This window comes from Brassica napus, chromosome A9 (genome assembly GCF_020379485.1).
Source record: "Brassica napus cultivar Da-Ae chromosome A9, Da-Ae, whole genome shotgun sequence".
In the NCBI taxonomy this organism is placed as follows: Eukaryota; Viridiplantae; Streptophyta; class Magnoliopsida; order Brassicales; family Brassicaceae; genus Brassica; species Brassica napus.
Window position 1 is genome coordinate 19,308,186 of NC_063442.1, and position 72,089 is coordinate 19,380,274.

The 72,089-nt window shown below is 37.3% G+C and overlaps 5 protein-coding genes across 5 annotated transcripts; 4 read left to right on the forward strand and 1 right to left on the reverse strand.

The window, feature by feature from the left end:
- Nucleotides 1–277: 277 nt before the first annotated feature.
- On the reverse strand, nt 278–3,335 carry LOC125578116 (replication protein A 70 kDa DNA-binding subunit B-like). Its single transcript, XM_048740411.1, has 13 exons — nt 3,195–3,335; nt 2,821–3,088; nt 2,647–2,743; nt 2,445–2,535; nt 2,136–2,334; nt 1,945–2,041; nt 1,742–1,866; nt 1,552–1,636; nt 1,332–1,467; nt 1,040–1,239; nt 830–953; nt 569–745; nt 278–484 (listed from the first exon to the last, which is right to left on the reverse strand). The coding sequence occupies exons 1-13, from the start codon at nt 3,333–3,335 to the stop codon at nt 278–280; spliced, it is 1,947 nt and encodes a 648-aa protein (XP_048596368.1).
- A 19,608-nt stretch (nt 3,336–22,943) lies between these two features.
- LOC106360952 (mitochondrial amidoxime reducing component 2) lies at nt 22,944–24,730 on the forward strand. The gene is made up of 8 exons (XM_013800637.2): nt 22,944–23,181; nt 23,332–23,481; nt 23,544–23,720; nt 23,790–23,878; nt 23,950–24,014; nt 24,074–24,176; nt 24,256–24,366; nt 24,447–24,730. The coding sequence occupies exons 1-8, from the start codon at nt 23,058–23,060 to the stop codon at nt 24,570–24,572; spliced, it is 945 nt and encodes a 314-aa protein (XP_013656091.2). The 5' UTR covers nt 22,944–23,057; the 3' UTR covers nt 24,573–24,730.
- Nucleotides 24,731–31,808: 7,078 nt separating this feature from the next.
- On the forward strand, nt 31,809–35,053 carry LOC106360953 (putative methylesterase 12, chloroplastic). The gene is given in 6 exon segments (XM_013800638.3): nt 31,809–32,544; nt 33,030–33,269; nt 33,370–33,513; nt 33,787–33,921; nt 34,671–34,830; nt 34,833–35,053. Coding segments are annotated over 6 exon segments (1,047 nt in total). The 5' UTR covers nt 31,809–32,286; the 3' UTR covers nt 34,943–35,053.
- A 16,435-nt stretch (nt 35,054–51,488) lies between these two features.
- Nucleotides 51,489–52,143, forward strand: LOC106359697. Its single transcript, XM_013799350.3, has one exon. It carries the CDS (start codon nt 51,649–51,651, stop codon nt 51,910–51,912), a length of 264 nt encoding a protein of 87 aa, XP_013654804.1. The 5' UTR covers nt 51,489–51,648; the 3' UTR covers nt 51,913–52,143.
- An 11,235-nt stretch (nt 52,144–63,378) lies between these two features.
- On the forward strand, nt 63,379–64,128 carry LOC125578117 (secreted RxLR effector protein 161-like). The gene is made up of 2 exons (XM_048740412.1): nt 63,379–63,903; nt 63,970–64,128. The coding sequence occupies exons 1-2, from the start codon at nt 63,379–63,381 to the stop codon at nt 64,126–64,128; spliced, it is 684 nt and encodes a 227-aa protein (XP_048596369.1).
- The last annotated feature ends 7,961 nt before the right edge of the window (nt 64,129–72,089 follow it).

Below are 72,089 nucleotides of genomic sequence, written 5' to 3' on the forward strand. Positions count from 1 at the left end.
TGTTGCTTGTATCTTAAGGTAAATAATTGATACACATTAGTTATAGGGTTCGGAAATGTAAGGTTTTATATAATAACTTATGTCATTTTAAATAAACAAATTAAATATAATGAACGTAAAATGGAGGGTCTGAATAAAATAAAATATTCCAAAAAAAAAAAGAAACACGAAAAACCCAAATTAAATAGAATAAACTGAAAATCCAAAACTCAAACATAGAAGAAGGAAATCTGAAACAAAAAAATCATCTAAAACGTCTATTCCTGGTAATACTCATTTAGCCACTTTCCTCGGTCTTTTCCTTCTTGATTCCAGTATTACATGGAGACCTTGTTAAAGAATTATGATCAACTGCTGCCTCCAAGTTATCAATGAGCGTTCCTCTGCGTTTTGCGGGAGTGAGATCAGTCCCTTCACATTCTTGCGATGACTCATCAGACACCATGAGGATGGAGTTGTCGCAACTATAGGTTACACTTGGTTTCTGGCAAGTTTATAAGTATACAGATTATAAAAATAACAGAGAAATGATAATAATACAATTCAACGCATAAGCCATTCAATGTACCTTTGGATGGACGATTGTTTGGAACTCAGTGATTATATCATGGTTGGTGATAACCTTACTGATTATGTAAGTGTCATTCTTATAGAGATAGTTTTCTCTTTCAATACCAACCTTGAACAAATAAGTCTTTCCAATCAAATTGTTTAGGGCAAGAGGTATAGCAGCCGGATCCTGAATCTACACAACGATATATATTATAAATGGCATCTATTGTAAGTTTAACACCTATATTACCATAGATAATAGTACGGGATAGAATACCTCATCAGCATTGGCTCCTACCAGTTCAGTGCAAGGCTGATGAAGTAGCTGAATAGCAAGATTGTCGAATAAGACGAATTTTGAACTTCCAGTACTGTCTAAAACAATCAAATGCAGCTTGTACCTATATATAAACATTGTTAATAGACTAATTTGTACATGGTAAACGTTAAAATAAAATACGACGAAGGTTAAGAAACCTGTTAATACCTAGGTAGAAGGTTGGGATTCGAAACTTTGCAGTTAGGACAATAGTATGTGAACATTATGGGATCGTCGTCATTCCCATCTTCATCAAAGTCATTAGGCACATTCAAAACCTTCTTTGCACACACTTTGCAACTTAAATAATACCATCCCATATCAGAATCAATGGATGCAATGGTGCACATCACAATACACTTCTCAACCTACCAAAAAGAAAAATATTTATTATTTCACATACAAAAACGTTGCCAAACAAAGTCCCCGGAAAGAATTTATAATTAGAGTACTAACGAACATTTCTAGCGTCAGACAACTGAGATATGGTTTTCCTTGGTGTGTGGACAAAAAAATCATCCTTTTGCGAAACACCACAGACAGCAGACAATGGTTTAGGATCGACAATTGCTAAAACCAATTGGTCCTTCGGTAACCTAATAAGAAAGAAATAAGATGTATTGATTTCACATATACTATTATAACCTTATAAAAAATTAATATTCTAAAAAAACACTAACACTGCAATAAAATCATCAACTTCCACCATAGGTGGATTAAGTGAGACATCCGAGACATTGTATGCATTGGATATGCTGCGCTCATCTGTCAAGGAAAACAAATGTATTAACTACTATATAGTAAAGGTGCCATATGAGAGATATCACAACAACGATATAAGAATGATAATATTATATATTTACAACTTGCCTTTCCAAACATTTATCTTCCCAAATCTTATGACACAGATTATAGCATAGTTCCTACGCATTTGGATAGCTTCCATAACATCCGTTGGAAAAACACCCCACAAAACTGTCTGTAGACGTTCGTCACTACAAAAATATATGGTAAGTATGGAAGAAAAATTCCCAAGACAACGAATTAGACAAATAAAAGAGTCTATATATTACTTAGAATTTCTTAGTTCCAAGGAAATCTTGTTTGTGTCTTTCCCATTGACGGTGACAACTTCAATTGGAGAGACTTTAACAATTTGCCCAATGACATCTGAAGAATATAAATAAACATTGCTGAACATATATTCTTTTCTTATGCCAAAAATATTAACTTAAACAAATAATAACATTCAAAAAATACATACCAACCAAGTAGTCTGAATTGAGTGACCCATCAAGTATATCACGGTAGATAGCAGGATCAAACCCGGAAACCTCAATAGGAGACTCGCAACTTCTTACACGTGTGGTTTCAAGGAATGAAATCTTGTATGGGTGTTTAGTAGTTCGGTACGAACCATATGAGTGTCCCACTGAGAAGTTGATAAATATCTTAGAACTACCCTGAGAAAGAAATGGATCAAATTTAGTAACCAAATCCTTCATCACAGAGTCAAACATGATATAGTCTCCTGACATATTTTTATATTTTTGATTTTCCCAAACTTCATAACACAAATGAGAGTTCTATCAGATAGAAGTTGAATTGCTTCGCTTAGATCCAGTGCAACCTTTCCCCATACAACCAATGGCAGCCTAACATCTCTGAGTAAGAAAATATAAAAGTTATTGTGGTGAGCATGTTAAGTAAAAAAGATTTAATAGTATATCGTTAATAAATATAAACGAAACTATCTTAAATTTTGTTTTACTCACGCTTCATTTTTTAAGAGTAATGAAATCTTTTCCGTGTCCTTCCCATTGAGAGATACGATTTCAACATGAGATACCTCTACAATCTGACCCATAATATCTACAAAATAAGAAAAAAAAGTAAGTATCTTTGTTATAACGGTTAATGGTCAGAACAAAATATAGGTTTAGACTTACCGATCAAGTATTCAGGACTGAGAGTTCCGTCTAAGATTTCCCGAAAATTAACAGGGGTGAAACCAGTCAATCTGTACGGCAAATCGTCACAAAGTCGAATCCGAGTGGTGGCTATGAACGAAATTTTGTAAGGATGCTTGGTTAATCGATAGGAGCCACATGCTGGAGAAAGCGAAAAATTGATGAGTATCTTCGAATCATCTTGTTCGAGAAAAGGTTCAAAGATCGGAACCAGAACCTCATTCAGAGTTGCTTGAATCGTATCCCCCTGTCATTCGTATAATTATAACCATATAAACACCAATACACTTAAATAAAGGTTGCATAATAACAATGGACATATAAAATTGAATCGTAATACCAAAACAACTTACATTTGAATCAATTAACACCATCTCAATACTGTCAATATCGCCTGCAGAGTATTGTCTCCATAGACGAATAATCTTGACCTTGATTTTCCATGTAGTTTTCGCAGGACTCAAGTCGATAACGTTGTCACAATTAGTAGCCATCTTAACGTCTAACGTACTTTTTATTTTTTTCTTGGGATGGAGACTAATAGAGGCGAGGGTTAATATATTTAGTATCGTATTAAGATTAGGTTAGAATATACGTACCCTTAATAAATAAGGAAAGAAGACCCTCTTATTGTAAATGTGAAAATATACTAAATTTAATACGACTCAAAATACACTTCCGGACCAAGCAATATAACAAACTTTCTATAAAACTTGGGTCTGTTAGATTTAATATATAATGAAAATTGACATTTAACATAAATCAAAACATTACCAAAATTTCGTTACGTTATTAATTGATGGGACAAAACGAACACAATCTATATAGTCTAACGCCATATCTATATACTCTTATGCCATAGAGTTTAATATGTAACTATTCATTTTTGCATGAGACATATCTGCATGTGAATTCCATTGCATGTATATTACGATAATTTGATTGTCAAGCTCGAAAGTGTATCTAACCAAGAATAACGAAATCGTATGTAATATCTAGGTACACTACATATAATACATAATAATCATATCCTTTGTTTTGAGGAGGATCTCAATCACACCACATATGCATATGCGTTCGACTAATAATTTCCGAAACCGCATTGATCTTAACCAACCTAAAATATATGTTAACATCAAGTTTCATTAAAATATGCATACAAAGCTACTCTTCGGAGCTGAACTCACCGGCACCAAATGAAAATTAATATATAATTGATTTAAGAAACAGAGTCCCAGGATCCTTACTGAACGTAGGATGTCTTTGTGTTGATATTCCGTTACGCGGGGTTTTTACTTCTTGTAGTTTGAAGTGAGAGTCATGTGATCAAGAAAATTTATGTCTCTTCTAAATCGCGGCTTGCGGTCCTCACCTGTTCCCATTACGGGAGTCTTATCCTTTGTTTTGAGGAGGATCTCAATCACACCACATATGCATACACGATCGACTAATTTTGCAAAATCGCATTGATCTTAACCAACCTAAAATATATGGTAACATCAAGTTTCAATAAAATATGCATACAAAGCTACTCTTGGGAGCTGAACTCACCGGCACGAAATGAAAATTAATATCAAAAACGAACTATCCGAAGAAACTGAAGCATAAAGTTTTATAAATTTTGCATGAAGAAACAGAGTACCACGTTCCTTAATAACGTAGGATGTCTACGTGTTGATATCCCGTGACGCGGGGTTGTTACTTCTTGTACTTTGAAGTGAGAGTCATGTGATCAAGAGAACTTATGTCTCCTCTATCTCGCGGCTTGCAGTCCTCACCAGTTCCCATTACGGTAGTAAATAGAGAAGACATAAGTTCCTTTGATCAGAAGAACACCTGTAAAAAGTGTGTTTAAAACGCTATTATTGGGAGCTGAACTCACCTACAGGCAAAGCAATTTACACGAAAAACGATCTATCCAGCAAGACGTACAGCATAATGTCTTATAAATTTTGCATGAAGAAACAGAGGATCAGATTCCTTACTGAACCTAGGCGTCTTCGTGTGTGCTATCTAAGGCTCTGTCGGGCTTTCTCTTGAGATCCTCAACACTTCCCATATTGCTTCTTCCTTTACCATCTCTTCCGCGTTCCTTTCTGCAATAAAGCAAATTCCCTATGCCTCTTACGTAGTCATCGAAAACGAACACATCACATACGGTTGGAGGATTGGAGAATCGACAGAAGCACTAAAAAAATAAATTTAACGTTTACGTGAATTTAAGTTTCAGAATGGCGTCAATAATTATGGAAATATGGAATGGCATTAAATGATTCCGTTTTTTTAACATATGTTCTCCAACTGACACGTGTGCTATTTTGTTAATAAAGCCCTCTCATGAAGCCACGTCAGATTACACTTTTAAGGAAATTTTCTTAAGTGCTTCTCCTTTAATATATAGGGGATATGAAGGAAGAACCTTGAAGCTGCCACAATGACTGACCAATAAGACGGTATAAGACAGCAAATTTCATGATTTTGGGAAATCGTTTTGTTAGGCATGGTTATCCCAATAGCAAAGAAACCAAAAAAAAAAATGCAAAAAAAAACAATAGGAGCAGCTTGCCCACTTCCTAGATATAATAAACCTAACAAAATAAGCTTCTAACGAACTGTTTATTATTACCCTTGTTAACCCAAGTATGTATGCAAATTAAGCAAAATGGAGATTAACTTTATTAATATTATTATGAAGAATCAGGGAAATAAATATCGATTTTAAAATACCGTTAAGCAAAATGGAGATTAATTTTTGTTGGTAAAAAGATAAAATTATACAGTAAATAGGAGATTCCAGTTTGGTTGGAGGAAATGCAGAAATGTCAATTATATGAGTGCTCTACCTATTGATATGAGATTCCAGATAAAAAACAGGAGTGCTCTACCTATTGATATGCAGAAATGTATATCAAACAGCTTATAGTTATTGATAATATATTTCTTTGGGATGTCACATAAAACAACCATACTCATCCATCGTTATGCCATTCCTCCTACGTTATGTTTGCTTGCAGATCCCACTACTTTTAAACAGTCTGGTCTCGTAAATGTATTTAATGTTAACTATATTAGCTTCATATTTAATTTGGGATGGGAGCTAGTTCCACTCTTTTGTACTCAACGCAAGAGTAAGATGATGACTATATTTTCATAACCAAATATGAAGTTCGGGGAACTAACCTTTAAACATTGATATTAGAGAATTTATGGCATTTTCTAACCTTTAAACATTGTAATTCAATTTGAATAATCCAAAAGAAATAGAACACAAATTTGGACTTCTAAAAAGACTAAAATAAATTAAAAATCAAACTTTTAAGAACGAAGTTCATATAATTAAGCAACCAAACTTTATATTGTCAATTATATGATTATATCGTATACTTGATATACAGATATACTAAATAATCAGTGTTCTTGTGGAGAACATCCCCAAACTCTCCACCCTCGGTCTTCTCGTCTTCCAAAACGTGGGATGCCTTACACCCCTCTCCTTCCACTGTGTCTTGGTATAAAGCGGTCTGGTTTTCATCGAACATTCCAAAGCACTCCTTTTTGGTATGGGTTTTAGCTTGGGATAGACTTCCCACAAGAGATAAATTGAGATATTGGGGCATTGAAGTGTCTCCCAATTGTCTGCTTTGTGATACCCTTCATGAAACTAAGGAACATCTCTTCTTCTCATGTGCTTACTCCCAAGAATTGTGGAGGCTAGCTTTTAGCGGATCGGGTTTTAATCCTCCAATGCTCTTCGATGATGTTTTGGAATGGCTGCGTGCTAATCCCTCAAATAAGAGGATCCGATTGATTTGTAAGCTCCTTTTTCAGGCTGTAGTCTATGTCATCTGGAGGGAGAGGAACACAAGACTCCATAATTCTACCTCAAGATCTATTCCTACTCTATTAAAAGAAGTTCATCTACTGATCAGAGTAAAGCTGTTTGGTTTGGATCGGAATGCATCTCCTCCACAGCTGCGGAGTGCATCAGTATCACCATCAACTACCTACCTCCAACTCTGGTTTGGACGTTTTCAGGTGTAAAATGAAGTTTTTGCATGTACCTATGACCTATGATCGTTTCATCCACAACCTGCTTCCATAGGAGTTATTATTTATTAGAACTATGTTGTTTTTGGAGGTTCTAACCTTCCTTTTTCTCATCATTTTTTGGATTGTAAGAGTTTTGAAACGATGTCTCATTTGGGAGAAGGAAAAGATGAATAAAGGTATTATTAAAAAAAAAAAAAAAAAAAAATCAGTGTTCGTTTTATTTGATTTGCTAGGTTTCTAACCGAGCCATATGTTTTATTGTTGAGACACTTTTTTTTTTGAAACACTAACCGAGCCATATGTATGTCCTGAGTTTTCTCAAAAAAAAACATGTCACACTTCTTTTGATTATAACTGGACGATGTTGGACGTCGCAATGGTCTCCAAGGATTCCAACTGGGTCGGTTCGTGGAGGGGCTGAGGTCCTAGGCACAACTCCCAGGGCGTTTTGTTTCACTTTCTGGTCCTCTTCCTTGGTTGATGAACTTGACTCACCATAAAACACTGGCTACATCTCTGTCAGTTGGGCTGAGTTGTTGACATCATTCTTGGCAATGAGTTTGTCAGGCACATCTTAAGCTGCGATGGGCATGTCCAGTGTAGCCTTGTAGGATTAGGAGGTGGGGGGTACTGCAGGACAGACACCCTGGTGGCGGTAATAATCTGTCTTTTGGCTGTGAAGTTGTATGGTGTTACTTTCACCTTGAATTTGTGGGTCTGGCCGATGGAGTTGACCAGGCATTGAGGAGTTGCCATTTCTTGACCAGAACCAAGTCTCTATTAGCATGAGATAAACAACATATCATGCATAAGACTCGATAATTACATATGTATAGATTCAGTAAACGTAAACATACCTCTAGATACGTGTCAAGTAAATCAGCAGCTTGTCTTCCCGTGAGGTATTCCCCGGGGTCACCAAGCAGCACAAAAATGTTTCCTTCTTGGCATTATCGTAGACGGACATGTGAAATTACTTTACCATACCAGTAGCATTGGCAGCACCCCATTTTGAGAACATCCATAATGCAGGACCGCTGTTTACTTTTGTTTGGCAGCCAATGCGGGCAATATATTACCAGCCTGATTCCTTCTCTAGATCGTCAATTTTTGCAATGCAATTGAAAAAGAGTCCTGCATTTGTTAATATGAAGATGTAAACAAAGTAATTTGGTATGATACTGTGAATGTAGAGAGAGATGGACACACCTGATCTGTTTCATCCTAACAGAGGCAAGGATCTCGCCATTGTGAGTGTTTCGAGCTTGGTTATTTCAGATATTTCCTACAACGGAGACGCAAGAGTATTTTTCAGGCAGCTTAGAAAGGTCATATTAATCAATCCGAAAAATAAATCAATAGAGATATCTGAAAAGGTTGCAGATGGAACTGAGGAGACGATATTAAAGAAGTAAGATAAACCTGTACTGTCCATAGAGTTACCAGCAGAGCTGCTGATTCAGATTCATTGGTCTAAACATAACTGTATGTCTTAGCGGATGAAGCATATGCTATAGAAAAAAAACACATGGTTAGCATGAAAAAATGGGAAATTTTAGTTTGCGATAAAGCATGGATTTTTTTTCTCACTTTGGTTCGATCGATGATTCCTGCTGACATTAGATAGTTGTAACCGTGTTTCAGGTTGTTGCTCGCCAGCACCTGTGGACCGGAACAAAACAATTCCGTACTGACTAAGTTTTCTAAATTTAAAAATTCAACTTGCATTCTTTGTAATATGATCTTCACACCATGTTTTCTACTTTAACGCTGACAACGCTACCATTAACACCAGCATTCCTGGCAATTTATTTCAATGGGTAGCTCAATGCTTTCGTCAGCTCCAATCTTAAGATGATTACAAAAATGATGTTATGATCCGATAATCCCATTCATGTGTATTCTTTTATGCTGTGATAAATTTATAATAACCATTACTTAATCGTTTGCTAAAGTCTCGTCAATGGCATCCACTTGTGATGCTCAACTTAACATATTGCATCCAGCTCCAACAAAATACCTTCTTCCAGCCGCCTATTATATTAAAGGTTCAACGAATTAGTCTCGCCAAACGATACATATCAAGATTATTTGCTTAGATATTATGTTATTACCTTCGTATCATTGAGAGCATAGAAACCCTGTGCAATTTCTCATTTCTAAGAGCAGCATTATCGCATGGTTTTAGGAGGGTTTTTACCCTGTGACAAAAAAAAAAGGAGGGTTTTTACCCAAAAAGCAGGGTGTGGGCCACCACAAAAAGGAAAAAACGAGTTGCAAAAGTCGCAGGAGAAGAAACGTTTGTTCATGGGTTTTTTTACTGTTCGCGGGCCTTATTGACATGTGGCAGCCCGCTATAGATTCGTAAAAAAAAAAAAAGAAACCCAATTGGGTTTGTGGGATAAAGATGCTCTAAATGCTTGAATCCCATGTTATGATCGTCAAAGAAGCTTTCTATGCACTGAGAAAATCGAAGAGTAGTAACATACTTATTGCACACATGGTATCTCATATCCTCTTTAGATTTGCAACCTGGTTTGTATCTGGACTGATCACCATCACTTCAATAGGCGGCTTAACAATAGCTCTGCCACTCTTCATCTCGATCTCGCCGACTCCTACTACATCGCTCTCAACGCTGATTTCTCTTTCACTTGCTACGTCGTTCTCTATATCGATCTCTACATCAGAGTCGACGTTTGTTAGGAATGGATTTGGGGGTAAGTTATGAAGCGAGTAAGTTTAGTAGGAGTTCACTCAGAGAACCAGACGGGATTTTATTGTGTGAAAATAGGGAGGAGAAAAGATTAGTTCGTTCTGTATTGATGGTGAGAGTTAAGAACGAAACAATAAAGAAGATATTAAATAATGTTATTGATTGATGAATAGGAGCAAGCTGTAACGGATATATAGAGCAACCGAGACCATGAAGGCGAAGTGGAAGAGCCATGAAGATGAACTCTCTAGTCTCTACACATCAGTCAAAATTAGGGTGGCGAGATTGGGTTCTATCTAGGCCGTTTAAAATGGAAAGACAGCCCAAATGAAGAACCAGTTTTGATCTTCTGTCAACAGGAGTAGCACTGACGTGGCCAAATAACAGTTTTTGATTGGCTGATTTTTAGTCCTACATGGACACCCTCTCTATTGAGGATTTAGAAATTTTAGTATTGTTAGATTTAACTAGTTAATTACATTTATTTCTTTCACAACTTAACCGATCGTAGATTGATAAGGCTTACTTGAGCAGTCTCCTAAGACATAATTTCCCCCTACATTGTTGTGTGTAGTTTTAGGACGTCTAGCTTAAGGATCCAACTATCGATCTCCTTACAACACACTGTACAAAGACCATATCAAACTATATTTCATCAAAATGATTCTGGTTTTTTCTTTGTATGACACTTGATGCCTTTGAATCAACGCATATGTTGACTCAAGTGGTGCCTTTAATCAACACCACACGTTTTGTCTGAAGCGATACTTTTTGTATTTAATTAAAGTCCAACAACACCCCATATTTTCTATTCAAACTCAATAATATCCCACATTTGAATAAAAATAAGTTCGAATAATTCTTAGAAAGCAGAATCAATATGCGTCGAAATAGTATCTTTTGGACTTGAACCTTTTCCTAGTATCAACTTATCAGATTTACTTTGTGGGTGATGAACTATAGTCTTGAATTAACCACATGTTATATTAAGCCTAGACAATAAGTGAAACACATATTTTAAAATTCATTTCTTGTCTATACAGTTGTGTTCATTTTAGTCATGAACATATCTTTACTTTGTGAGAGCTCTAGAGAATTTAGCCCTATCAATTCTTATAGGTGCGACCGACACCACGGTCATATAGGTAACGTAAATTAAAGATAGTCTATTCGACCTCTCTTCTACAAAAAATACTTATAATATTATTAAGAATAGATTATTCAAAACCCTTAATCATCAATGGATACACATTATTATTTCATAAGAATGAGAAATGTGTAAAATAAAGTCTTGAGTCTTCCTCAATTAGTTTTCCTATTGGACCTAGATCATGGGATCTCAAATGTTGCTAGGTTAGGTTTCCGTCAAGTGATGACTTATTACCTTGGCTTGATACCCATTCCCCTCGAAGTGAATACAACTTGCTCTTTAGGTAGACCTTTAGTCAAAGGATCAGCCAAGATTTCCTTTGATCTAATGTAATCCTATGCTATCACCCATTGGAAAGAAGTTGTTTTATTGATGCATGTCTTCGTCTGATATGTCTTGAATTGCCATTGTAAATTTTATGTTTCCCCTCTATTTAAATCAGTCATACTATCACAATGAATGCATAGTGAAGTTATGGATTTTGGACATAGAGGAATATCTTCAATAAAATTTCTAAGCCATTCAGCTTCTTCTGCAGCTTTATCTAATGCGATAAACTCATATTCCATTGTAGAACATGCAATACTCGTTTGTTTAAATGATTTCCAAGACACAGAACCATCACCAAGTGTAAACACATAACCTATGATTTATGTGCTTCATGATATATGATATACTATGGATTTCACCGGTTTTAAGCCATAATATAAGTCATATTTAGAGTCTTTATATTATTTTGAGTCTATTTTAAAATCTTTTCAGGTTTAGGTATATATTAGAGCACTGTGGAGATCATGAAGCCATTTGGAGCTTAAAGATGAAGAAACCCGTGGATGTTCAAGAAAACAGAAGATAGTGGCGAGTTTTGGAAGGAGTGTCGATCGATACCTTCCTAGGTGTCGCTCGACACCGACGTGAGTACGGACCGACTCAAGTTCCAGAATCAAGTTTGGCCCAAAAGTCTCCACATATTACGCAATTTCCCATGTCCGACTTATACCTAATATAGAGTTGTAAGCCATTGTTTGGGTAAGATACTATTACATTTATAGAGCTTTATTATTCTTAGAAGTTCGGAGAGAAGATCAGAAGACTCCTTCAGAGATTTTATTGGAATTCAAGTATTACTATCTCTACTTTTTAAATGCAATTCATTCAGTTGTCTTGCTTTAATATGTCTGAGTAGTTACCTTGTTAGATTTAGGGTTTTGTAGGGTTTTGATGAATTTATAAAACATAGAACTGTTAGGATGATTTATTTGGATCTTTCACATGATTGATTTTATTGCTTGTATTCTAGATTAGCTAACTAGAAACTTGAATATAGGATAATCGACAACCGCAAGAGTGGGTTCGACTCCTGAAACTAAATCCTGTTGAGCTAGGATGTTAAGCGCATACAAGAGTTGGTTTAAATAACTGAGTCAGCAAATTGATTTGAACGTTAATTCTTGTCTAAAAGAAGTATCGATTGACACTCTGTAGTATCGATCAACACTCTTCCTAAATTTGCATACGAGAGAGTTGGAATTATATGATTTAGACATCTGATTAGACTCAGAGCGAGAGCTGGATATCTTACTGATTGAATTCAAGTTCTAGGACGGTTTTTTATCACACCCTTAGCATCTATAAACTATAGTTCTAATTGCCTGCATGAAAGTCACACTTTTCTCATATTGTTTACAACCTATTTATTGTTTTGTTTACTGCTTTTAGTATTACTTCCTAGCTTAATCTTGAAGTCTCTAATCTATTGTGTACCCTCGCTCCATGTGGATTTGATCCCTAAGTTCTGCAATCAATCTCTTATTTGACAAAGTTGCTTTAGGGTAATTTGAGCTACATCAATATATCTTGAAATATCTCTAAGTTGAAGGGAATTTCTTAATAATAGAAAAAAACAAGAAAAGTTTCATTCGCCCCAGAATTTCATCCTCATTCCGTGAGCAATAACTTGGATTTCTTCCACTTATTTCACAACAAAAACTGTGTCACTCATCTTAAAGTTTAAAAGTTTCCCACAATGAACTTCTTATCGCTTACTTCAGACTTGTACTTCTTCTCTAATGATTCCCACAACTGTTTTGGAGTTTGGAATATATGATAAACGTCTTAGAGAGTTAAGAATATAATTGTTGCAAAAAAACTTGTTTTGTATCCATGCCTCTGAGGCTCTGATGCTTTAATGATTTCATGAGGAATATAACCTTATACAGGTAATTCAGGTCCTTCAGAATTCATGCATTGTGACAGATTCAGTGTCATGAGATAAAACAAAAGGCTTCTCCATGTGACTTTTCACATTTGCAGTAGATTGATCCATCTTCTAGATAATATTTGAGAAATGATCTGTACATGTATCATCAAAACATTTATTCTCAACAAAAAAAAGATGACATGACTTTCAAAAATATGACATGTCATCAACCTAATCGTGACAAGTTAAATTTCATATATTATGATTTATGGTTTTGGTAAGATTTCTTAAATATGCTAATGCCTATTTCCTATACATAAAATTTTTTTGATTGAAAAAAATTTGTACTATAATAATAACTGATAAATTATATATCAGAAATATTTTTCTCTATAAATATTCATTTTGGTAAGATTTTAGAAATATGGTAATATTTAATAAATTGTCTATACCTATTAAAACTATATATATATATATATATATATATATATATATATATATATATATATATATATATATATATATATATATCACGTTAATAAATGAATAAAAGTTTAGAATATGACATTTTTACATCAACTTATGAAACATTATTTTATTATTATATATATTATCAAAATAAGTGTAGTTATAATTATATTTTTATCAACTTATAAATGTCATTTATATTTAATTATATATTTATTAAATTAATTTATCTATTTGAATATATACATATTTAATATAAAAGTAATTAAATAAAGTATAATATGAATAAAATATCTTTATAAAATTTTAATTATCTTATTAAAATTTAAATAAAATCAAATTAAGAAGTTAAACTAAACTTAAATAAACAAAACTACAAATAATTACATTATGGTTTTATTTTTTTAACTAATAAGGTTAAAATATAAAAACTGAAAAAATCTTTTATATAAAACAGTAATATTTTTAAACTTATTATCTCTGCGCATGACGCATGAAAACTTCTAGTCTTACTTTCTTTGAAAAGAAGAAAATAAAATTTTGTCTTAGATTGTTAATCGAAAGTACATATGCAAATCAGTTGTACCTAATAATATATTTTCTTCACAGATAACGTATAAACCCTTATAAATTATTAACTAGATTTACAAAACCCTTATAAATATTTAAATTGTTAATTATTTTTTTTCTTTTCACAACTTAAACGATTGTAGATTGATAGAGATTTCCTTGAGCAATCTCATAAGACATAATTTTGCTTCTATAATGGTGTGTGCAGTTCATGGGATATTTATCTTGAGGATCCTACTATCAATATCCGTACAAAGACACTAGCAAACTATATTATGTTTTTCTACAGAAATTTGTTACGGAGAAGAAGAAGATGGAATCAAAATGATTCTTGTCTTTTCTGGTGACTAAGAAAAAATTAGTTTGCGCAACAATTGAAGTGATGAGAGAAGGTGAGAGCTCATCAGTCAAAAACTTTTCGTATAATAAAGAAGGGGCTAGTCTATGGTTGTCTCATTTTTTCTTTATCTTTCTGCTCTTCTCCCATGCCCGCTAGGAACCGCTAATAGTCATAGTGGGACCTCTCCTTTTATGTCTTTAAAAAAATCAAGTTCTAGTCTAGCACCACTAGACCGAAGCTGTAAACATTTTTGTTGGAACACCATAATAAACATATTAAGGAGCAACTTCGTGTGACACTTGATGGCTTTATATATTGAATCAAATGATACCTTAAATCAAGGCGTACATTGACTGAAGTGGTTCCTTTATCAACACATATGTTGACTCTTAGCCGACATATTTTTTCTGAAGCGGTGCTTCCTGTAATTAGTTAATGTCCAACAACCCTAATTAAATTTAGCATCTGTTTTAAGGGATTTAAGCACATCCACTGCTTAACAGACAAAACAAAGTGGATCCATGTCTCTTTCTTCTTTGTATTCCTCCTCCCAAGCTCGCTTTTTAAAAATGAAATATGCTTCTTCAGATTTTTTTTTCTCAAGAGAACTTGTATTTAGTCTTTATTTCTAGTATTCTATCTATCTTTTGAAATATGTGAAGCTATATATCTGATGGTGGTGTAATGGTAATGATGATGTCAACGGCGGAGGTCCATTCAAGCTTCAACCATGGTGTCTTTGTTTTCTCGCGTCGTCTTGCTTTGCTCTTACTTTAATACTGATATTACATGTATACGCACACCAATTAACCTAATGTGCACACTACCACAATCGAATGGTATGTCGATGTAGCACTTTAGGATCGAATCCACAGAGACCAACTATTACACTTTATCTTTATGGGATCAATATTAAGCTAAAACAATATGGGGGTTTTAAAGTTGATTTCGTAACAATAAAATAAGAGATTGATTTAAGGTTTTCAGATGATTAAAAATGCTAGCCTAGGGTGGTTTGATCGGGTGTTAAGCAAGTGTGAGTCAAACAATTATTCAAGTTTAATTAAGAGCAAGTCTAGAACTCGGATCACTCAAGTAGAACAGCCCACTGTCGTGGTACTGCTCCCTATGCTGATCGATCTTGATACCTAAACTCTCGTTTGGATCAAGATGCGACAGCAAGCAATAGAGGTCAAGTCCGATATGTTCACAAAACACCCTAACATCTACTTTCGCTGGTTAGGGATGCAATGCTCATTCAAGTTATGTCTAGCAACCTATAACACTTTTGATGAATAGATTAAACCTAGAATTAGACACTAAGTGGTTAACTTGATGCAAGCCTTAAGAACAACAGTGAATGAAGACAATCGATTTATAACTTATTTATCTCAAGCTCACGGATCTAACACCCTAACACCCTAGACTAAGCAAGCTGACTACTCAGCCATGGAGCAAGAAAACACAGAGACAGAGATATAAAGCAACATGAAATATGACTGAAATAAAGTAATAGGGTTCAGGGGGTTCTTCTCTAAATCGAGAGAGATGGCCTTCTCCCTTTACAAAGTAGCAAAATCTCAAGTCTCCAACTCTAAGGTCTGGTTTCTTGTGTCTAAAACAGCGTAGAATGATAAGAAAAAACAGAAAAAGAAGATATATCAAAACCACAGGCGGCTGGGAGAGAAAATAGAGAGATTATGGCAAATTCCGAAATAGTTTGTAGTTTCCTTAAAAATCTCTGCCGCAGAAACATGCACTCGGAACAGTCACTCGGGTTGCTCCGCTATCCGGAACAGTCATCAAGACTGTTCTGCGTGAAAATCACCAAATTGCACTGTTTTTTGCCTCTTTTGTTCCAGCTGGTCCATCTCCCATCTAATGCAACTCCAGACCTGTAATGACTCAAAAAGGACTAGAAAGACTCGATAAAGACTTGAAAACAAATTGAAAAGCATATATACAAGATGTATAAAACACCATATATCAAATACCAGCGTGCCTCATCCAAGCTCGATCTAATTAGCCGCATTCAGCTTCCTCGTGATGTCACATGACGATTGAATCCGGTCCGGAACTTTCTCACTCCGACTTAATTCATCATTGTCGTGAATTTAATTCCTCTCTAACTCCCCCTCCAACTGTCACGAAAAGCTTGAAAGCAACGATGGCTAACTTTGGCGTTTTTGCACATATGTGATACACTAAAATTGTATCTTTTCTACTGCAAGCAAAAAGTGTTGTTGTAATATTTGAGATTCAATTCCAGAGAGGGCATTTCTTTCCCGCCTACTTGAGTAGTGCGTTGGATCTATGCTTAGGCAGCTTAATCGCAACCAGTTTCCTCCTCTCAATATCAGTCTTCTTGGCACTAGTGCTAGACGCCAGATTATCAATGAGTCTCGTAGCTTCTTCAGGGGTTTTGGTTTTGAAGTTACCTTGACTCGCAGCGTCCAAAGTCGCTTAGTATGTCCAGTCGAGACCTCTAAGGAAAATATTAAGTAGCTGGATTTCGGGAAAACCATGGTGTGGGCAGTCTCGCTGGTAGGCTCTGAATCTCAACCAAGAAGCCTTAAAAGCTTCAGTAGTGCCTTGAGAAAAATTATAGAACTTATTCCTAAATTCCTCGGTTCGTGCATCGTCAAAGAAGTCGTTGAGGAAGACGCTTTTGATATCACTCCAGCAAGTCAAAGATCTTGGCTGCAATTGTTTCAGCCAGTGCGTTGCTTCTCCAGCAAGGGAGTGCGGGAAGAGTTTGCAAAATAGGTAGTCTTCAAAGACTCCATGCACCTTGATGTTAGACACAAAGTCCTCAAGTTCTTCGATATGGTCTATAGGGGTGCTGGCCTACTAGAGAGGAATATTTGGGTTTCAGTTCGAAGTCTTTTCTTTGAATTGCTGGTGGACGGATCACAGACCTGTTAGTGTAGACCGATCAGGTATGTTGCAATCTCCAAGCGTTCGGTGATGTTCCAGTCCAGCATTCAAAACTACAGCTATTCCAATAGGAATTAGAACTACTTTTCCATTATTGAAATAAGTAAGAACATACATACCTTTTTCCGGCAGGATGGCGTTGATCGATATTGGTAGCAGAGTGTCGATCGATTTTTCTGTCGACCTATCGCTCGATGTTGTTTTCTGAGCGTCGATCGATTTTTGTGTCGACCCGTCGCTCGATGTTGTTGTCTGAGTGTCGATCGATTTCCGGCCGAAATTCATGTGTTAACAGGAAAAGAGGGAAAACTTTAGCAAATTCAGTAACAAAATCTAGTTTATATTCTAAACTTAATCTAATGGTAAGAAGAAAGAGTCCTCGGCAACGGCGCCAAATTTGATATCATTCAAATTACCCTAAGGAGTGAATTATTCTCTGAAATAAGAGGTTCAGATGTAGTACTTAGGGATCGAATCCACATAAACTCTAGGATTACACAATTGATTTATAGTCTTTGAAATAAAGCTAGATTAATAGGTTTTAAAGAAATAAATGATTTGGTGAGAAAGGTAATTGCTCGATTGGTTTAATTTGAGGTTGTTAACAGTTTAGGGAATAACTAGATTCAGGTATCTTCTCAGGTATGATAAGTAAATAACTTAATTTGAGGTTTTATGGGTTTATTGATATTAATTGTTCTCGAACATAAACTTAGGTATAATCAGTTAGATTATCTAATCTGGATCTCGGATTTCAACCCTCGTATGATAATCACGAGAAATTGTCGATCGAGGATTCGTAAAGAATATCGATCGATACACCTTTCAAAATATCGATCGACGGAACCGTCGTCGCGTCGATTGATGCTTCTTCGAGAAAGCTTTAAGAGCAGGTTTGATTAGTGTTCTCTAACTTACTAGACCAACTTTTGTGTGTATCTAATCAGTTAGATCATACTAGTTTAGTTTCAGGTAAAAAGCCAAGTTCTCACTTGCACCAATCAATCCAAGATCTAAGATTCAGGGTTTATCAACCCTAAGCTTAGTAGTAAGAACAAATAGATGAAGAACTAATTAAATCACCCTAACAACAATTTAAGCTAGAAATACATATATCAAACTTATGAGAAACCTAAATCTAACAGTGAGATTACTCAAACATATTCATACAAGACATGGTTATGATGGTCTGAATAATATTGCAATAGATAAATAAAAACAAAATAGAGTAAAGAGACAAAGGGAGTTCAAGATCTTCCCTCTCTCAAGGTGTACAGATCTCTCTCTCCAATCCTAAGCTTTCTCTCTCTAGAATAGTATGAAGCATAGCCGTCAACAATGGCTTAGAAACAGTAAAATAGGGTTTTTAGTCGTGCAGGGGTATTCTGGTACTTTGTGGTAACTTCTGGGCCTAAATTAGTCATACAATATACTGGGCCTGCATTCTGGAAACACCGTCGACCGATTTTCCTTCATCTCCTCGACAGCTTCCTCTCGCGAAGCAGACTGACCACACTTCAGTAAAACATGCATAACCTCTGTTACAGGATGCTGATTGACCACAAACCGGTGGCATTTGAAATATAACTCAAATATATATCTTGTGTCAAAATATGGGCTCAATCTAACGGTGGGAAGGTCTCCATCTATAGCTAAACATCTGACGTGTCTGTGCAGTTCTGCATATCAAAAGGCTCCAAAAGACACCAAAATCACCACTTTCCTCCAAATTGTCTCTGAACCTGTAAACACTCTAAATAGACTCTATATAATAATAAATATATCTTAAAATACCTATATACCATGGCTAATAATGGGTAAAATCACTTGCCTATCAACTTGATCTATCGCCAAAACCTCGTCACGCGACGAGTCTTCCTGATGATTCTCGGCATCTCTTGATCGTCCCTGACTATTCCTAAACGCTAAAAATGTTTTGAAGAGATGCTTATTCATTTTCATAAACCCAATGATACTAAGACTGAAACATGGATCACGAAAATCGCAAGACTGGCATCAGCCTAAACGCGGCCAGGAAAGCAGATAAATCTAGGAAGAATCAATATTCTTGCTATTCGAAATGAGCAGATAGACACGAAAAGAGTAAGGGTAAATGAGCAAGCAAAACAAAGAAGAGGCAAACCCGAATCTTCGAGAGAACTAAGGTATTTCCGACTTGAAATTTTTGAAATCAGACTTGGAATTTTTTAGGAAATTACTAAGAAATATAAACGCTTTTGAGACTACCATAGAACATTACAGAACTTAAAACCTAGGTGGATAGTCTAGTGAACTAAGTCTTAGGCGATTTTTCCTGTCTCGATATATCGTTCCATAACTATTCAGATAGATCTTGCAAACCGATCTAAACTCTCTGAAAATCGAGAAACGATCGCCACGAATATGCAGCTCGCTTCCTAAAGAAAGAAAGAACTAGAGACACAAACGTCTTCTTTAAACCGATTTGTATCTAGCTATTTTCTTAAAACCGACATATTCGTCAACCTGAAAACAACCAAATCACAGGCCCAGCGTCGTCTTTAAATCGACCCGGATTGTCGATTATTCCAATCCTCGGAAGAAGAAAAGTACACAACCCTTCAAAGTATCAGTTCAACCATTTTCTTTCGTAAAAAAAAGGAGTAGGTACGTATAATATACTCGTATATTCTCAAACTTCAAAAATTTTGCCTCGTCATCAAGAAAACGCTTTCATCAAAGCAAAATCTCGCAGCAACAGGCAGAAAAACATTTAGGCAATACGATGCCACAGTAAAATCGTCCCAAAAAGGCAAACGTCAATCTAAAATTTGTCTAAATGCTAGCAACATATCTAGACGATTATGAACATAATCTCAAAGACTATACAACATTTCTTGTCACAATCATGCATATAGAAACCTGTAGCAATATCAAACTGAAACTCGACGATTAGCCAAAGTCTTGAAACCCTTTCCGGCTTTATAAAGCCAGTTTCGTATAAAAAAATTTATGAGAAATCTTCGAGCATCAAAGCATTTCTTTCAGTTTACATTGAACAAAGTGAGTCATGGAAAAGCATCGAAAACATTTGCGACGAAGAAAACTCGAGAATTAAAGTAGCAGCGAGCACATTAAAGGGAACACTTTTTACCGATCGTTGGCTAGATCTACCGCTGGTTGACCAATTCGTTCCAGAAACGAATATGTCATGAGAATCCTCTCAAAAGCCAATGAAAAACGTAATGTGGCAAGATCGTGGTGAAATAAACTTCAGTAACACTCCATGAGTAATTCCAAACAACTTTCACCAAATTAACTCTAGGACGAACTATGAAAGACTTTATCCGTTCGACAACGGTACGTAGGCATCCTTCACAAGGTGCAGCCCTAATCTTATCGCACTCCACTTTTGGTAGAGTGAGCAGACCACTTCCAACCATTAATTCCGCCTAACTTACGTGAAACATCGCAAAATTCTAGCGAGTTGGAGGGCTAACTGTTGTGGTCAAAATCGGTCACGATGGAATCAATCTCGGAAAATTCTCAAGAAAATGTTTCTTTGAGAAAGAGATAATAATTCAAAAGAAAAGAAAAGCGGGAAAACCTAAATCGAGTTTCGTAACAACTCCGAAAAGGATTCACACGATAAGTCTTCGAGAAAGGTTACTCTAGGCCTCGCACAAACGGATCCAAACAACGAAACAACTATAACGCACGATCATCCAACTCGCCGAAGTGGCGAGTTGGACCGAACACACCGTCTGAGTCGCCCATTCGGCAAGTTGGACCAAATGCACCGTCCAACTCGCCCGTTCGGCGAGTTGGACCGAACAAGACGTCCAACTCACCGAACGAGCGAGTTGGACCGAACAAGACGTCAAACTCGCCTGTTCGACGAGTTGGATCAACTAGCCTGCCTTCATCCCGTCCTCGTAGATCCCTCTTTCAAGATTAGATTGAAGCTGCTCTTGTTTCATCTCGATCGGAGTCATCATTGGAACTATACGATCGGAAAACCGCAAGATCCCATTTTCTCGTACGAAATTCGAATTGATCGTATAAAACGGAAACAATTAGCTAAACACCTTGAACTGCCTCCACTATACGAGAAATTCAAACTTTCTTCAGAATCGACGTCGTTTCGGAAGCGCTCTTTCGATAAATTGTAAAAACGCTTAAGTCGAAAAACGGCCCGAAAGGGTCGAGAATGCAGCTAAAAGCCCACACATGATTTTAGACGAAATCAAGCCCAATCGTTATGACAGTTTATCTTTTATTCTGCAGGAGAAGATAAATGTCAAGTTCGGAGAATAAATGTGAAATTTTCAAAGATAAACACGAAGATCGATGAAAAATAGAATATTTCCGCGAAGCAATAAACTCGACCGAGGGCATAAAGGGACAGAGCAAACCGCCTCTAGGAGGAGTATATAAGGACGTCGAGGTTGAAGAGGCAAATGAACAATTCTTTTTACTCTTAGAACTCTCTGCACTTAGAAACGTTAGAGATTATTCTTGACATGTTTTGTTTCTATGAATGGCACTCGATTACTAGACGAAATCGCAAAGACAGTTCAATCTCTTGTTCTACTCTTTCAAAAGAACTACGTTTGGCTTGATCCTCGAAGGGGTATGTAGGCAGTCTTTCATAAGGTTCAGTCCAAAATCAATCAAAACTTTTCTCGTATATTTTTTGTCTTCTGTTATCGAGTTGCAAATCAACTAGTTTTAAGGTTTTAGGTTGCTAGAAATAGGTAATTCGCTGACATCTCTTGCGACCGAAGCTTTTATAATCTATTGTAATGATCGCAACGCTCTTACGCGGATTCGAAATAAGATCTACCTTTTCTATAAATTCGTTTTGTTATTTTTTTCATATTTTCCGCATTTATTTGGTCACTTATCGTTGGCTAATCCGAGACCTCAGGGAAAGTTAGAGTTTCTTGACTTTCTTCCGATTATTGACGGTGCGAATTTCAGTTCCCACAGTGTTCATATTGCATTTTCATAAATATTTACATATTTTGGGGGCTGAAATTCACATCTAGAGGTGTTACAAAAAAAAGAAAAAAAAAAGAAGTTCACATCTAGAAGTTGGGGCCAAATTTGAGGAAGAAATTAAAGGTTTAAGGAGTTTGCACCAAATTGAGAAGAATAAAAAAGTACAAAGACCTAAGATGTAAAACGTAAAAGTTGGACAAAACTAGATAGATCTATGAAACTTGATAGGCCATTTGCCGGTGGCAATAGACCCGACGAAACGACAGCGGCAGCTAGGATCAAATGTTGCTGGTCGTAGGAGAAGAAGACTGCAGATAAGACGGCCTGACCTAAAATTGTTGACCGAAGGAAAATATAAGTTATGATTTTTGTTAGAAAAAATATGACTTCTGGTGAAAAGGAAAGAAAAGAAGCAAAATGCGAAACAAATTTTTGATAAAAATATTTAAAACAAAAGTAAACAAAAAATATTGTTTTAGTTACGAATACGATTAGCTAGAGAAAAGCAAGTAAAAAAAGCAGTCAAAACTACTCGAAGAAAAATCCAATAAGTGACCTGTGATATAATTAAAAGTCACGAAGTTACCTTGGGACTTTGGTTGAATTTACAGGTTGAATTGGTAAGGGACTTGGGTTGTAAAAATGCAACAGACTATGGGGTTTATTGAGTCATAAATCAAAGTGCTAAGCGTTTAATCGGTTCAGATAAAAACTCTAGGGAGCATATGTGCAATTCTGCCAAGATAATGTTCATCGCAAGGAGTGATGTAGAAACACTAGAGAATGAGAAAGCGAGAGAGAGATGGAGAACGCTTTGTCTCCGTCGCCGGCAGATGAAATCGCGGGAAGAGTAGCCTCTCTGTACGTCTATCCGATCAAATCTTGTCGAGGGATATCTTTGTCTCAGGCTTCTCTCACTCCCACAGGTATTCCATCAGAGACACTACTCCGTTTGTTTGCTTATGTTGATTTGTGCTCTTGTCGATGGGTTCTTGATTCAAATGAAATTTGTGGGCGTTGTAAGTATTCTTTGAGTGGAAATTATTTAACTTTTGTGTGTGTGATTGGTTGGTTAGGGTTTCGATGGGATAGAAACTGGTTGATTGTGAACTCTAAAGGAAGAGGATTGACTCAAAGAGTGGAACCAAAGCTTTCCTTGATTGAAGTTGAAATGCCTAAACATGCGTTTGCACAGGACTGGGAGCCCGACAACAACTCTAACATGGGTAAGATTTTGTCTTTTTATTCTTCAACTAAATTTTTAAGATATCCTTTTTTTTTTTTACAGTGGTAAGAGCTCCTGGCATGGATGTACTTAAGGTTTCACTAGCTAAACCTGAGAAAATAGCCGATGGTGTCTCAGTCTGGGAGTGGTTTGGCTCCGCACTTGATGAAGGAGAGGAAGCCTCTAACTGGTTTACAACTTTTGTTGGGAAGCCTTGTCGACTTGTTCGTTTTGATTCAGGTTTTTTTACATTTTCATGTCATAATCATTTGATCCTTTTATAGCTTTAGCTTCATGCGTGTTTTGCAGACTCTGAGACAAGACCTGTGGATCCAAACTACGCTCCAGGTCACTTTGCGATGTTCTCAGATATGTACCCTTTCTTGCTTATATCACAGGTCAGTCACCATGAACGAGGAAGTTGCTTGGGTTCTTCTTCTACTCAGAATAGTTACGTTACGTTTTATAGGGTTCCCTTGATGCCCTGAATGAGCTTCTCAAGGAGCCTGTACCCATCAGCCGATTCAGACCCAAGTATGTTTGTTTCAAATTATTGCTTTGTAACAACACTTGATCAAACTTTCTTTCCACAGCATCTTGGTTGATGGATGTGAACCATTTGCTGAGGACTTATGGACAGAGATCCTTATAGACAATTTCACCTTTCATGGTGTGAAATTATGCTCTCGTTGCAAGGTATACACAGCCTACTTCGTTATATATTTTCTTTGTTTTTGTTTTAAGGGTAAGCTTTTAAATTGTTTTGGATGATCAGGTACCGACGGTAAATCAAGACACTGGAATTGGAGGTGAAGAGCCAATTGAGACTCTGAGGAGTTTTAGATCAGACAAAGTCTTACAGCCACAGAAGAAACCACAGGGAAAGGTACTCAAAAAACATTGTTGGGTTTACTTTATCATCATAATGATTGAATATGGGAGTTTTGAATGATGATGATGATGCAGATATACTTTGGACAGAACATGGTTTGGAAACATGGGTTTGGGGATGGAATAACAAAAACAATCGAGATTGGTGATTCTGTTTTTGTCCTCAGAAAACTCTCCTCTCCTACTGAAGCAGCAACTTGAAAAAACAAGAAAACGTGCATTCTGTACATGGTGTAAGTTTATCCGAGGACACCAAGCTTTTATCAGAGCACTTGTATATATCATTTCTACTGACAATCAAACCCAAACCTTTAAACTTTATCATTATGAAAAGCCAATTAATATTGGTTAAAACATTAGTGTGCTCCTCCCAAGTAACATGTAACACAATTAGGGAATGTGTAAATACAAACCCGACAGAAAATATGAAAATCGAGAGTAAAGAAACATAAAACGCCAAAATAGAGAAACAAATGACGTTGCCCATTGCTTTAGAATAGATATGCTTGACTCGAGTTGCTTCGCATGGCTAACAAGATCCTCTACATGGCTTACAAGGTGTAAAATCAAGCATTGAACCCCATGTCTTCGAAACTTTACGACACCTAGCAAGTTACTTCGCCGGCAATCTCAACGATATTGTAACGACCTAATCCCAGTTTCGAAACATGTTAGCCGACTAAAGTCCAAGCATTACCTAAAAACCCAAGATATTTGCCTATAAATACTTCATCCTCGTTATTTTCTCTACAAAAAAAAAAAATCAGAAGTTAGAAAAAGAAGAAAAAGAAATCAGAAGTTGAAAGAGAGAAAGAGAGAGAAATTGTGGAAACCTTTTCAATGGAGTCACCTGAGTTGCCACCGGAGCCACCGCGCCTTGAGACCTCGTCGAGCTCGTTCCCACCGTTCGCTGCAGCAAGAAACCACCATGCAGTTAAGCTTAGCTTCGTCCGTTTAGTAATTCGTCGATAACTCTCTAACCGTTGTGAATCTCGGTCATGCAAAACCATCATCGTGTTCCTCTCGTCGAGACGAATCCGTAAACACCGACCACGCGCCGCCGCCGGATATCGCCTCTGCCGTCGTCCTCCGCCGCAACTCTGCCGCCGCCGAATATTACCTCCGCCGTTGCCGCTGGCGAACTTTCCGGTAAGACGCCGTCACCGCCGGTGTCGATACCGGTTACTCGCCGGTGACTCGGTCAACTCGACCGCGTGAACTCAGCGAGTCAACTCGGTTGACTCGGTAAACCGGTTGGTTGACTGGTTTGACCGGTTTAAATTGATTTTGGTTTGGTTAGGGTAAACCGGTCGGTTTAGTCAAATCGATTTCTGGTCAAAGCTTGACCGGGTTGACTTTGACCTGCGGGTTGACTTTTCCGCAAACTTTGACCGGTTCCGTTTTTGACCGTTCGAAAGGCGTTCTGACTCAGAATTTCGATCTGATTTCAGATATAGAGTCTATTTGAGCAGCTGGAGTTCATAGACATTACTTCTCGTAATTGCTAAGGTGAGGGTATATTTCCGAACTTCTCGTACACGGTTTAGGGCTTCGAATAAGTATAACTTATTTCTAATGTGTTTCGTCTGCCTGAAATCGAGTCTTTCATTTCTTGTTTAGTTATTAGGTTCTTTGCTTAAACCGGAATTAGGTTGTTAGAGGATTCAACATTGATTGTTTCACTTAATGTAAATGTTTAGCTAGGATTGTTTTTGTGTGGAGACGGATACAGAGACGGACTTCTGTATGCCGGATTGTATGAGGTTGTTACCAACTATAGTCGACCAGTTGAGATGTAGCCTAGAAGTGTCGATAAATCGTCTACGGGCGGTGTCCGAGCACTATCTCGAGCTGTGTTATGTTTTTGGCCTGTTAGTGGGCGGCGAGTGTGCACCTCGCTAGGACAATTGTTCGTTACTTGGGTACTTTAGGTACCCTGTTTGACATGTGTTAGAATTAATTTATATTTATTCGGAGTGTTATGTCCGGGTCCATGGACTACGGGGTAGCATCCCATACCTCACTGAGCGATTCCCCTGTCGCTCACCCCTCACTCTTCCCCTTTTCAGGTGAGACAAACAAGTATGTGATATTTGGACGGACTTGATGCTACTGGACTTTTCTTTCGGATTTTATTTGGGCTTGGGTGAGTGTTATTGGGTTTATGGATTTTTATATTACGGGATATTGTTGGTGGCCCGCCGTCCTTAGTGAGAGGGAGACGGGTGTCACATTGTTGTATGATGACGTGTCGGGGGTAACACCCTGTCCTCCACATAGGAGGTGACGGGTGTCACGGATATATTGGAAGAGATTGAAAAACTTTGCTCTGCCTTCTTATGTTATGGCTCGAAAATGAATGTTAAAAAGGCCAAAGTCAGTTGGAACGACATATGAAAGCTAAAGAAAGAAGGAGGATTAAGTTTGAGACCTTTAAAAGAGATAGTGTTGCTTAAAGCTACTTTGGAAAATTCTCTCAATTTCCTTATGGGTTAATTGGGTAAAGAAACACTTGATTAGGAAAGGATCCATTTGGTCTGTTAAGAATAGTCAAAATGGCTCATGGATGTTGGGCAAAATTCTGAAGCACCAAGCCTTGGCTAGGGGTGGGCATTTTATCCGATAACCGAACCTGATCCAAAAAACCCAAACCGAAATCCGAACCGAAGTAGCAAAATATCCGAACGGGTATTGAATTAGGAGAGATTGAATATCCGAACCTGAACGGGTAATAACCTGAATGAATATCCGAAGATAACCAAACATATGTATTACTAACCTTATATTTCTAGTTTATATCTCTCATTTTATTTAAAATATTTATATTGATACTACATATACTTTAAGTTCATATAATATACATATAATTACGGAAAAAATGATTTGCTACTCACTTAAAATGCATGTCAAGTTTTTTGTTTCAAGAATTAACAAAAGTTACATTCGAAATTTAAAAACAATAACCAAATTAGTGTCTTTTTAGTTTTAAAATGTTATATCCAAATCTATTAACCATTCAATCTATTAAAAAAAAAATCAGTAAAGTGAAAGTTATATTTTTAAATACAAGAAACTTGAAAAATGAAATTTTAGTTTTAATTTTTGTTCTTTCAAAATCTAAATATCCGAATCCGATTCGAAATAGCCGAATCTGAACTAAAAATACCCGAACTCGTCCCGAATTACAAAAATACCCGAACGGGTTCTATACCTCAACACCAAAATACTTGAAAATCTGAAATACCTGATCCGAACCAGAACGCCGATCCCTAGCCTTGGTCATGGCTTTTCACAAGGTGGAAGCTCATAATGGAATAAACAATTCATTTTGGGATGACTCTTGGTCTTCGCAGGGATGTTTACACAATTGATACTCCTTTAATGAAGTGTCCCAAATAAACTATTCGTGCTGTTACAAAAGCACACTTGCTCTTTTCAGCATACAATTGATTATGCTTCAACAGTTCAAATACCACCATGAGATAAACAAGATGCTCAGTCATTATAGGGCTGTAGATCAATATGTCGTCATAGAAAATAAGGACAAACTTCCGCAATTAGTCTCTGAAAACATTATTCATCTAGCCTTGAAAAATGGCTAGAGAATTAGTTAGCCCAAAAGACAACACCACATACTAATAATGACCACTAAATGTTGTTTTACGAATGTCCTCAAGTACCATTCTAACTTGATGATAACCCGCTCGCAGATCAATCTTTGAGTATACTCTGGATCCTCCTAACTCGTATCATTAAATCTTCTATTTAAGGAATAGGGAACTTGTCCTTAACTCTCATGCTGTTGAGCGTTATCTATTCTACACAGAGCCTCCATGGTTATCCTTCTCCTTGACTAGTACCACCGGGAAAGCGTAAGTACTATAACTAGGTTGAATTGTCCCAGCCTGTAATAACTCCTTGACTATTTTATCAATCTTATCTTTCTGGTATACTGCATAACAGTAACATTTCTGATTCACTGGATTAGACTCTCCCATCAATGTGATTTTATATTTGTGGTTAGGTCAAAATTGTGGCAATTAATCTGACTCGTTGAAAATATCAGTTTATTCTCCAGTCAACTCTTCTATATCTTTACTCTGCATTTATTTTTCTGCATTTAACTCCACAGTATTCACACTCTGTTGATCCGTCACTGCTTCATCATTAAGCATACGTCATATGCAACTGGATCTCTTTCTGCTTGAGTTTTTCAAGTCTTTTTGACTTAACTTCCCTCAGTGATCCCGATTTGGACTTATCGCGTTTATTACGATTTTACCGAATAAATTCGTAAGAGAGCTGTAGGCCTCTTTGGGCTGTTTTTGGACTTATCGCGTTTATTACGATTTTCGAATAAGTTACCTCAGTTTTTATCATAATGTTTCGACGACAACTCCACTAAGGATGGAGTAAGGGACAGTATAGCCGTAGTTCATAAGAGGTCGTATCGAGGTTTAGACGAGAGCGCATGAATTGGTGTCTTCCTGACAGTTTCTGGTTGGATTGGCGTTTCGGGACAGACCACTCGACGATCGTCGAGTGGTTTGATGGTCGGATCACTCGACGATCGTCGAGTGGCCTGCTTGGGTCGACCACTCGACTATTGTTGAGTGGCCTGCTTGGGCCGACCACTCAACGATCGTCGAGCGGTCTGTGAGTTTGGTCTTGTTGCTCCGAGCATGTTTTTAGACGACTGGTCGTTTTGCTGTTTCGGATAAGTCTTTCCAAATATTTAAAAATCGAAATCTTTATGAAAAACTTTCCCGAAATAGTATTTTTAACTATTGATTTCGAGATAACCGTTTTTGACCCCAACAACAGTAACTTTGCAATCTTCTTATCCATGAAGTTATGTGTGGATCCTGAATCAATCAACACATAAAAATTCTTCTTCCCAGGCAATCCCTTCACTCGCATACTAGTATAATCTGATACTCAAGCTACTGCATTGAGAGAATTTTGAGCAATATCAAAAATCTCCATTTGCTCGTTCATGTCAGTCTCTGCATCTTTCCATTCTTCCTCTTCCTCATCATACTCCGTAAAAAACTTGTGTTTTTTTATGTCTTAATTATGATCAGGAGTAAACTTCTCATCCCAATAGTAACATATCTTTAGCTCGCCTGTCAGTCATTCCTGCTTGGGACAAAAATGGTTTCATCTTGCCATTTTCCTCCTTCTTTGGTCAATCTTCCTTCTTGTTATTAAGGATCCCCTTCTTTTAATTATTGTTTAACTGAGGTTTATGAGAAGTCCAGTTACTCTTCACTTTCCTCTAGAATGTGCTTTTTCATATAATCTCCCAAGGACCAGACATTGACTAGTATATTGAGGGTGAAACATATAAATATGCATTTGTGTATGTAAGCGAAGACAAGCTAAGTAAGCACTCATTCAGTACTCCTCTGACATCCTGAGTCTTGTTCTGATTAGTTCAAACTTAGCATGATATTCTGTAATACCTTTTGTCTCTCTCAGTTCCTTCAACTCAACTATCGAATCATCAAGAACCTCTTTGAAACTTTCTTTGAGCCTGTTCTTGTACCCTCTCCAACTTCTTAAAACCAACACTTCTTCATACTCTTTCATCAAAGCTTGATGTGAAGTTGATTTTTCACCATCAAAATGAATCAATGTGATTCCAACTTTAGTTTGGTCCGGTGTATTATCAATTACAAATAACTGCTCATCTTTGCATAACCATTCTTTGATTTTACACCTGTCAATCATCGCTAGCCTTTTCTTACCTGTGTAATTAGGTTAATGAGCTTGATGATGATAGAGATTCACTGTTGATTTTTTTGTACCTTCTTCTTACTTCGTGTTGATTTTCAACAACTCTATGCGCTCCACTGTGATTATGAAGCTTTTTAGTAATTTAAATGTTTTTAAAAATAGATCTACAACAAAACAAATCTAGAGCCATGCTAAAACTCTTTAGCCGATGCTAAAAAAATTACTAACCTAATTTCTAAAGTAAAAGTTCTAAAGTTACATCACCGACCAATCATGCCAGCTAGGGGTAGAGACCTTACCCGATATCCGAAGCCGCATCCGAACCCGATCCGAAAAATCCAAACCGAAATCCAAACCGAAATAGCAAAATATCCAACGGATATTGAATTAGGAAAGATTAGATATCCGAACCCGAACGGATAATATCCGAACCCGAATGGATATCCGAAAATAACCGAACATATGTATAATTAACCATATATTTCTAGTTTATTTCTCTCATTTTATATAAAATATTTATATTGCTACCACACATACTTTAAGTTCATATAATATACATAGAACTACAGAAAAAATGATTTGCTATTCAGTTAAGATGCATGTCAAACTTTTTATTTCAAGAATTAACAAAAAGCTATATCCAAAATTTAAAAACAATAACCAAATTAATGTCTTTTTTAATTTCAAAATGTTATGTCCAAATCTATTAACCATTCAATCTATTAAAAATAAAAAAAATTACTTAAGTGAAAGTTATATTTTTAAATACAAAAACTTTTAGAAATGATCTTTTTTTCAAAATCTAAATATCTAAACCCGATCCGAAATAACCAAACCCGAACTAAAAAATATTCGAACCCGATCCAAAATACAGAAATACCCGAACGGATTCTATACCGAAATACCTGAAAATCTGAAATACTCGACCTGAACCCGAACGGGTACCCGAACGCCCACCACCATTGCCAGCTATCTTTTTAACTGCAGTAAAAAGCCACCAAATAAAAAGAAGGTGAGTCTTGGCTCTACACATTCTGAATTGTAACATTGGTGCCTCTTGGTCTAATCATAACAACAATTGTGGAGTTTCGTGGTCGAGAAAACCATTGGTTAGAGGGACATGTAGTTGGAACGTCGATTTTGTATACAAATGCACATTTTCATGGTTGACTACAAGAATATAGCATTTGGTTGCTTGTAAACGCTACATGCTCCTCCGTTAAAAACTTGTTGTTTGATCTCATTGTAAATTTGAAGTTCTCAGGTATAGGAATGTTTAGACCTTCACAAATGAATTTATTGGAGGATTACTCCTATATAACTTAGGATAAGTTTTCAGTTTAAGTTTCCGATAAGGATGATAATTAGGTTTTCCTATTTACGTTAGGCTTTGAACTTTTATGTTCTTGAGTATATATACTCATCCATTTCATCAATAAAACATAAGATCTTTATTTCAAACATACTATTTGTCAGAATTCTCTGCTTTTCATGTAACTTTGACTAGATTCAAATTATTATATCTTTCCGTCTAGTTCACCAGAGAAAAATATGATTTCTTAGATTGGACTGCAAATATGTGTAGGTTACTAGGTTAGTGGTTGCTCATATGTTTGATTCTTGAGCAATGCTTGACGGTGAATTTGCAGGGAATCATGCTCATTGTAAGTGAGGACCAACTGACACCATCAGGTTATGTATATAATTGATCTTGCATTGTTTATTTAAAGATTATCGACTTTAACATATCTCAACTAAAACATAATTTCTTATCAAATGAATTGAGAGATAACAAAAAGAAAAAGAGTATTATTTGTTTTGTTTTTTGTTTTAGATTATTATTTGTTGAGACACGAAATGTAGCAAAGTCCCAGAAATATCAACACACAAAGACGAAGTAAAGTTATAAACTTTGGCTGCTTTGTCTTAAATCCGAAACGTCCGTTAGCGTAATTAATAACCGATTCCTTCTTCACCCACTCTTCTCCTCCTCCTTGTCTCTCTCTACCTTCAAAGATCTTTTCTTGTAACCTTTGAACTTTCAAATGGACATTAAAAACCCGATTTTTAATAAAAAAGAAAATATCAAAGCCGTTTTCTCGGGAAATTTAATAACTTCCCGTCTTAGAAAACTCAGAGACACACTTGTGGTGCTCGTCTGAGAGGATTTTGGAAGATGGGTAATAGAGTTATCTGTATGAAGAAGAAAGATGTTGCCATCAGAACAGGAGGAGATGGATCTAGAAGCAAGAGAGTAAGTCGTTCTCAAAGGAAACTGCTTGGTGATGAAGAGATGTTGCATCGACGAGCTTTGTCCATGGCTATTCATCAAGCTCAGCTTTCTCAGAGATTCGATGGGTCCGTTTCTAGACGTGTCGGGTCTACTAGCTCCAGAAGACAAACTCTCTCTGACCCTTTTTCAAATAACAAGCAGGTCATTTCCTCAAATTTTATAATAATGATAAAAAAAAAGTTTCGACTTTGGACTAGCTTTTTGATGTTTGTTGATGTTAAACATATCCGAGACAGAAGATTCTTATATGGTTTCTTAGTATTTGTTTGAGGAGAGAGTTCAAAAGTATGTAGAGATTGAAAATCTGATACTGACATTAGCTTGGGACCAGAACAAGAAGTGTTATCTCTGTAAGAATGTTTGTTTTTTCTGATTCTTCTGAAAAGTTCTCTAGTGGCTTTGTTTTTTTTTTTTTTTTTTTGAGTTCAAAATTATTTGTTGTCATAGGGTCTACTACCTCGTTGTAATTATAGAGTGTGACAAGAAGCTTCTTTTTGGTTATTGCGCTAACCAAGTAGAAAAGCAGATGACTTTGTTTAAATATCAATTTTTGTTCATGATTGTCCTGTTACAACGCATCAATGTTACGTGTTCCAACCGATGTTAGTATCTGTTTGTTTCTTCAGGTACCTGATCTTGTGGAGAGCTTGGCGGTTAAGAAAGTCGTTCTTGTACATGGTGAAGGGTTTGGGGCTTGGTGTTGGTACAAAACTGTTGCTTCATTGGAAGAGTGTGGACTATCTCCTGTTACAGTTGACCTTGCTGGATCTGGATTTAGTATGGCTGACCCAAATAGTGTTTCCACTTTAGAAGAATATTCAAAACCATTGATCGAGCTTCTTCAAAATCTTCCAGAGGAAGAAAAGGTTAGTCAAATGCTTGTGTCAGGTTTATCTTGAAACATGGAAGGAAGGTTTTCATTCTAAACATACATATGCATGAAGCAATGAGTGTTGATTGTTTCAGGTGATTCTGGTAGGTCACAGTACAGGAGGTGCATGTGTTTCGTATGCGTTAGAGCTGTTTCCTGAAAAAATCTCAAAAGCTGTATTCATATGTGCCACTATGGTTTCTGATGGACAAAGACCCTTCGATGTCTTTGCTGATCAGGTAAACACTAAGCAAAGAAAAATTCACACTCGTTTCTTTAATTTGTTTTTTTTGTTTTCTCTTAATCAACATAATTATATTCAGTTTAGCTTCGGTAAAGATTTATTTACACATATTGGGAGAAAAGCTAACAATTTTCTAAGAAATCAAACGAAAAATCGTAGAGTTAAACATGGGTTGTGGAGTCACTTTCAACCAGTGCTTTAGTAATCTTCCTCATCTTGTGAATGTTTTTGTTTGTTCTCAAACTCTTACAAACTGTCTCTGTCACAGCTTGGTTCTGCAGAACGGTTCATGAAAGAGTCGCAGTTCTTGATCCATGGAAATGGAAAGGACAAGCCCGCAACGGGGTTCACTTTCGAGAAGCAACACATGAAAAGCTTGTACTTCAATCAGTCACCCAATAAGGTAAGCACAGCACAAGAATAGCCCAATTGTTGTTTGGTTTTGTTTGCTTCGGTTTTTGTTTCAGTTTTGGTTCAATTTTGGATACTAATCAGTCAAAACCTCTTACTGTATGTAAAATATATTTTTGTGACTATCAAAAAAGAAAAAAACTTCATTTTAATTAAGACTTAGATTCTGACCCGCACTTATATCGTTAGGAAACATATATTGAAACTTTTATAAATTAATAATGTCAGGATTACACCAAAACTATAATTTTTTTTTAATTTATAGAGATATTAATTTATCGATATACTAATTGAACCAAAAACTTAATTTTGGACTATAAAATTATATTGTTTTATAGAGATTTTTAGTGTATATTAATTTATAGAGTATTAATTTAAAGAAGTTATACTATAGATATTAGTATGTTATTTCCATAATTAAGTTAATGTTGTTATAATGTTTTCATTAATCATTGATATTTTATGTTATATAACACATGACTAAATGTTAGACCTAACACAATATTCCTTTTTTAATAAGATAGATTACAAAATGAAATTCAATCAACTAGCATAGGAAAAAAATAATTATTTGTGAGAAAACTGATACGCAGTGTATTTTTTCTTAATTAGTAATTATTTTTGGTGCATTGTTGTTGATTTGTGTTTGTCAACCATGGTTGTTGTCTTGTTGATCTTCAAAGAATACGTCAACAAACTAGACAGAACTCATAAATGTGCCTTAACATGTTTTTTTCTCAGGACATAGCATTGTCGATGATTTCAATGCGAGCAGTACCATTGGGTCCAATGATGGAGAAACTGTCGCTGAGTACAGAAAGATATGGGAAAGGTCGGAGATTCTATGTTCAGACGCTTGATGACTTGGCTCTCTTACCAGACGTTCAGGAGAAACTTGTGAGAGAAATAGTCCCGAAGGAGTTTATAAGATCAAAGGAAGTGATCATTGTCCTTTCTTCTCTAAACCTCAGTCTCTTCACAAGATCCTTCTTGAGATCGCTCAGATTCCTTAAAAGAGAGTTAGATCTTTAATTCACTCGACCATGTATTTATTTTTTTGCTAAAAAGACCATGTATTATACTTTACATTTGTCAACTTCTAAACTTCAGTATAATTCGTCTAACGTCATCAATACCAAACAAAACCGTTAAAAAAAAGAAAGATTTACATTATGGGACACTTTTCAGTTTTTTATTACATTGTAAGACACTTTAGGCTACTGAGGTAGTTTTCTCTTGGTTTGAGGAGATGAAAAACCGAACATACCCTCATCGCAGTATTTCATTTAGTTAAGATAGAAATCCATGTGACAGTCACGTGTATTTCTTCAACCCTCTTACCTTAATTCTTTTTAATACTTTTTCAGCCTTTTTTCTTGCAACACATTCTACTCTCAACATTGGTGACCAGAAAAAAAAGTTAAAAAAATCCTCATCTTGACTGGGTTGAACCCGTAATCTAGTCTTGCAATTCTTCCAAGAATCTCGTCGAATCGCTAGATTCTTAAAACCCATTATCATTCTCGAATTTAATTCGAGATTTTTCTCCTCTGCTTCTCAAATCTACAGTTTCTTCCAGTGACTGAATCAAGAGTCTCCTTCTTCTGTACTAAAAGGTGTTTCCTTTATCTTTATTGTACATACTCATTTTGAAATTAACTAACGTTAAGTTTGCAAATGGGAGATTTAATTGCGGACTGTGCATTTAATTCGGAAAGGAGGACGCTTTAGATTCGCTGCTGAGAGAATCAGAGAGTCATGTCATGTAAGGGTTTGGTGAAGAGGAAGAAGGAGAACATGTGACTTACGTTTTGCTTAGGAAAATGATATGATTGCTTTTACGAGGTGAGCCATTTGAATTCTTCTTAGTATCATAAAAATCTTATCCTTCTTCTGAAATGAAAAGCAATGTACATATGGATAATACATTGCGTACACTGGGTAGTTCTATGTACACATGTACACTTACGGATGTTCACGCTATAGGTCAATGTACACACGTACAATATCAAATTCTATATCCACATGGACAATATATAAATATCTTCATCTTGTTTCTTTATCCTTCACTTCTTGATATAAAACCAGATTTGAGATGAATTTCTTGCCCCAGCTGGTTGAACCAAACAAAGCTTCGACGCTTAAGCAGGTTTAGAGTCTAAATGCTCGACTATCAAGTGTTTGTGTAGTTCAATACCTTGCATCAGATCATCTGCTTGTATATGTCAATCAACTGTGTTTCTAGTTATTGTAAAAATATGATGTCTCCAAAGACAATGCGTCTTTATTAGGTTTTTGGAAACTATTTACGGGATATTTTTGAGAAATTAAGAATACATAAGTTAATCATGTAAACGTCTGCGTTCTCCTCAACACCAGTTGAGTTCGGATGATATTTGATATACTACTATTGAGTTTTTGAAAGACTGATTGGCACAAATAAGTGGTTGAATTGATGTCCGATGAAACGCTAGCCAAATATTTATATGTTTCCAATACATCTGTTAGCATCCACGTGTACACCGGTTAACATGTACCGGCTCATAAATATCCACATGTACACCGGTTAACATGTACACCGGCTCATGAAACATTTCACCAACATGTCTCCCATACAATGACTAACTCCTGAAGCTGTGTAAAGTGATTCCTACTTCTCAGCAAATAAGTCCATAGTTTCCTGCAGTTTACTCTATGGGCCTTTGTAAACATCAATTAGTCAATACACCGATGTCTACGCCAAATCCTTATACAAAATCAGAAGAGGTGTGCTTTCTCACATGTTTCTTTGGAGGTAATCATAAAAAATCTGAAAGGCAGTTTTCTCCTTAGAATTTCAATCCTAACATCTCAACAATTATCTCATAGAAATAGAATACTGACTCACGGTCAACAATCTACACAAAGTTTTTCACTTGATCAACAACAAGATGAGAAAGGTCTATTAACAACAACAATTCATGCCCCCAAACTGCTAAAAGGTAAGATCTAGGTCTAAGACATCAATTGCAACTTGTCCATCTCTCTCTTATGGAACAACAATACTTGTTCTCGGCTAAAAACTTTTGGTTTTTCTTACACAAATTACTTTTTTAGAGGAACTGAATATTACAGACTTAATTTGAACTAATTTCACATGTTTATGAGCTTGTTTTTGGGAAAATCAATCACACAAAAATCAATTGTCCAGTCAGAGCTTTGTTTCCGTTTCCATCCGAGTCCGTTTACTTTTGTACGGCATATGAGATTCACCGGAGTGCGTCAGCGCTTCACCGGAGTGCCACAGAGAGGGACTAAGCTTCAACGGAGTGCGTTAGAGACGGTCATACTTTCACCGGAATGCGTTAGCGCTTCACCAGAGTGTGTAAGAGAGGGTAATAGCTTCACCGGAGTGCGTCTGTGTGGTCATCGGAGTGTTGTTGAGTACGTCGAACCTTAGATCTAGATCTCGTGTTTCCAAAATAAAAAAGGGTAAAATGGGGTAATCAGCTTTGTACAGTGCTCAAACTCTCCTAAAAACTACCCTAGTAGCAAGAAGTGACTTACACTGTAATTAAAACTTAAAAAGTGACCCTGAATGAAAAATACTCTAAAAAGAATCTACGCGTGATATAGTGGGTGGCTTTAAAAATAGAAACAACTAGTGTTTACCCTGTGCTACGCACAGGAAATAAGTTTTGCATAAGTACAATTAAAATACCAACCTTGTTTGTGTAGATAATTGAAGTTGGTATCTTTTGAAGTTTTTACCCTCTTTTCCTATGAATGCTTTTGTTTTCTTTCATTACATCCTTTACAATTTATCATTTTCAATGCTATATTTGTTTCAACATTTTTGTTTCAACGAAAATCTACAAATTTGATTACTGTATTATAAGAAAAATAATAGAAAAGAGGTATATATTGATCAAAGTAAACAAAATAAATACATAAGTAAAAATAAAAAAGACCAACCTGATCAGATTAGGTTTTCATCTTGAAATTACATGAGTCTTCTTGGTTTCCCCTATGACCTCACCTGAGTTACTTAAACTACATTTGTTGCCTTCTAATTATCATCACATTTTTTTCTCTACGTGGCACGTCTGAAAATTTCAAAGCCTTGTATGTTTATTTACGATGAGTCTTTCTTAGTCTTGTTCCCTGAATTATCACCACCACACAAAATAAGCATTTCCATCAATTGAGAACTGATATAATCAGGCTTAAGAAAAAGAGAATTGATATAATCCAATTTGAAAATATTCAAATTAGTGACTTGTTTTTTTTATCACCTGGTATGTAGCTTTGGTCAATATCTTAAAAGCAACAGAGGAAAAATCAATAATTAGATTAGAAGAGAAAAAAGGTTATGAAAAAATAATTTAACATGATGCAAATTAGGATTTGAGCATGAAGAGGTTGATGTTTTTAGAGTTATTAACATGGGCTTTAACGTACATCAGCCAACTTGGAGTAAGCTCACCTTACCCATCCATTTCAACAAAAAAAAAAATATTGAGAGGATTTTTGAAAACTATTGTTGTGCCCACCATTACGCCAGAGATTCCGTTGATCTGGAACAAAAGTTTTTTTTTTTGAATTAAATCTTGAACAAAAGTTGTAGATTCGATATTGTGGATACGCGAGTAAAAGTCTTTGATCATCTACCTGTATAAAAGTTTATATTTCCACATCACATTTTGGAGAGAGTTAGAAGCTGTCACACAGAATTTAAGAATTAAAATTTTCTGAAAGCAATAGAGATGAAGTTAAGTGTAGGAGAGAAAAGATTAACGATTCCAAAATGGTGAGATCGTGGGTTTAGTGTGAGAATTTTTAGGAATTTTTTTTAGTTTTATAAAAAGATCAGTTAAAACGATAAATAGACAAACTCTTTTGCAATTTTTTTTTTTGCATTTCTTTTTTATAATTTTTTAAAACATTTCCTATGTGTCAGAATTTGATTGCTTGTATGACTTGTGCTTTAGTATATAAAGGATTGCCAAAACGGAACATAAAAACAACTACATCGTCCTTTTGCCATAAAAAAAAAAATTTTGGTCCGTTTTAGACTCAGACACCCCTGACCAACTTTAGAAACTCATATCAAGTATTTTAAGAGTCAGAAAAATATGAAAAAATATTTTGGTTGACTAAACATTAAGAAAACACAATTTTATTTTTTGATCTACGGATAGCATAAAACATAGTCTAGTGTCTTCGAACATGTAGATTGTAGTTTCGTTTAACTACATAACTATATGTAGGTCTTAAAACAAAATATCTACTTAATGGTTATTAGTCTACCATCGCAAATTGAGCTAACTGCCGTTTTTTCCTATGATCTGAACTACGGTCGATTTGACGAACTACGTTTTATGCTTATATCTACTAACACGGAAACATAAAATCTGCATATATATATATATATATACTCTACGACATTGTGATTGTGTTATCTACCTCAATACTATATTCTACCTTAGCGGGATTTTGTAGTCTACCAAGCCTGTCTTCAGTCTATGGACGACATAATTTGAGTTCTACCAAATTCGTAATCACAATATTTCTTAAATCTTTCCCAAATTTCTTAAGAGAATATTTTCCAAATCTTAATTTTTGTTGGGGTCAAAAACGGACACGACGAAGTTAACATCCAAATATCCGTAAAAATCAGCATGAACGCTTTTACGAAAAGTAATCTTCGTAAATAAATCTTTACGAAGAACTTTGCGGTGAAATTTTTCACTAATCTCGGTTGATTCATCGAAACTAAACACCCATAGTCCAAGAACACGTTCATAAAACGTCAGAAAATGATCCAAACTCGGTCACCATGTAGGGACCAGTCCGCGAACGAGCCGGTCGCTACGTAGCGACCAACCAAGCCACTCGGTCGGTCTCTACGTAGCGACCAACCAAGCCACTCGGTAGCGACCGACCAAGCCACTCGGTAGCGACCGACCAAACCTTTTGTTTGGTTGCTACGTAGCGACCGATCCAGCGCGGACAAGGTCACTACGTAGCGACCGAACTGTCTCGGACATCGATCAACGGGTACGACCCAAATCCGCACATTCTCGTTTGTTCCTCAATGCCAGCTCCCATGTACCGCAGCCATATCATTTCTCACATCATTCCGATCAAAGTTACCGTTGAAACTTTACGATAAAAACCGTGAGAACTTGTTTTTGTCGGAAAAAAAATCGTAACAAACGTTTCATGTCGAAAGACGGTCCAACGAGGTCTAAAACATGACTATAAGCCCACTTATGATTCTTTAAGAATGAGCTCGTAGATACTATGGCGGTTTATGTTTTTATTTTATAAAAACAAATATAAAGATAAGTTTCCGCAGAAAAAAAACGTTAAGTTTCCGCGGATAAACATAAAGATCGGAAAAAATGGAGTATCTCCATTTTTCACTTAAGACGGCTTAAGGTCAGGAAGGGAAAAGCTAAAACCGATTTTGGAGGAGTATATAAGGAATCCTAGGCGAGAGGCACAAGTGGAGAACTTTTTCAGAGAAAACTTAGTACTTAGAGTAATTTTAGGCAACTTTTCGTTTTTGTTATTCGAGCTGCGACTCAATTAGGTCTTGCAGTCTTAGGGTTTTAGATCTAGGAATCTCGCCGACAACTTTCCTAGCCCAGGCTCTTACCTTGTTGTAACGCTCAAACGCGAATTCGAAATAAGATCTATTTTGCTCTTTTTTCGATTTCTTATTTTTCTCGTCTTTATTTCATGTTCTGATTGCTTGGCATGTGGTTTAGGAGATATCCGGGACCTCTAAGAAATTAGGGGTTTCCTAACTTTCCTTATTTAAACGAAAATCGACTATGCGAATTTTGGTTCCCACAATTTTCCAAAATTTATGTGTTTCTTTGTCAATTTTTTTAAAAAATCAACAAGTACATTAAATTCTAATTTCTATAACACTAAATTTAAATTTTTAAACACTAAACTTTAACTTATTAAAAACTAAATTCATAATCACTATTTATTTGATTTAGGCTTTAGGATTTGAACCCTATGTGATTAAGGGTTTAGGGTTTAAATCTTACTTGTGGTGTGAACTATATTTGTAAATCTTACCAGGAGGAGGTGCACCGGTGAGTCGATTCACTGGAGTTGCAGCTGCGAATAGCCGGAGTGGAGGAGCGATTCGTCGGGTGATGAGACCAAAGAGGAGAATGGGAAATTAGGGTTCGTCATGTTAGATTTTAGGGATAAATGTATTTTTATATTTTTTACTTTGTAATTATTAAGTTCTATTTTTAATTATATTTTACAAATGAATATAAACAAAAAAAAACAGTTTTACGACGGACTTTGTTGGGTTTACAATAAAAATTAGACTAAAGGGTTTGATATTATGGTATAAGGAAAAATGTGTGGGAACCGAAATTCACACTGTCGATTTCCGTTTAAATTAGGAAAATTAGGAAAATCCTTATTTCTCATTGATCTCGGATATCTGCTAAACCACAAGCCAAACAATCAGAACACGCAAGTAAAGACGAAAAGAAATAAGAAATCATAAAAGTGAGCAAAAAGAGTTTTATTCTGAATTCGCATATGAGCGTTATAACAATAGAAGCCTCGGCTATGAGAGCTGTCGGCAAAATTCCTAGTTCTAACAACCTAAGACTGCAAAACCTAATTGCGTCGCAGCTCGAAATAACAAAAATGGAAAGTTGCCTAATTGCTTTAAGTGCTAAGTTTGCTCTGAAAAAGTTCTCCCTTTGTGCCTCTCGCCTAGGACTCCTTATATACTCTCTCCAAGGTTGGTTTTAGCTTTTCCCTTCCTGCCCTTAAGCCGTCATAACTCGAAAATGGATATATTCTATTTTTCCCGATCTTCATGATTATCCGCGAAAACTCAACTTTTATCTGCAGAAATTTGACATTTATCCTTTCTTGCGGATAAATTGTAAACCGCCATAGCATCTATGGGCTTTTATCGTAAGTGGGTTTCTAATCGTGTTTTAGACCTATTTGGGCTGTCTTTCAACTCAAAACGTTTATTACGATTTTTATCAATAAACATAAACTTTCTGCGATTTTTATCATAAAATTTAAGTGATAACTCCAGCCGACGGGAGTGTGAAATGATATGGCTGCGGTACTCGGGAACTAGCATTGAGGAACTAACGAGAATGTAAGGTTTTGGGTCGTGCCCGTTGATTGATGTTCAGAACAGTTAGGTCGCTACGTAGCGACCAGATCCGCGATGGACCGGTTGCTACGTAGCGACCGAACGAATGGCTTGGTCGAGAGGTCGGTCGGTCTCTACGTAGCGACCGACTCGTCACGGATCGGTCGGTCGCTACGTAGCGGCCAACTCGTGCGTGAGTCGGTTCGACGTAGCGACCGACCGGATGGCTTGGTCGGTCACTACGTAGCGACTGGCTCGTTCGTGGGTCGGTCGTTACGTGGCGACCTTGTTTGCATCTTTTTCCGAAGTTTAATGAACGTGTTCTTTACTTCCAATGAATGAACCAAGATTAACGCAACATTTTCGCCGTAAGACTTTTCGTAGAAGCGATCTTTTGTGAAGAATACTTTTCGTAAAAACGTTCATGTTAATTTTTACGGATATTTGGATGTTAACTTCTTCGTGTCCATTTTTGACCCCAACAAATAGCCCCCCAGCCAGTTAGAATCGTCGATTGCGACGAGATTCTAGTGTGCGGTTTGGCGAGTTTAGGCAAGATAGGCGTATTGGACGAAATTCACATCCAAGAATCGGTAGTCAAATAGTAACTTAAAATGCCTATAAGAAGGAAGGTAACTTTCCTCATATTTTTCACTTACTTATTTTCATAAGAAGTTTCTTTGAGAGAGAATTTTCCTTTCCTTTTTTTTCTCTTTTTTTCTTTTGAAAGATGTCTAGGGGAAAGAAAGCTTCGAAAAAAGGTGTCACCCGCGGCTCCTCATCCGAAGAGGTTCATGACGAAATCCTCGTACCGAAGGCTTAGTTCACGCCCTACTCGATAAATCCTGCTGATGGCGAGGCATACAGATAGCGAGATATGGTGCAATTACTCTCCCTAATGAGGAGTCGTTTCTTGTCATGAGTCATCGTTCGGTCGAAAGAGGCATGCCGAGCAGAAGTACCAGCTAATTTCTTAAGACCGTTCAAGCGTTCTGTCGGATTTTGGACGCGGTAGAGTTTCGAATTCCTTGTCGAGGGGAAAGTGCTGACAAGCCCCGAGAAGGTTACTTTACTTGCTACGAGTCATTCTTGGTGCGCTGCCGTCTATGGTTTCTGATTCCTGAAATCATGGTCCGTGTGTTGGACCGTTTCGGAGTATCAATAAGCCAGCTGAATCCCACCAGTTTTCAGAGTGTCATCGGCATTGTGATCCTGAGTTATGAGCATGGTCTCTCCCTTACCGCTGATCACTTCGAAGCGATCTTTAGGGTGCAACTTGTCTCAAGCTGCATCTCTACCGGTTGGTCCCTCGGACATGTATGACAGTGATAAAGGGGCTTATTTCCAACTCCAACCCGTGGTCCAAGTTCTTCTTCTTCGTCCGTATAAACGCCGCAACCGTCGAAGAGAACTGCATCCCATTGTTCCGGAGCAAGTCGAATGCCAGTCCCTTCATCAACCCGTTTCGCCCATTTCCCGAAAGACGCAATCGCAGTGAGGGATCTCCTCAGGAATGGTGTTTTTTTTCTGGACCTTCTTTACGCCGAGGAGAGTCTGCGAGGCGTTGAGACTCGTGCATCCCGATCTTGGAGTGGGTGCAGAAGCGGATAGTGATTCTGAGTTTTACGATCTTGCTCCTCGCGATGTTCCCGCGGAGGGGGAAAACGTGAGGTCCTCCAAGGATAAAGGTATTGATCTCGGGGATTTAGAGTTTTCCGTAGATGACTCTGCTCTTCCAGGATGGGATCCAGACCTTGCTTTTGGTGACGGTAGTTGTTCGAGCGAGGCGCCTATCTCAGATTTTGATGACTTCTTTGTCGGCTTACCCTCGAGTTTTGATCCTCCTCCGTCCATGGGCAAAACGGGAAGGTCCAAGGTAGTCGCGGAAGGGTCTCGCATAATTAATGGGGTTAGTTGCTCTCTTCTTTAGGAACATTGCAGATAAGATCTTGCGCTTTTCCTTTCTTTTTAAAGACGTTAGTTGTTTACGCAGGGTCTGAACATGCTTGGCTCAGATCTCTGTAGGGCAGGATTCGAAACTTGCCAAGGATCATGCCAAAGCCGTTCTTCGAGCGGAAAGGAGAGGTAGGAGAGATATTGTCGAGATGATGAAGAACCGAGCTTCTCAATTCAAAGTCGAGTATGGCAACCTTAAGGAGGCTTATTCCTTGATGGGTGATTTTCGCGAATGTCGCGGTTCTGTTGGTACCCTCTAGAAGACGCAGACGGACGACTTCGTTTTCGAGGATGATATGGGACCATAAAAGGCAGGATGAACGATCTTGCCCATGCCGAGGCGCTTATCTCCCCGATCGATAGGAGGATTCAGGGATTCTGGGATCCCATCCCGGTTTCTCCCGATACGGAGGAGGTTGCGACCGAGGATGCTGGTGACGATGAGGAACTGAACTATCCCGCGGATGCATTCGGAGCTTCCTTGTCCGGGAATTTTAACTTTGATATGTGAGAATCGAGGTTAGCATTTGTCGGGGAGTGATTCCCCTTTATCTTGTGTTTATGTCCAAGTGTGGCCTTTATTTATCTGTATCTGCCGAGCGTTGCCTTTATGTTTGAGACTTTGTGCGGGACTTTTTTGGCCGCTTTGTTTTATCGGGACTGTCCGGGTGTGGCTTCGAGTCCCTACCGCTTTGCGGTTTTTTATATAAGAGGAGAATTTATCAAACTAATTTGTTCTGAATATGTCTGAAATAAGTATGAGTTGTCGTCTCGAATTTAGTTCTAGCGTGACCTTCAATCTGTTGGTTCGCTCGAGATGTAATTTTCGTAAAAATCACTTATTTATTTTTACGAAGTTTTGTGAACGTTAAAATAAGAACGGAGAGACATGTTTTAAGATCTCGTATCACTTTTTAGATATCATATCTTGAGATGTTAGAGACCAGTGTGCTGGGTTTATGGCAAGATCTAGGTTTACTTTTGGTTTAAAGGTTTATGCGGTGACTAGCCGACTATTGATTTTCCTGTTGCGATTTCAACCTGATTCATACCAATTTAATGTCCGCGATAGGTTCTCGGCTTATACGACTTGTATTGTGTGAATCGAGCATCTTTACAGAGATAATTTTTAAGCCAACTGGAAGTGCTTGACCAAAATTTCGGAATTTTCTTATATAGCGCGCTTTTATCCTTGTGTCGGATGTTTGAGGATCAGAATGTTCAGGGTGCGTTTGTTTAAGACGGCTGATGTGTTCGTCGGGGCCAGTCGACGAGCAGGATTTAGATATTCGTTGAAATTTTTTTGTTGTGTTTGGACAGTTATTCGTATAGTTTCGATTCTAACTTTGGCGACGTCTCGCTGTTATTTCGAAGACTATACAAATGTTTTAAGTTTTGAAAATTTTTGCGAGCGTTTTTCGATTTGGACCAGATGCGGCAGTTCACGAGAATGTAATGTTTGTAGAGATTTTTGCTTAAGAGTTTGTCGAATGCGTATTGTAGTAAAAGTATTTTTAAAAGCTCAGGTACAATAATGCATGTTTTAAAACGTGGGAATATACGAGTATACGTACCCACTCCCCCCCCCCCCCCCCCCCCCTTTTTAGAGAGGGGGATAGCTGAACTCTTCTTTCGACGAGCTGCCTATATACCCCCTTTGAGGATCAAGCCATCTCGTAGTTTTATTTCATGCCGCGAGTGTTTTTACTCGGCGGTTGGTGCTGTGTTGACGGCTTTAATCGTTGCGACTGTGACAAGGTCGATGATATCTTTGTCTGGGTTTTTCTCTTCCGGTTGAGTGGTAGCGTTAACTTCGGAATCAGGATGAATTTCGATGTCCGAGGTGTTTGCTTTGGAAGATGATGTTGAGTTGTCTTTCATTGAAGTGTTTTCCGCCGAGGGCTGAGTTAACTTTGCGCGTTTGCGAGTTGCCATCGAGGTAGTCGTGATTTGTCTTAACGTATGCTATGCGAGGAAGCAAAGTCACGACTGTTTCTGACAACCCCAGATGGCTTCGACTCCGCTCTGGTTCGGGAATTTGACGCCCAGGTGGTATGTAGATGGAACGGCTTTCATGGCGTTCAGGCATGGGGTTCCCATGATCATGTTACAGATGGCGGGTTGATCGACCTCCGCGAAATTGACGATTTTGTTGACTCCCTTGGCCATAACCGGTAGCTGGATCGACCAGAGAGTCATTGACGTTTCGCCTGAAATACTCGTCAATGGTTTCGGCGTTGGGGTAACTTTCCCGAGTTCGATGTTCATCCTCTTGAGAGTGTCACGGAAGATAACGTTAATCGTGCTCCCCGTGTCGATGAGGACTCTTGCGACCTCAATATCACGTATGACAAATGATGAGCGGGTCGCAGTGGGGTTGATCGATTCCGCCTGCTTTCTCTTCCGTGAAAGTTATCAAGTCGCTTTGACCATCTCGGAAAGGTGACCATGTAGGCCAATTTGCACTTGACTCGGATTTTCGCTGGTAGGCCTTGATGGCCGAAACCGTGTCGTTGCAGTACTGTGATCCTCCCATGACCATGTTTACTCTGCGACGATTGTTATCGTTTCCTTTGTCGTCCGGTCTCCTTCCGCGTTTATCCCCCGCTTGACTTCTCCGAGAAGAATTTTCCGCGGGTGGATTTTTGTCGGTCTTCGGAGGACGATCGGTCTCAAGGATGAGATCTTTAACGCTGGTTACTTCAGAGAGTTCTCCGGCTAGTAACTTTGCGGCCAGCCTCGCTCCCAAGACTTTGCAGTTAGTCGTCGAGTGTCCTCGGGTCTAGTGGAACTCGCAGAAGGTGTTTTCGTCTTATCCTAGATTGCGAGTCCATGTTCTACCCGAGGTTCTGCCTTGTTCCGAGTTGATTGCGTAGTTGTGCGCGCCTTGAAGTTCTTCCCCCTCGTGATGGACGTATTTGTTGTTAAGAGAGTTTTTCTTCTTAGTCTTTTGGTCTGCATCTTTTGAGGATGTTTTCGTCGGCTTATGTTTCTGCGATAAAACTTTTGTTTCCTCTTCGATTATGATTTAGTTCGTTGCCTTGTGAAGGGCGTCCTGGATCGTTCGCGGTTTGTCGAGGGTTATCCATTTTCTGAATTTCGACTTGTACCAGAGCATTTTTCTGAGTGCGTCTATGGCCACCTTGTCGCTTATTCCGCTAACTCTGGACATAACCAGCATGAATCGGCTTATGAACTTGCGGAGAGTTTCGTCTTCCCTCTGGGATAGACTCCAGAGATCGACATCAGATGTTTTTCTATCTATGAACATAGAATACTGTTTGAGAAATTTCGATGCGAGCTGGTGGAAACTTCCGATGGAGTTTTGCTTAAGGCGTGCGAACAATTCGAGCGCTGCTCCTTCCAGATTTTCCACGAACAGACGGCAGTAGCCGGCGTCTTTTTCGCTCTCCCTCAATCTGGCTCTTCCCATCGTAATGTGGAAGGCTTGAAGATGCGCTTTAGGATCAGTTGTACCATCGTATTTTGGTACTTTGATTTTTTCCGGGTCAGATACCTTGGTATCCTAGATGCGAGCAGTGAAGGGTGTTTTACGTGCTCCCTCGAGTAATCTATCGATCTCTGTGGCAGCGCTGGTAGCATGATGGATCTGAGATTTCACGGTCCTTGCTTCTACTGCAGTTTTAGTTATGTAATCGCGAAGGTCGCGTATGTCCGATTTTTTGTCAGCAGATTTCCGATCTTGTCGGCGTTTGCTGCGAGTGATCTCGGTTTATTTTTTGGCTAACTCCTCCTGTTCGATCCAGTAGAGGTTTTCCTCTTCTTCCTTCATAGGTTTATCGAACAGAGAGTCCTCCCGAGCCGATCGGCTTCTAGTTCTTCTTGGATGTACGTCAGCATCATCTTCCGTATCATTAGAAAAGTCGCTGGCATCCAAGTTGACAGGCTCGACTTTATCGACCTTTGTGTCCCTTGTGGGAGGTAGAGGGTTTTCTGAGTTCCGTTCTTTGGCAGGAGATATTTCGCTAGGGTTTTGAGGTTTCGACCTGTTTGGTCAAGGTGTTCACGAGCTTATCATGTTCTTCTGACCTTTTTTCATAGGTGGCGAACATCTTTTTAAACTCCTCGAGCGTTGCGGCGTTGGCTGGTGCGTTTGCCGCGGAGACATCCGCTGCTGGACTGTGGAGATTGTTGTCGCTTCGTCCGTTGGGAGGAGTTTGCATGTTGTCCGCGTTGTCAGTTGTCATGACTGGTTGAGCGTCTTGTGGCTGAGAGTTAGATCGATCCGTACCCCCTCCCCCCCTCTCCTTCTAGCGCCAAACTGTGGGAACCGAAATTCGCACAGTCGATTTCTGGTTAAATTAGGAAAGTTAGGAAAATCCTAATTTCCCAAAGATCCCGGATATCTGATAAACCACACGCCAAGTAATCAGAACACGCAAGTAAAGACGAAAAGAAATAAGAAATCGTAAAAGAGAGCAAAAAGAGTTTTATTCCGAATTCGCGTGTGAGCGTTACAACAAGGTAGAAACCTCGGCTATGAGAGCTGTCGGCGAGATTCCTAGTTCTAACAACCTAAGACTATAAAACCTAATTGAGTCGCAGCTCGAAATAACAAAAACGGAAAGTTTCCTAATTGCTCTAAGTGCTAAGTTTGCTATGAAAAAGTTCTCCTTTTGTGTCTCTCACCTATGACTCCTTATATACTCCCTCCAAGGTCGGTTTTAGCTTTTCCCTTCCTGCCCGTAAGCCGTCATAACTCAAAAATGGAGATATTCTATTTTTCTCGATCTTCATGATTATCCGCAGAAATTTGACATTTACCTGCGGAAATTTGACATTTATCCTTTTTTGCGGATAAAGTGTAAACCGCCATAGCATCTATGGGCTTTTCCTTGAAAAATCGTAAGTGGGGTTCTAATCGCGTTTTAGACCTATTTGGACCGTCTTTCAATTTGAAATGTTTATTACGATTTTTATCGATAAACATAAACTTTCTGCGATTTTTATCGTAAAGTTTAAGTGATAACTCCAATCGACGGGTGTGAAATTATATGGCTGCGGTACTCGGGAACTAGCATTGAGGAACTGACGAGAATGCAAGGTTTTGGGTCGTGCCCGTTGATTGATGTCCGAAACAGTTCGGTCGCTACGTAGCGACCGGATCCGCGATGGACCGGTCGCTACGTAGCGGCCGAATGAATTGCTTTGTCGGTCGCTACGTAGCGACTGATTCATTACGGATTGGTCGTTACGTAGCGACCGACTCATCACGGATCGGTCGCTACGTAGCGACCGACCGGATGGCTTGGTCGGTCCCTACGTAACGACCGATCCGTGACGTGTCGGTCCCTACATAGCGACCGGCTCGTTCGCGGGTCGGTCGTTACGTGGCGACCTTGTTTGCATCTTTTTTCGATGTTTCATGAACGTGTTCTTTAGTTCTGATGAATGAACCAAGATTAACGCAACGTTTTCTCCGTAAGACTTTTGTAAAAGCGATCTTTTACGAAGAATACTTTTCGTAAAACGTTCATGTTCATGTTAATTCTTACGGATATTTGGATGTTAACTTCGTCTGTCCGTTTTTGATCCCAACAACATCTCTTTTCTACCTTTGCAAATGTTTTCTGGGACTCTTACCGTTGATTTCCATCATAGCTTAGGTTATGTAATGTCATCGTGTATCACGATGTAGAAAACAAAATTAAATAGTCATAATAGTGCACCTGAAATAGAGATTGAAAGTGAAAAGGTTCGTAATTTTTTTGATTAAAAAATTGACATATCATTATCATACGATGTTTGAAAGTATGGAAAAGCGAATATCATGGTAAGTAGTAAAAGAGTATATGAAAACTTGAAAACGTTGAAAATAGATGTGAATGGAATGCGTTGATCAATATAGTTAAACTAAACATAAATAAATAAATTAGACAGAAACTAAAACACAATAAACGTATCTTGAAGCAGCTCTAATATGTCTCATTTATAGAGAGCCTAAATTAGGAGTGTGCAAACAAGTAGTTTTATGTCTGAAGGCTCTGTCTCAAAAAAAGTAGTTTTACGTCTCTATTCTCTATAGTTCCCAGAAAACAGAGAACTCCCTCCTTTTAAAATATTATCTTTAAGAACAAAAAACATTGTTCTCTAAGCATTTCTCCATCATGATTTGATTATTACTGTATTACATACATGTACTTGACGGTCTATCATTGATGGTTTACCAACGAAACAATTGTAATGGTCCATGGAAATAGAGAAAAGTGGGGCCGATTATAAATAAACGTAACATCAAAACGTATGAAGACATGATAATAACGAATTAGAAAAGAAGTTCAAAAGAGTCCCACACAGAACCAACTAGGCCACAAACACGAAGACGCAACCATTATGTGGAATTCCGAGTCATTGCTTTCAAATCTAATCCTTCACCAAAACCAAATTTATGTATAAGAAAAAAGATTTCGACATTATGTTATTTGTCTTATGAAATTTAATTTGACAATTCAGCTTTAGACATGTTGGGTCCTGTCTCTATATAGTGGTGTCTCCACTTTGTCTTTTTCTTTTACGTCGACTGATACAAGTGTCTAATTGAATTATTCTATAAAGATTTCATGGTTGTCTAATAGAAAAATAATAATATCATCTCATATATATGTGTACGTTTCCAGCATCGGATCTATGAAAACTTTAAACTGAATGTATTATCATAATTGATGGGTTTGAGTTAACTTATTTTCAACAAAAATAAAGTTTCAAGCTAATCATTTAAAGAAAATCAAAATTTAGTTGGTGATACGTGATCCTGATATGATGGTCCTAATGTACGTTCGCTAATGTATGTTTTGGATATATATATATATATAATTCAATTGGATGTATTGTGGAAAAAATAAATCAACCATTCTTTGTTCAATATGTATGATCTATCAAAGTAAATTATTATTTGAACACTTCTATAGGTTTAATCATAACAATTGATTGTGGCATGCAAAAATAGACTAAAAATTGGGTCCACAATTAAAGATGAAGTAAGTAGATGATTCCTTCTTGCTACACCATCATGTAACCAACTACAACATCACACATGCTTTGCCACCTCACCCCACCTATACTCGTACTCCATTGTTCTTAAACCCGTGTTTCATAACCCACCCGATTTGTTGGACCTAACATTAAAAAACAAAACAAAAAAATTGAGATGCTTTACTGTGATCACGCATGTTTAAAAAACTATCATGCTCATTTATAATGGAAATTCAATTTATATGATAATTAAAATGTCGTAATCATTATATGATATAATTGGTTTTGTACGATAACCAAAGGATTCGGTTAGCTTTCCACTTTGTTTTAAACCTAAACCATAATACCCCCCCACTTCCTTATAAACAACCCCATTTGAGAAGTGTAGTAAGCCCCATCACTCACATAAGCTATAACAAGAGAGAGAGAGAGAGAGAGAGAGAGAGAGAGAGAGAGAGAGAGAGAGAGAGAGAGAGAGAGAGAGAGAGAGAGAGAGAGAGAGAGAGAGAGAGAGAGAGAGAGAGAGAGAGAGAGAGAGAGAGAGAGAGAGAGAGAGAGAGAGAGAGAGAGAGACCAAACATCATTACTTACAACTCGTAAAAGCAAATATCAAAATAAAAGAGTCTAAAGATGATGAAGGGAAGCAAGTCTTACACGGAGTATTCGTCCTCTTTCTCAACTGATGAATTCGGTTACGATCAGAATCGCTCAAACTCCTATAGCTTCAATGGTCCTTGCATCAACACAGATCCTGAGATAAAGAGGAAGAAGAGAGTCGCTTCTTATAACCTCTTTGCCACGGAGGAAAAGCTCAAAAGCACTCTCAAGAATAGTTTTAAGTGGATCAAGAACAAATTTTCTGGCGATGATAATAGTATCCGATACAACGTCTAAGATTAGTCCACTTATCTTCTGATCTTTCTTCTTTTTCTTCACTTTTAATTACAATAAGAGCATATATAAATTAGTATGTAAATTGAGTGCGCTAGAATATGTATGTATGTATGTGTGAGAGTGTATTTCCAAATTTGTATGGGTTGTGTTACTCATATGGAAAATGCCGATGTTATGTTCTCGATTTGCCGGTTTGGGTACCAGAATTATCAAAGCAGAAGTTTTAACTCATTTTAAAAAAGTTTCTTCGTTAAATTTTTTTTTTTTAACGCTGATTTATTATGATATTACAATTATGAGAAAGATTACATAGACGATTCGACAACCGACAAATACTACTTGTCTTATGAAGAGCTACACCTAACTTTATCATCCGAGCTGTCCTATAAAGATCCACGTCTGGCCAAAGAAACCAGGAGCTTCGGCAATTTCAGACTACCGTCCGATCTCTTGCTGCAACACTACCTACAAAGCCATCTCCAAACTTTTGGTGAAACGCTTGAAGACCATTCTAACGGAGGCCATCTTGCCTAACCAAACAGCTTTCATCAGAGGTAGACTACTCATTGAAAACACCCTTCTCGCTTCTGAAATCGTGCAAGGGTATCACAAAAATGGCGGTCAAAAACGTATCACTATCAAGATAGACATAGCGAAGGCCTTCGATACCATCAGATGGGAGTTCATTTTCCAATGCCTAAGGGGTCTTCACTTGCCTGACATCTTCATCCACTGGATTGAAGCGTGTGTATGCTCCACTTCCTTCTCTGTTGGCTTTAACGGCTCGCTTCACGGTTATTTCAAGGGTAAGCGGGGACTGCGACAGGGTGATCCTCTCTCTCCTTACCTATTTGTGATTGCCATGAACTGCTTATCTCTCGCTTTGAATCAGGCCGCCCGGAGAGGAGATTTTAAGTATCACTCAAAATGTGAAAGGACAGGGCTCACCCACCTATGCTTCGCTGATGATCTACTTATATTCTGTGATGGGTCTGTGGAGTCTGTCAACTCTATCCTAGTGGTGTTGAGGGATTTTGAAGCCAGATCGGGACTAGGGATGAGCGTTGATAAAACATCTATCTACTATGCAGGGCTGAAGCCTCATGAAATGGAAGCAATCTCAATGGCGACTGGTCTTACTGCTGGCTCACTACCGGTGAGATACTTGGGGGTGCCCTTGTGCACAAAAAAGCTATCGATGCTCAACTGTGCTCCATTGATCCAATCAATAAAAGCCAAATTCCTCGGTTGGACTACGAGAACACTTTCTTTTGCAGGAAGGCTACAATTGATCTCAACTGTCATATCGGGAATTATTAACTTCTGGTCTTCTGCCTATATTCTTCCAAAAGCGTGCTTAGCAGAGATTGATGCTCTTTGCTCTAAATTCCTGTGGAAGGGGAAACTAGAAGGAAGTGGAGGGGGTGCGAAAGTAGCGTGGGATAAGCTCTCTGTTCCAAAACAGGAAGGCAGTTTGGGATTGAGGAATTGGATAACCTGGAATGCTGCTTGTGCAATAAAGCTCATCTGGCTTCTTTTCTTCAAAAGGGACTCGATCTGGGCGACTTGGTATGTTGCTGAGGTGCTTGATGGAAACATCAACAACTTTTGGGTCATAAATACGAAGCAAAAGAACTCTTGGTTGGCTAACTACCTACTGTTACAGCGTGAAACTATCTTCGATTGGATTAAGATGGGAGTGGGAAATGGTGAAACTTGCTATTTCTGGTCTAGTAACTGGTCACCTTTTGGGAGCATAACGAAATACCTTCGAGGTCACAGCACTCGTAACACTGGAATCCCGATAACGGCTACCTTGGCAGAACTATGGGAGCAAGGCGCTTGGAAACTTCCGCCTGCGAGATCAGAAGCACATGTAATCATCCAGTCGTATCTCTCTACCATAGAGCTGACTAACGAAGCGGACACATATCACTGGGTCCCGCTAGGAAAGCTCTCAAAGGCCTACTCAACAAGAGAAATCTATAACCTGTTGCGAGTGCACCATCAACGAGTTCCTTGGTGCAAAGTAGTATGGTTTTCAAATGGCATTCCAAGACACAGGTTCCTCACCTGGCTATTTGTTCTAAACAGATGCCCCACTAAAGACAGAATGGTAGAGTGGGGAATTGATACTGATCCTATCTGCATACTATGTAACTCGAGTCTTGAATCGAGGGATCATTTATTTTTCAACTGTTCTTACACTTGGGAGGTTTGGAACTCAGTGGCAGCGCGATCAGGGTTCACTACACCGAGGGAGTGGGATGAAGTCTTGACAGAGTTAGAAAAATTCAAAACCCCACATCACTCCAGACTTCTAGCTCTTTTGGGCTGGCAAGCTGCGATCTATTGCTTGTGGGCAGAACGCAACAGCCGCCTTCACCGCAGTAGATTTCGAATTCCCGCTGATGTCAACAAGGAGATACACACTATCATCAAGCTCAGAATTGCTGCCATCCGGATAGGCAACCCACAGCTAGCCTCCGACCTTTTCCAAGCTTGGCACTCTTGACCGCTCACTGCTCTCGCAGCTTCATAACTATCCCACCTGCTAATCATCACAATTCTTCCCTTCTCCTTAATTATTCACTTGGGCAAGTGCAATATGTAAGGGAGACTATCTTTTGGGGCTGTTTACAGTTTCGGATTCGGTTCTTTGTAAGGCATTTGCCACTAAGCTAGGCTTTGTAAAACTTTTCTTCTCATGCATTTTAATAGAAAATATTTTAGCAAAAAAAAAAAAAAACTATCTTTGATCTTTTTCTCTAGACATTACTTTTACATTATCTTTTCTGTAAGTTTCTTGGCAATAATATAAGGATTTCCATCCTAGATTTCTTTACGCTGACTCTTATCACTATATCCTTTCATAGAATCCACTACTAACTTTTAGTATTTACTACTTCAATGCAATAGGTCTGTTTGATGGTTTTTCTAAGAGACATTTGCTAAAACCAACCTAAATATTCAAATCAAACCTAAAAGTGTACCCCACTTTCAGTCAAATGCAAAACCAACCTAAAAAGGTAGTGAAAGTACTACTTAACCCTTATGACCAAACAAAAAAAGAAATGTATTTTACGTTTCTATCCTTCGGAAGTCTACACGTAATAAAAGAAGTCTACATATATATAGACTTCATACGAAGTATACCTTATAGACTTATTTTGTAGTCTACACGCTAATTTGATCTAATAATTTAATTTTGAAAATGTGAAAAAATAATTATTGTGATATTTTTAACTAATCATCAATATAATGGATAATATGAAGTAAATAAATTAAAATTTCATACAATTGAACAATTTTGAAGAATATATACTAATTTGGTTATCGTGTGTTAGACAATGTTCATAGTTTAGAAACAAAAGGTTCTAACATGTTATGTCTTTTAGTGGTTGATTTCATAAGGTTAGATTTTAGATTTTGTTTTTTTGTTTGTTTTATTAACTTAAATCTGCATATTAATGTTTACTAGTTTATATTTTGTATAATTGAGACTTGTTGATTATCAAGCAAAACATTTAGGATTTGAGATTTGTGGTTTAGGGTTTCGTAGACCTACAATAAAGTCTATTTATCTGAAGACGTCTTTTTCAATCTATATTTTTCAATTTTTTTACAAAAAATCATTATATTTAAACTAAGTTAAGTTCCTTAAGAATAAAAAAGTGAAATCATATACTATAACTATTAAAAACTAAAATAAAAAAATAAATCATATAGTAAAATTATTAAAATAATAAAGAAAAAACAACAACAATGAAATTATTATAGTAGACTTCCAAAAATGTATACTATGTTACAGTAAATCTACTCCAAAATTTTAATTTTAGTAGACTTCTTCAGTGTCGTAAATTTTAACCTAGTTATATTTTTGTCTCCCTATATAAACAAAATTTGTACAGTCTCTCTCTAAAGTGGCTGCACAAGTTTTTAAAACTCTCTCCCTTCTCTCTAAAACTCTCTCCCTTCTCTCTAAAATTCTCTCAATTGTTTCTAAAACTCTCTCATTTCTCTTCTTTCTCTCTAAAATTTTGTCAAGTCTTTCTCACAATATTATATTGTCATTTTAGATATTATGATTCATGGTTTTCATCTTCTCCTTTAAAAAGTAAGTTTTAGATCTATAGATTTTAAATGTGTATTTTTATGTTATTTATTTCTCACAATATTATCTTTTTTTTGTAGGTATTATCACTCATGGATTTCATCTTCTCCTCTAAAAATGTAAGTTTTAGATTAATAGATTTTAAATATGTATTTATATGTTAATATTCAAATATATTTATATATTTAGCTCTATGCATTAATTTGCTACTAGTTTATCTTATAAATTATATTTTGTAAAGTATTTTCAGATTTAAAATTATTTTCACATTTCGAAATGTATAGATTTTTTCAGATCTGAAAATTATCACACAGTGTAGACTTCTAAAGAAGTTTACTAAAGCTAGTAAACTTCATATGAAGTTTACTAAATCACAAAGTTTAAGCAGACTTCATTGGAAGTCTACAAAAATATGACTTTAATTTTTTTCTATGTTTTTTAATAATTTTATATTATTTTGCAGGTATTTTCTTTCATAGTTGTTCTCTTCTCTTCCCAAAAATGTAAAGTTTACATCTGAAGATTTTAAATATGTGTTCAAGTATTTATATTTAAATAAAGTTACATATTAAAATTATATATCTTTAATTTATTACTATTTTGTATATTAAATTATATTTTTAAAAGTTTTATAAATTTAAACCTATTTCATATTTTTAATGTATATATTTTTCAGATCTAACTTTTTTTGATAGAGTAGACTTCAAATGAAGTCTACTTTAAAATTAGAGCTGGTAGACTTCAAGTGAAGTCTACTGGCCTTGACTTTTAAACATATTTCATTAGAAGTTTACTCAAATATGATTTTAATTTTTATCTTATTTTTCATAATTTTATCTTATTTTGCAGGTATTCTCTTCCAAAGTTTTCAAATCATCTTCCCCAAAATGTAAGCTTTACAGATATTCATTATAAGATATTTTGTGTTTATAATGAACTAAATTTATAGATTCATACTTTATTTTTTTGCTTTGTTACAAGGATGATGAAAAACTAGTTTTGAAATATTTTCCAGAACAAAGTATTTTCAAATTTTCTAAATGCACAATTTTAGATATGAAAACTTTCCAATAGTGTAGAGTTCAACTAAAGTCAACTAAACAATAACTTTACGTAGACTTAATAAAAAGTCTACTAAAATATGATTTAATTTCTTATCTTATGTTTTTCTCATAACTCTATCTTATTTTGCAGGTATTTTTTTCCAAGACTTTATTTGAGGCATCAAGATTATGAAAAATCAAACATACTCAAGAATACTTTTTTAATATATTGCTCTGTAATAATTTTTATAATAAAATATTAATTTTAAATATTTTTTAATGCATAATGTATAAACATTGTATTGATTTTTAGTTGTGTTTCACTTGTATGATATTTAATTTTTTGTTAGATATCAATTTTTTCACAAGATCTAACCAACCAAACAAGTAAAACCACCATAAGCTAAAATAATACACATGTGAGAAGAAGAAAATCTATACAATATTTTCCCAAAAAGTTTCAACAGTAAAACTAATCAAAAATTTTGCAATAAGTTTCAAGTGTATAGTTATTAACACATTAACTTTTGAAATTCATCCAAGACCATTAAAATTTTACTAACATACATTGTAAAATAATTAAAACATACATTGTAAAATTCTCCGCTAGTTAACATACGTCTGGTAAGGAATATGTTAGCACCATCTTCTCGATTTTCTTGTCCAGATCATAATCTTCTTGTGCTATTTCAAGAAGTTCACCATGTGTACAGCCATCGTGCACAAGGAACATTCTTCCTCCTTTCCGATTATTGACCACAAACTCCCACAAAGAGTCTTTCACCACCAATTCTCCGTATACAACAGGTAACAAAGCTATTTCCAGAAAAATACAGTTTACATAATTAGCGGAGAAATATTTTATGTTTCATAAAACTATATAGGTAGACTTACAAATACATCTACAATTAACAACATAGTCAAATCAAAAGTATTATACTTTCGTAATTATAACAAATTTTCTTTTCAAAATCACTCGAACCCATTATGATTAACTAATACGCACTGTCAAACAGAAAAAAATGTTTAAAACATTAATGAATAATATTCAAATTCACTTTTAATATAATTTTTATGTAGACTCCATATTCAATCTACGAAGATGTAGACATTCTTTTCAGTTTACTAATTTAGACTATCAAATAAGTATACTCTTTGGGTTAGTTTTTGCAATTGAAAATTTTACGGGTTACTTTCTATATTTGGAAAAAAGGTTGTGATTTTATACATGTAGACTTTCATTTCAGTCTACTTCAAAATAGTTAGTTTTTCAATTGACCAAAATTCACCCATGATTTGACTTTCGAAAGTAAACTTCATATGCAGTCTACATTTTTGATTTTTTTTAAAGAGGATAGTTTTGCAATTGACCAAGTTTGACTTTCTACGAGTAAATGGAAACAAACATCTACATCTTTTTAGATTGCGTTTGAAGTCTACTCTCAAAATTGACGGGTTAGTTTTGCATTTGACCAAAATAAAATAGTAGACTTCACATGTAGTCTACTTTTTTTTTTCTAAGTTAAGAAGACTGAATATGAAGTCTACAGTTTAATAAAGTTTTAATTAATTTTTAAACTTTTTAATCAAACACAAAAGTAACCTATTCAACGAAGTCAAAGTTTTTGTCAAATGCAAAACTGACCTTTTGCAAACTTCTCAAGCAGTCTACATTTCATAGACTTTCGTTGAAGTCTACAATAAAAAGTCAAAATTTCGGTCAAATGCTAAACTAACCTCTTTTACATAGACGTCTTAGTACGTCTACCTAAATTTTTTTTTGTTGTCAAATATAAAGACGAAGACTGCCGGGGAAGTCTGCGGTACAAAAAAATTTGTTTAGTCAAATGCAAAACTGACCTGTGCGTTGACAAGTAGACTGTATCTTACTTCTGCATATAGGCGTAGACATACAAAACTATCTACTATCTCGACACAGATCTGAAAAATAACGAAAACCATGTAAATAGTAATCTTTTTCTAGTGTAAAGTTCGTTTCCAACCTTCTCAACCGTCCAAACTCCAAATATGAACAAAAAGAACCGCCTTTAACGATTCACTAATGAAAAAAATCGAAAATATGAAGTTTGTGTTTATGAAAATGAATGTTATGAGAGTTTTTTAGATGAAAATGTAGAAGAAATGATAGGAAATGACGATTTGTTGGTTTAGAATGAGAAATAAAGTGGTTGAAAACTGAATTCTAGAGCTTTAAGAGCTCAAAAATGGTGGTTCATGATGGTTGGAAAAATTGATGATAATGACATTATTGTAAATAAGAAGAAATGGTGTGGGTGTATTTGGTTTTTTGTGAATTTCAAAATTAATAAAAAATTAAATAATAATGGCAATTTTGTAAATAATTCAAAACATAGGGATAATATAGAAAATTCATTGATGAATAGTAATGACAAAAAAGAGGTTGGGTTTGGGTTTGACTTGAAAAGATGGTTTGGTTTTGAAAAACTCCCCTTTTCTAATGAGGATATTTTGGTAGAAAACAATTTTGTTGATGTTGGAAAATAAAACTTTCTTATTTAAGAATCATATGCATATAAGAATCCTTATTCATTTCCACAACCTAAAATCCAAGATGAACTAGATAATTTCTTATTTGGACATGTAAAATTAGTGACATATGGAGATGTTGAAGAAGAGTGCAAATGTGAGTGCTGTTGGATAAGCTTCAAGATTACTTGTGTAATAAGTTATTCATAAAGGAAACGATAACTAATTCTATTAGGTTTAGGATAAAGATAAGGTTCCTAGATCATTATGTAATAGGTTAAGTTAAGGATCCCTATTGCCTATATAAGGAGATCTTAATGTAAGATGATCTCATGAGAAAAGATAAGAAAGGTTTATAAAACAAAGAAACATTTTTATACATTCAAGTGTCTTGATTACTATATTTGGTATCAGAGCTCTAGGTTTTGTGATCGGATAATCAAGACAGAAGGATAATGCTTGATACGAAAACATTGACGGATACGAAATCGTTGGGAAGAAGATAAGGCTATCCCGGCGCAGTAGTCTGTCCAATGCTAAGCTCTATGAACTACACGGTTTGGACAATGCGTATGAAGGTTCTTCTACGAGTCCACAAGGTATGGGAAGCAATTGAACCAAGATCAAGCGAAGAAGACAAGAAATATGTCGCGACTGCTCTCCTGTTTCAGTCAATACCTGAGAACTTGATATTGCAAGTTAGTGAACTAGGTTCTCCTAAAGAGATTTGGGCAGCTATAAAGTCCAGAAATCTTGGTGCAGATCGTGTAATAGAAGCTCGGCTGCAGACCTTGATGAATGAATTCGAAAGTCTAACGATGAATGACTCGGATTAAATAGATACCTTCTCAGGGAAGTTATCTGAACTTGCATCTAAAGCGGCCTCGTTGGGACAGAGTATCGAAGAAGCTAAGATGGTAAAGAAGTTATTAAATAGCCTTCCTCGAAACAAGTATATTCAGATCATAGCCTCACTAGAACAAGTGCTAGATTTGAAAACTACTAGATTTGAGGATATTGTTGGGAGACTTAAGGCATATGAAGAAAGAATACAAGATGATGGATCGCATGAGCAACAAGGCAACCTTCTATTCTCAAATTCTGAGAATTCATATGATCAGAATGGATCAGGCAATTCCAAAGGAAGATGCAGAGGATGGAACCATGGTCGAGGCAACAGAGAAAGAGGGCGTGGAAGAAGTAGTTCTTACGACAAAAACAAGGAGAAGATAGATTACTCGCAAATCATGTGTTTCCACTGTAAGAAGAAATGCCACTTTGCCTCTGTTTGTCCTGTGAAGAAAAAAAAAACAATCAAGAACTCAACAAGACCGAGACGGAAGAAACAAATATTGCACTGTATATGCATGAAGTCGTGTTTCTCAATGAAGAGAAAGTGATGCCGAACTCACTCGAACCAAGTAAAACAGAGGATGGTATGTGGTACTTGGATAACGGCACCAACAATCATATGACTGGCGAGAAGTGATATTTTTCAGAGCTCAACAAAAGTATTAAAGGATGAGTAAAATTTAGAGATGGATCATGTGTTAAGATCGATGGGAAAGGTTCAATTCTCTTTGATGCAAAGACATGGGATGAAAGACTTTTAACGGATATATACTACATACCGGAATTAAGAAGTAATATACTCAGTTTAGGTCAAGCTACAAACAAAGCTGCGACATTAGGATGAGACAGAACTACTTGACTTTGAGAGATCCAAGTGGAAAGTTATTGGTAAAGGTTGATAGGTCACCTAATCGTCTTTACAAGATATCACTCAAAGTTGGGAAACCTACATGTCTTCTCTCAAAACTGAAGGAGGAACCTTGGAGATGGCACGCACGCCTTAGTCATATCAGCTTCAAGACGATAAGGACTATGGCAACACAGGAGATGGTCCATGGTCTACCTGAAATACAAGAGGCGAAGAAGATATGTGACTCTTGTTTGGTTGGGAAACAGACTCAACATAGCTTTCCCTCTGCCACTCAGTATAAATCATTTAGTGCACTGGATTTTCTGCACGCCGATCTTTGCGGACCAATAGCACCTGCGACGCTAGCACATAATTGATACATTTTTGTCATAATTGATGATCATACAAGATACATGTGGTCTATTTTCTCAAAGACAAAAGCGAAGCCTTTGAAAAATTCAAAACCTTCAAAGCTCTTGTTGAAAAGGAAGTTAACAAGACAACAGTAACACTCCATACGGACAGAGGAGGGGAGTTTACTCTGAAAGACTTTCAAGAATTTTGCAACAACAATGGCATCAAATGACACTTGACGGCCCCGTACACTCCACAACAGAATATGGCGAGGTGGAGAAAAGGAATCTCATGCTAATGGAGATGACTCGTAGCATGTTGAAAGCCATAAGAGTACCCAACTTTATGTGGGGAGAAGCGGTTCTCCATACAACTTATCTGATCAATCGAGTACCCTCGAGAGCATTAAAGAATCAGACTCCGTATGAATGTCTAAAAGGAAAAAAACCAAGCTTAGGATACATCAGAGTCTTTGGTTGTGTAGCACACGCCAAGGTCGATGCGGCCATATTGAAGAAACTCGATGATCATTCACAAGCTCTTGTCCATCTTGGAATCGAACCTGGGTCGAAAGCTTATCGACTGTATAATCCTAGCACCAAAAGGATAGTTGTGAGTCGTGACCTGATCTTTGATGAAAAATGATGCTGGAACTGGAAGGGAGTAAACAAAGAAGAACATACAGAGTCTGGGATATTTCGTATGACGTGGGATCAAGTCTAGGGTAATGGTCCGTTTGTTATTGGTTCTCATGAAGAAGAAAATATTGCAGCATAAACAGAGCAACAAGAAGACGTTGCAGAGCCAATGAACATGGATGAGAACAATGAACAAACTGCAGCTCCAAGACGCTCAACCCGCTAGCCAGACAAACCAACCTAAGTACCTCGATGATTACATCATACTCGCTGAGATAGAATACGAGATGCTACTTCTCTCCATCAATGATGAGACATTGAACTTTTAAGAAGCTAAGGGTTGTGTTCGATGGACAAATGCATGTGAAGAAGAGATTGATTCGATTAACAAAAATCACACTTGGACGATAGTAGACAAACCAGCCAGAGTCAAGATTATTGGTCTCAAGTGGGTATTTAAAATAAAAAGGAATGCAGATGGAACAATCTACAATTCAAAGCAAGACTCATAGCAAAAGGATATGTCCAAGAACATGGAGTTCATTTTGATGAGATGTTTGCTCCGGTAGCTCGACTAGAGACGATAAGACTTCTAATTGGTTGTGAATAAATGGGAGATTCGTCATCTAGACGTCAAGACCGCTTTCTTTCATGAAGAATTGAATGAATGTCTATGTTTCACAGCCTGAAGTGTTTGAAAAGAAGGGAGAAGAACATAAGGTTTTCAAACTCTCGAAGGCTTTATATGGCTTAAGACAAGCTCCACGTGCTTGGAATACAAAGCTAGATCAGATTCTCAAGCGGCTGGGATTTAAGAAGTGCTCAAAAGAAAGTTCCGTATACCACAAGGAAGAAAATCGAAAGCTGCTTCTCGTAGCTATATATGTCGATGATCTTTTTGTTACCGGAGATTCAGTTGAGGAGATCAAAGACTTCAAGAAGAATATGTCGAAGAACTTTGAGATGTCCGACATAGGTTTTTTGACCTATTACCCTGAGTTAGAGGTGAGACAAAGCTCGGAATGCATTATGATCAGTCAAGAAGCTTATACACGTTGTATACTAAAGGAAGCAGGAATGGATGATTGAAACCCAACAAGTATACCAATGGAGTTTGGGTTGCAACTTTCCAAAGGTTTGGACGAGTTTGAAGTCGACACAACACTTTATCGAAGGATAATCGGCTGCCTCAGATATTTAATTCACACAAGACCTGATATGGCGTTTTCAGTTGGTATCTTAAGTAGATACATGCATTCACCAAGTGCGTCACACGACAATACACTAAAGAAAGTGTTAAGATATCTTAAAGGAACGCTCGGATCATTCAAGCAAGGAGGATCCAAGAAGCTCATTGGGTATAGTGATAGTAGTCACAACACTGATCCTGATGATGGTAGAAGTACAACAGGACACTTGTTCTGTCTTGGAGAAACGCGAATAACTTGGTGTTTTCGAAAGCAAGACATGGTGGCTCTATCCTCTTGTGAATCGGAATTCATGGCTGCAACGGAGGCTGCGAAACAAGATTTTTGGCTGCAAGACCTGATAAGTGAGACCACGGGCAGAAAGATTGAGAAGACATTTATTCGTGTTAACAACATATCAGCTATTGCACTAGCCAAATATCATGTGTTTCACCGTCGAAGCAAACACATTCACAAATGGTTTCACTTCATTTGTGAATGAATTGATTAGGAAGAGATTGACGTGGAACATGTGCCTAGAACAGAGCAGAAAGCGGACATCCTAACTAAAGCCTTAGCAAGAATCAAATTCAAAGAGATGAGTGAGGAGATTCAAGTTCAAAATCTTAGTGAAAATGGTTTGAAGATTAAGAGGGAGAATGTTGGATAAGCTTCAACATTACGTGTATAATAAGTTATTGATAAAGGAATAGATAACTAATTCTATTAGGTTTAGGATAAAGATAAGGTTCCTAGATCATTATGTAATTGGTTAAGTTAAGGATCCATATTGCCTATATAATCTTAATGTAAGATGATCTCATAAAAAAATATAAGAAAGTTAAGAAAGGTTTATAAAACAAAGAAACAGTTTTATAAATTCAAGTGTCTTGATTACTATAAGTGTCATTTAAGAAGATTGTATCTTAAAAATTCCCAACTACTCAGCAATAGCTTTTGATAGAAGATTTAAACTAAACCCAAAATCACCTATATGTTCTTTAAATTCAACTACAACAAGATGAACTAGTGTAATAAACTTGAAAGGGTCTCGTACCTTAGTCCATAAATTTAATGGTGCTGGTGTAATATTTTCTTGAATAATTGTTTTTAATCTCTTTTTAGTTTATCTGTAATTCTAAGAGAAATCATACAATGGGAGACCATCCAAGAAATTTTCAAAATCTTATCAAAATTGCTATACCATGGTTTTTAAGTTCATGTTATAAGTTCTTTATAAAGTCTTTATTTTGTATTTTGAGTAATTTTAGATTTTTTTTAGGTTCCTCTACGTTTTTGACAACTTTGAAGATTCTAGAGTTATTTGAAATACAGAACTACATAGATGCTTCATAATTTTAGCAATGTATTGAGGACTTCCCATGATCTGGTGAAGCTCATATATTTTAAAACAAGATATAGAATTGAGTTACCTTTCCAATGCCACTTTTTTAAGGTCGATCAGATGGTTGGATCAAAATGGTTTACTAAAGAGTGGTCCATCTAATGCTCGAGAGTAAGCTGTAGAGGTTTTAGTCTGGTGTTGACCGATACCACTTTGGTGTCGAACGACACACTTCTTGATTCATGCCCGACGAGTTTCTATCAAGTTCCAAGAATTACAATATGGCCCAAAAATTTTCCTTATTTACAAAAGAAACCCAGAACGTATTTAACGTACATTTCTATATTTTCCAGCCATTGTTTAAGCTAAGCTTTCTTTTAGGTTTTTTAAGCTTTCTTTTAAGATTGGGAGAGAAGATAATATAACTCCTTTGGGAGTCTTCTTGGAACTCCTATGGATTTATCTATGTTCAGTTTTTGATTGTGTTTTCATTAATCTTGTCTAAATAATCATCTTGTTATATTTAGGGATTGCACGAGCTTAATGTCAAACTGACAATTATTGATTGTTAGGGTAATCATATTGCATCATTCACCAGGACTAATCTCATTTTTCTTTCTTGAGTGTAGTCGATTACCTGAAATGAATCATGCCGAGCTAAGTTGTTAGTCACAACGACGGTTGGTCTAGGACTTAGTAAACATATCGAATTGGAGCGTATTGCTTGTCTAATGTATTTAGAACCTCAACGAGAGTTGGACTTTGATAATTTAGACATCTAACAGTAACCGCAACGGGAGTTGGATGTTTTACTTATGAATTCGAGTTCTAGAACTGATCTTAACAAAACCATTGGCATCTATTGATTTATGTTTTTGAATCTCTTGTTTTTAAATCATTGAATCTAACACTATATCTATACATTTACTTTATGTCTGCTTTATTGCTTTCATATATCTAGCTTAGCTTACCTTGAAACCTATAGTCTATTGTGTGATCTCCGGTCCATGTGGATTGTATTCTTAAATACTACGATGACACTCTTATTTGATAGAGTTGCTTGAGATTAACTTTAGCATATCAAAAATCAAGTAGTTTCTCTACACTACTGATATTTATCATATGACTGGACGGAATTGGATATGTAACCTTAAGAGTATATTGAGTTAAGTCCACATAACTTGATTCTTCATTTATAGCCTCTATTCATGCGATGAATGTGGGAACCAAAATTCACACCGTCGATTTCCGTAATCGGAGGAAAGTTAGGAAACCCTAACTTTCCCTGAGGCTGATTTTTTTGCGAGAGCCAACGACAAGTGACCAAATAAATGCGGAAAATATGAAAATATAGCAAAACAAATTTATAGAAAAGGTAGATCTTATTTTGAATCCGCGTAAGAGCGTTGCGATCATTACAAGAGATTATAAAAGCTTCGGCCGCAAGGGCTGTCAGCGAATTACATAATTCTAGCAACCTAAAACCCTAAACCTAGTTGAGTCACAGCTCGATAACAGAAGACGGAAAGATATGAAAATAGTTTTGATTGATTTCGGACTGAACCTTATGAAAGGCTGCCTACGTACCCATTTCGGGGATCAAGACGAACATAGTTCAAGAGTGAACCAAGAGATCGAACTGCTTCTGCGCGTTCGTCTGGTAGTAGGGTGCCAGTCATAGAAACAGAGCATGTTGAGAATAATGCCTCAAAGTTTCTAAGTGCTGAGTTCTCCTTTTGTGCCTCTCACCTAGGACTCCTTATATACTCCCTCCAAAGTCGGTTTGAGCTTTCCTCTTCCACCCTTAAGCCGTCATAACTCGAAAATGGAGATATTCCATTTTTTTTATCTTCATGATTATATGCGGAAAGTTAACATTTATCTGCTGAAACTTAATATTTATCTGCGGAAATTTGACATTATTCTTTTCTTGCGGACTAAGTATAAACCGCCATAGTATATATGGGCTTTTCCTTAAAAAAATCATAAGTGGGTTTCTAATCACGTTTTAGACCTATTTGGACCGTCTTTTTAATTCGAAACGTTTATTACGATTTTTATCAATAAAAACAAAATTTTCCGCGATTTTTATTGTAAAGTTTAAGGGATAACTCCAATCCATGGGAAGTGAGAAATGATATGGCTGCGGTGCATGGGAGCTAGTATTTAGGAACATGCGAGAATGCACGGATTTGGGCCGTACCCATTGATCAATGCCCGAGACAGTTCGGTCGCTACGTAGAGACCCGATCCGCGCTGGATCGGTCGCTACGTAGCGACCGAATGAAAGCCTTCATCGGTCGCTACGTAGCGACCGACTCGTTCACGGATCGGTCGCTACGTAGCGACCGACTAAGTGGCTTGGTCGGTCGCTATGTAGCGAAAAACTCATACGAGGGTTGGTCACTACGTAGCGACCGACCGAATGGTTTGGTCGATCACTACGTGGCGACCGACTCGTTCGAGGGTCGGTCACTACGTAGCGACCGACCGAATGGCTTGGTCAGTCACTACGTAGTGACCGACTCGTTCGCGGGTCGTTCACTATGTAGCGACCGACTCATTCGTTGGTCGGTCACTACGTAGCGACCGACTCTATCGCGGGTCAGTCAATACGTAGCGACCGACTGAATGACTTAGTCGGTCACTACGTAGCGACAGACTCATTCGCATCTCGGTCACTACGTAGCGACCGACCGAGTGGCTTGGTTGGTTGCTACGTAGCGACCGACTCGCTCGTGAGTCGGTCGCTACATAGCGACTGACTAAGTGGCTTGGTCGGTCGCTACATAGAGACCGACTCGTTTGTAGGTCGGTCACTACGTAGCGACCGACTCTTTCGTTGGTCGGTCACTATGTAGTGACCGACTCGTTCGCGGGTCGGTCACTATGTAGGGACCGACTGAATAGCTTATTCGGTCACTACGTAGCGACCGACTCGTTCGCGGGTCGGTCGCTACGTACCGACCTACCGAATGGCTTAGTCTGTCGCAACATAGCGACCGGCTCGTTCGTGGACCGGTCACTTCGTGGCGACCTTGTTTGGATCCTTTTCGGATGTTTTATGAACGTTTTCTTGGACTATGGGTGTTTAGTTTCGATGAATCAACCGAGATTAGTGCAAGATATCACCGCAAAGTTCTTCGTAAAGATTTCTTTACGAAGATTACTTTTATTAATAACGTTCATGCTTATTTTCAGGAAGTTTTAGACATTGATTCCGTCGTGACCGATTTGACCCCAACAGTTAGCCCCCCAGCTCGTTAGAATTGTCAGCTTTTAGCGTGAGGTTCTAGCGAGTGGCTTGGCAAGTTAGGCAAGTTTAGGAAAGTTTAGGCGGAATTAATGGTTGAAAAGGTTCGTCGTATGTGGTCTTCTCGTTCTTCTGAGAGTGGAATGCGATAAGATTGGAGTTGCGCCTTGTGGAGGCTGCCTACGTACCCTTATCGAAGTGATCAAGCCTTTCGTAGTTCGCCCATGGAGTTGAGTTTCTTAAGACTTGTTTTCAATGAGACCTTTACGGTCTAGTTTATATGTCGTGTTGAGGTTATCAGGCATGTTGCTGCCGATGGCATTTTATATTGGTGTAGAGGGAAAACTACGTGTTGTCATCTCGTAATCTAACTCTGTGTGAACTGCTATATTTCCCCAGTGCATAAACTTGAGGGATTTCTGAAGATGCTCGAATATTAGCCAAGAGACAAATTATGGGATCTCGTACCCGGGTGTTCGATACTATGCCTAGAGATGTTAGAGACCAGTGTGATGGGTTTAGGGAAAGACCTAGGTCTAATCACGGCTTTAGGGGGTGCGATGACTACTTCGGCTTACGTTTCCCGTATCATTTTTGACCTGATTTCATCCCGCTTTAAAGTCCGCGATATGTTCTCGGCTTACGTGACTTGTATGGTAGGAATCGAGCATCTCTTCAAGGACAATTTTTAAGGCTCCCGAAAGTGCTGACCAAAATTTCGGATCTTTTTTATATAGCGCTATTACCCTTGTGTCAGGTGTACGAGAGCTATCTCTACGAGATGGCTAAGTCTGTTTAGGACGTTAAGAGTTTTTGTGATCAGCAACAAACTTATCGGTAGATATTACCGTTTTTGAGTCTTCGCGAAGAATACGTGTTTGAAAAGATGTTAGTATGTATGACTGTTTGGTCTTCCAAGAAGGTGCCTTTATCGAGGAAGGTAATTTAGTCGAAAAATGGATCTTCAGGCGCCTGCGACGTCTCGCAGTGCTGAAGATTGATTTTTCTTTTGTATGCCGCAGTTCGTGCTCGAAATGTTCGCGGGCTTGAAGATGTTTCGCGATATTGCAAGGTTTTAGTCTTAACCCTGCGTTTGAGAAACATTCAGGTTTGTCTACAGATGTTCGCAGCCAAAATTGTTGTTCCTGTTCGGATGCTAATAATTTGATTTGCAATCGAGGAATTAGGACCGAGGGGTCCCGTAAACTTGTCCCTGGGAAGAAGCGTTTTCCTTCGTAGTGCTTTGTGCGGTGTTGGCTTTCCGAGATATATTTCTTATACATTAGAGGATATTTTGTATAGCTCTAGGAGCTCTGTTACGAGTTTTCCTTACATGCCGTATTTTACGGGTAAAACATAGCGGGCTATAAAGTTATCGGTGGAACGCATTGAACTTTGTCGATTGTCGACAAGTTTAGGTTTTCCGTTAACAGTTTGGTTGTTAGGACTGAGTTTTGTTATGACGAATTTATCATATCATTTCCGGCTATGGGTTATACGATAATTATTTTCTTGATAGTCACATGACTTTTTTAGGCAAATCGCAGATAGTCGTGTAGCCGTTAAGTGATGGAGCGATGGTTTCTCAAATACTTTGGCTTGGCGTGAAGGATGTGGTCACTCAGATAGCCAAGTACGTTGTAGGTCATGCATCAGACCGTGGTACTTTCGTGCTAACATTAAGGTCATGTTAGTTTACGATTGTCTTTAAAGGGGATGCCGAATTCTGGTTCGAATTTTTACTGGAAGGCGTAATTGACCGAGGGCCAAAGAGCGCTTCTCGAGATTGATAGGCCAGGTTTTCCGGGGTTATCCGTGTTAATATGGCTGAGAGTCATAGAAAAATATTCTCCGCTCTAGATTTCAGTTATACGACGAATATTTCGTACAATTTGACATGTAGTCTTATGAAAATCGAGTCGTTTTTGTCTGAGGAAGACGAAGCCCAAGCGGTTTGCTACATAACCAGTGTGGAGTCAGCGGCGGGATGACTTCCTTTTCGGATGTGACCGAGGGAAAAGAAAGGCAGAAGCCCGCGAGCCGCAGGGCTAAGAAAATGAGATATATTAGATCTTAATGCGAAGAGACAAAGTTTAGATTGATCATCGAAAATCAGATCTTTTGTGTTTGCTATACAAAACATACTTCTTCATAAAACGTGTTATGTTAACTTTCGAAAGTTTCTTCATAAGACTTGGTCTGATTGTACGATGGATTTTTTGCGTAAGTAGTGGGGACCGGTTTTACGAAGGTTGTAAATCGGTGATATGTATACATATGTCAAAGTAGTGTTATTTCTGCGGGTTTTACGAGAAATGTTTCTGCTGTGATTTCGATCTTAGGTTAAAGTTGCCTAGAGTTACTCATGGAGTGTTACCGAAGATTATTTCATTACGATCTAATCGCAGAACGTTTTTCATAGGTTTTTTTTAGAGGATTCTCATGACACATTCGTTTCTGGAACGAATTGGTCTATCAGAAGTAGATCTAGCCAAAGATCGGGAAGAAAGTGATCCTTTAAATGTGCACGATGCTACATCTATTCTCGAGTTTTCTTCGTCCCAAATGCTTTCGATGCTTTTCCGTGACTCACTTGGTACAACGTAAACTGAAAGAAATTCTTTGGTACTTGAAGATTTCTCGCAGAAATTTGTAACGAAACTGGCTTTATAAAGCCGGAAAGGGCTTCAAGACTTTGGCTAATCATCGAGTTTCAGTTCGATATTGGTAGAGGTTTTCTATACGCAAGATTGCGATAATAAATGTTGTATAGTCTTTGAGATTATGTTCATGATCGTCTGGATATGTTTCTAGCGTTTAGACGAATTTTAGATTGTCGTTTGCCTACTTGGGACGATTTGCTTTGACGAAAGCGTTTTCTTGACGATTTGCAAATTTTTTTGAAATTTGGGAGTATACGAGTATAGGATACGTACCTACTCCCCTTTTTTTACGAAAGAAAACGGTTGAACTGATACTTTGAAGGGTTGTGTACGTTTCTTCTTCCGAGGTTTAGAATGATCGACAATCCTGGTCGATTTAAAGACGACGCTGGGACTGTCATTTGGTTGTTCCAGGTTGACGACTTAAAATATGTCGGTTTTGAGAAAATCACTAGAAACAAATCGGTTTCAAGACGACGTTCATGTCTCTAGTTTTTTCTCTCTTTAGGAAGCGAGCTTGATATGTGTGGCGATCGTTTATCGATTTTTGGAGAGTTTTCGGTTTGCAAGATCTGGCTGAACAATTATGGAACGATATATCGAGACAGGAAAAATCGCCTAAGACTTAGATCGCTATACTATCCACCTAGGTTTTATGTTCCCTAAAGTTCTATGGCAGTCTCGAAGGTATTTTTATTTCTTTGTAATTTCCTACGAAAATTCCAAGTTTGATTTCAAAAATTTCAAGTTGGAAATACCTTAGTTCTCCCGAAGATTCGGGTTAGCCTCTTCTCCGTTTTGCTTGCTCATTTCCCCTTACTCTTTTCGTGTATGTGTGCCCATTTTGAATAGCAAGGATATTGATTCTTCCTGAATTTCTCGGCTTTCCTGGCCGCATTTTGGCTGATGCCAATCTTGCGGTTTTCGTGATCCTTGGATTTACGAAAATGAATAAGCATCTCGTCGAAAACTTTTTAGAGTTTAGGAATAGCCAGGGATGATCAAGATATGCCAAGGATGATCAGGAAGACTCGCTAGGTGATGAGGTTATGGCCACAGATCAAGGCGCGAGAGGAAGGATGGTGAGACCGTGGAGATAGGCGGATGGGCGAATTTTGATTCTCAGATTTCGGTCCGTCTCTTTCCTTTATCTGAAAGTTTTTTTCTTTGATCGTTGTTAGATTTTCGAAGGGTGCCAAATGTTGCCAACTTTAGTTTTACGAAAGTTTTTCCGAAAAATAATATCGAGTTTAATTTTACGAAAGTTATTACGCAAAATGTTATCGATTTTAATTTTACGAAAGGTTTTTCGTAAAATGTTGTCGAGAATAATTTTTACGAGATTTCTTCTGTAAAAAGGTTTTCAAGTT

Coding starts and splice junctions, on each gene's coding strand:
- LOC125578116 (XM_048740411.1), bottom strand. CDS start 3,335: ATGGCTACTAATTGTGACAACGTTATCGACTTGAGTCCTGCGAAAACT. Junction 2,536..2,646: donor TTACTCTTAAAAAATGAAGC/GTGAGTAAAACA, acceptor TTTCTTACTCAG/AGATGTTAGGCTGCCATTGG. Junction 1,867..1,944: donor TTGGAACTAAGAAATTCTAA/GTAATATATAGA, acceptor ATATTTTTGTAG/TGACGAACGTCTACAGACAG.
- LOC106360952 (XM_013800637.2), top strand. CDS start 23,058: ATGGAGAACGCTTTGTCTCCGTCGCCGGCAGATGAAATCGCGGGAAGA. Junction 24,015..24,073: donor ATCAGCCGATTCAGACCCAA/GTATGTTTGTTT, acceptor TTCTTTCCACAG/CATCTTGGTTGATGGATGTG. Junction 24,177..24,255: donor AATTATGCTCTCGTTGCAAG/GTATACACAGCC, acceptor TTGGATGATCAG/GTACCGACGGTAAATCAAGA.
- LOC106359697 (XM_013799350.3), top strand. CDS start 51,649: ATGATGAAGGGAAGCAAGTCTTACACGGAGTATTCGTCCTCTTTCTCA.
- LOC125578117 (XM_048740412.1), top strand. CDS start 63,379: ATGGAGTTTGGGTTGCAACTTTCCAAAGGTTTGGACGAGTTTGAAGTC. Junction 63,904..63,969: donor TTGCACTAGCCAAATATCAT/GTGTTTCACCGT, acceptor TGAATTGATTAG/GAAGAGATTGACGTGGAACA.